Source organism: Lissotriton helveticus, chromosome 2_1, assembly GCF_964261635.1.
Source record: "Lissotriton helveticus chromosome 2_1, aLisHel1.1, whole genome shotgun sequence".
NCBI lineage: Eukaryota > Metazoa > Chordata > Amphibia > Caudata > Salamandridae > Lissotriton > Lissotriton helveticus.
In genome coordinates this window covers 1,789,384,704-1,789,456,792 of record NC_136059.1, presented here as the reverse complement: position 1 = coordinate 1,789,456,792, position 72,089 = coordinate 1,789,384,704, and the positions used below count along the sequence as shown (strand labels likewise).

At 45.9% G+C, this 72,089-nt stretch overlaps 1 protein-coding gene across 3 annotated transcripts; it reads left to right on the top strand.

Moving 5' to 3' along the window:
• The first annotated feature begins 50,228 nt into the window (after positions 1-50,228).
• On the top strand, positions 50,229-71,664 carry LOC144818891 (TRAF-interacting protein with FHA domain-containing protein A-like). Of its 3 annotated transcripts, none has more exons than XM_078676725.1 (3): positions 50,229-50,406; positions 68,828-70,961; positions 71,293-71,664. In XM_078676725.1, exon 2 carries the CDS (start codon positions 68,848-68,850, stop codon positions 69,424-69,426), a length of 579 nt encoding a protein of 192 aa, XP_078532851.1. In that variant the 5' UTR covers positions 50,229-50,406; positions 68,828-68,847; the 3' UTR covers positions 69,427-70,961; positions 71,293-71,664. The 3 variants fall into 3 exon arrangements, with proteins under 3 accessions (XP_078532851.1, XP_078532850.1, XP_078532852.1); XM_078676724.1 differs by having other exon boundaries at positions 50,315-51,077; XM_078676726.1 differs by lacking the exon at positions 50,229-50,406 and adding an exon at positions 56,581-56,696.
• Positions 71,665-72,089: the final 425 nt, after the last annotated feature.

Genomic DNA, 72,089 nt, shown 5'->3' with positions numbered 1-72,089 from the left:
TCACACACCATCTCTATGAGGTTTTGAACATACCTAGAATCACACACTACCTCTGTGGAGACTTGAACATCATTACCTCCCGTCCCTCCCTCGCCTTCCTTCAGTACAAATGAGGCCCCGCCCCCCACCCAGACCCACCCCAGCATAAAAACTCTGCCCGCCCCCACCTCCACCTGTTTTTTTCTGTCTCACTAGTGAGATTTACCCTTTCAGTTCCTCCCTGTGGCGGTGCCGGGGAGTCTTCGGTTTGGTTCTCTGCTGCGGCGGTGCCCTCTGCTGAGTTCTCCTGGCGGTGCCTCCTCTCCTCGTCTCCCTCGTGGTATGTGGGCGGAGCGGTGGCTCAGGAATCCGCAGCGGTGCTTTGACGGTCCTCCTGTGGCTGGGGCTGTGTTTCCGGGTCGGGCTGCGTGGCTGCCTCCTCCCGGTGTGCTGTCTTCCTGGAGGCCAGGTAGTATGGGGTTTTGCCCGTTTTTTGTTTATTTTCCCCTTTCTGCTTGGGCGTTTCTCTTGCCCTGTGGTACGGGCCTTGGTGCTGTACCTCGGCGGATCTTCTGGTGCCTTTGTTGGCGCTGTGTTCCCTGGCTGGGGTTCGTTTCCTGCCTGTGCTCCATGATTCATTTGGTGATGGCCTTGGCGGTCGTCTACCTCTGGGTCGCGTGGGGTTGTTGAGGGCGTGCTGATGTCCTCGTCCTATGTGGCTGGGTCTCCAGTCCCCCTGGGGTGCCATGATGTCCTGGGCTCCATGGGGGTTGTTCTGCCTCTCATGTCCGTGGATGGTGCTGGACTTGGATGAGGCTGCTCTGTCCTGTACTCAGGGGTTCTATTGGTGCCTTCTGCGTCCCCTCTTCGTCCTGCAGTTCCTGTGGATGGCAGGTTCCCTTCTGGACTCTTTGGATGTCGTGGGTCCTTCTCCTGCCTCTGGCGCTGCCTGTGGCTCCAGGATGGTGGGCGTTTGGGTCGTGGGTCGCTGGTCTCCTGTGCTGGTCGGCTGGGTTTTCCTCTTTCCTGCTGGGCAGGGACTGTGGGTTTCTTTCCTTGGTGTACCCGGCCATCCCGGTTGGGCTTGGCCTTGGGTCCCGGGGTGGGAGATGGTGCTGTGGGAGTGGCTTGCGCTGCTCGTACTTGTACTTGTGGCTTTGTCCGCTGTGGTAATGGCCGGCTGACAGTTGCTTGTCGGTTGCCTATGGGGCCTGCTGTGGTGGTCTCTCCTCAGCCCTCCGTGTTCCTTCTGCTCTGTGGGGTTTCGGGTTTCTCTACATGCTCAGATGGTGTCTGGGGATTTCACTTCTGTGCGGCTCGTCCCTCTCTTCCTCCGGTGGCTTTGCTTATTGGTAGAGGTCGCCCCTTTCCTCCTGTTGTGCTGTCGGACTTTCTCCTTGCCGCGCTGCTTGGTTGGTCTGCTGTTCTGCTTGGCTGCTGCCGTTGCGCTATCGGGCATGTTCTCTGCTTCTTCTGTGCCCTCCTTGCTGTGGGGTTTCGTGGAGCTGACGGTGGCGGTTCGTGGTGGCTGGGTGTCGCCCCCTTGGGCCCTCTGCATGCCTTGTCTGCATTGCGGCGTCCTGCCTTTCTCACATGCCTTGCACTGGGGCCTCTCAGTTGTCCACGCTGTGGGTGTCTCCTCTGACTTTCAGGTGGTCGCGGTTTTTTACAGTTTTTTTCGCCCTGGCTTGCTGCCTCCTTGTCTGAGTGCCTTGCCCTGTTGAGTTCCTGTCACTGCTTTCTGGTCTGTTCCCTGTCTGTGGGTGGTCGTCTTTGGCATTTCCTTCCTCAGTGGCAGCGGGACGTTTCTGTTGGCGGGGTCCTGTGTGCGGTGGTTCATGGGTGCTGGGTCAGCTTGGTGCGCGTTCCTACGGTTCGGGGAGGGTTCCTCTGCCGGTGCCCGTCTCCGGTTCCTGCTGGGTGGCTCTGCTGGACTGGATGTCCTGTTTGCTTGCCATGTGTTCCATCTGCTGGGTTCCTGTCGGTGGGGCTCGGGTTTGGGGCCCGCTCCCTTGTGTTGCTGGGGCTGGGGTGTCCGGCGGATTTGTGCCTGTTCTGGTTCTTCTGGGGGTCAGCTTCTGGCTTCAGCCGGTTCCCTTCTGTGTGTTGGCCCTTCGGGCTGCCTTTCCGCAGGCTCTGCCTGGCGGTTTTTGGTGTGCCCTGGGTTTTGGGTGCGCTTCTCTCCACTTCCCTGACGCTGCTTCTTTTCTGCGTTTCCTGCGGTTCTCTGTGTGGTACGCACGTTTTCTGGGCTGCGTCCTTCCCCTTCGGACTCGGGCCTTCGTCCTGGGTCTTCCCGCATGTCCGGCTGCTCTCGTGGCTCTCCTTCATGCGGCAGGGGTTTTACCTCTTCCTTCTCTGGTCGGCCTCTTGCGGCATGCAGCTGGAGTGTCTTTTTGCTCGGTCTGTTCGGGAGGTCTTTGGTGGTTCTTCTGGTGATCGGGTTTTTGGTGGCCCGGGGTGTGTCTTCCCTGGTCCCCTCTCTGGGCCTGGTGTTTGTCAGGGCTCGTCTTCAGACTGTGCTCTGCCCCGTTCCCTTGTCCGGGTTACTGGTCTCTCTTCCTTCGTGGGTTCGGGCCTTGTTGTCCCGGGGCTCCTTGGGCGGTCCTATGGCTGCAGGTGCTGGGGCGCCTGGCTTCTGTGGTGTTTCTGGTTCCCTGGGCTCGTTTTCTTCTTCTCCGCCTGTCCATCTGGATCCTGTTGGGTTGGTCTCCGGGGTCTGTTGTCCCTGCTGCCCTTGTCGGTCCGTCCCCGGGGGTGCTCTCCTGGTGGCTCGGCCACCGTTGCCTTCTGGCTGGGTGTTCGCTGGCTCTTCCGGCTCCTCTTGTGGTGGCATCGGTCACCGGCCTGTTCTGGGCTTGGCTGGGGTCGGTTCGGGTTCCTGTTCTGGTCCCTGCTGCTCTCCCGGGGTCCTCTTGCTGGGGGCTGTTGTGTCGTTGGGGCTTGCCCTGGTGCCCTTTCGGGGGTCTCTGCGGATCTGAGCTCTGTCGGTCGTTCCAGTGGCTTGGTCCTCTGCCTCGATCGGGTAAGTCCTGGTTCTGGTCCTTGTCATTGGTTGCCTGTGTCCTGTTTCTGTGGACTAGGGTCTGGGTGCTGGGTCTGTCAGCTCTCTGCCTCGGTGGGTGGCCTGTGTGCTGGCAGTTCTGTTTTGCTGGTTACTTACTTTGCCCTGAGTTTTCTCTCGACTTCCCCTTCCTGGCTTTTCCACTGCTCTGGCCTTTCCGGTGCGGGCTCTGTGGGTCTGTGCTCGGGGGTTGCTGGCTGCTCCCCGTTGGCCAAGGGCTCCTTGTTTTCTTCTCCTGCTGGGCGGTTTTGCGCTCAGTGGAGGTTCCTTCCGGTGGCTCCTTGCCCTTTGGGGTTTCGGCCTCTTCCCCTGGATTCTGTGCGGGGTTTGAGCCTGCTGCCTGGCGGTTGTGCTCCTGGACTTGGCTGTGTTGGGGGTTCCTGTCTGGTTGGCGGTGGCTTGCGGGCTTCCCGTCGGTCCTCCTCTTGGCTGTCCTGTGCTTGGTGTTTGTGGGCCTTTTAGGCCTGGTGTTCTGCTCTGGGTGTTGTTCCCATGGTGCTGACCTCCTTTTGGTGTGGCGGTTCCCTCCAGCTGGGGCTCTTCTGGGGTTGTCGGTGGCCCTCTGTGAGTGCAGTGGGCGTCTTTTCGGCTTCTTGGTGCTCCTGACTTCCTTGTGTGTTGCCTGGGGTCTGTTGCCTCGTTGTTTTTCCGGGTCTGCTGTGTTTGCTTCCCCGCCCTGTTGGGTCCTTCCCTTCGGGGTCTTTGCTGCTGGGGTTGGTTGTCCTGTCCGGTCTTCCCTCTGGGCCCCTTGCGGGTCTTGGGTTGCGGCTCTTGCCATTTGGGTTTGCCACCCACATGAGCCAGGTCTGGTGGCTGACTTGACTGATGCATGCACTGTAGCGGCCTGTGTTCCTGTTCTTGGTCACAGGTTCGTTTCCTCCTGTGTCCTCTTGGCCTTTCATCCTTGGAGAGTCGTTGAATTCAGCAGCTCTGCTTTGGAATGGCATCGCCCCTGCAGGGCGCTTGGGGTGTTGTGGGCCCCCATCTTGGAAGTTTCCCTTCTGTCTGGGCTGCTCGGATCTGTTAGTTTTGGGTCCGGTTCCGTCCTTTGTCCCCCCGGCTCGGCGTTTTGGCTCTGTTGCAGGTTGGTTTTGCCTGTGCCTGCTCTTCCTTGACTGAGGCTCGTTGATCAGTTTGACTGTCCGGCGCCTTTTTGCTGTGGTGCCTGCTGGTTGCGGGGTCCTTCCGGGTGGAGGTCTCCTTGTTTGTTCGCTTGGTCCGGCTCAGGTGGTGATTGCCTTCCTGGTGGTTGATTTCGGTCCACAGTCTTGGTGGCTTTTGCTCTTGTGGGGGTGGTTCCTCCTGTGGGGGTTCGGGCCTGGGATGTTGATCTGCTGTGTTTGGTGCACTGTTTTGTGTTCTTTGTCACTCAGTTGTCCATCTCTGTTTTCCTCTGCTTGCCATGTCCTCATTTGTACTGAAGGAAGGCGAGGGAGGGACGGGAGGTAATGCGTCCATTTCTAACAATAATGGAATTACTCCTAGTCCTAATCCCTCGCCTTCCTTCGAGGACCCTCCCTCCCTCCCGGTGCGGTTCAACTGAGTGCTAGCTCGGCTTGTTTTTGTACAGGTGGAGGTGGGGGCGGGCAGAGTTTTTATGCTGGGGGTGGGTCTGGGTGGGAGGCGGGGCCTCATTTGTACTGAAGGAAGGCGAGGGAGTAGGACTAGGCGTAATGCCATTATCGTTAGAAATGGACGCATTATCGTCACACATTATCTGTGTAGAGACTTGCATATTATCTTCACACATTATCTATGTAGGGACTTAAACACCATTATCCTCACACATTATCTGTGTGAAGACTTGAACATTATCTTCATAATCTATCTTTGTGGGGACTTGAACATGCTTACCTTCACACACCACATCTATGGGGTGTTGAACATTCCAATAACCACACACCATATCTTTGGGAACTTGAGCATCACTATAATTACACACTATCTCTGTGGGGACTTGAGCATCACTATAATTACACACTATCATTGTGGAGACTTCAGCATCACTATCTCTGTGGGGATTGAGCATCACTATAATTACACACTATCTCTGTGGGGACTTGGGAATCACGGTAATTACACGAGATCTCTGTGGGGACTTGACTATCATTATCTTTATAAGTCATCATAGTATGGACTTGACTATCATAATCGAAACACACACAGTAAGTAGGGACTTGAAAATCCTTATATGCACACACTATAAGGAGGCATAAACATTCCTATAAAAACACACTATCTGTGTGGAGAGGGGACTTGAACATTATCGTCACACTATATGTGTGGGGACTTGGACATGCTTACCTTCAGAACCATCTCTATAAGGTCTGGACACGCCTATATTCATGCACTATCTCTGTTGGAACGTGAACATCATTATCTTCACACATTCTCTGTGTGGGGATTTGAACACACACACTATCTTTGTGGAGGTTTGAACATTATCTGCAAACAGTATCTCTGTGGAGACATGAACATGCTTACCTTCACACACCATCTCTATGAGATTTCGAGCATCCCAGAAAACCACAAGCTAACTCAGTGTGTAATTATAGTGATGTTCAAGTCCCACAATCTCTGTGGGGTCTTAAATATCATTATATTTACACACTATCACTGTATAGACTTGACTATGATAGTCTACACACACTCTTTCAATTTGGACTTGACAATCACTATGTTCACACACTATAAGGAGGCATGAACGTTCCTCTTATCATACACTATCTATGTGGGAACTTGGTCATCCTTATCTTCACACACTATCTGTGTGGAGACTTAAATATTATCTTCATACACAGTCTTTGTGGGGAGTCAAACATGATTACCTTGACACAATATATCGATGAGGTCTTGAGCATCAAAATAACCACACACCATATCTGTGGGGACTTGAACATCCCAATAACCACACGCTATCTCCATGGGGACTTGATAATGCCAATAATCACACACTATCTCTATGGGGACTTGAACATCCCAATAATAAACGCTATCTCCGTGGGTACTTAAATATCCCAGTAATCACATATTATCTGTGTGGGTATTGGGAAATCCCAATAATCACACCTAGCTCTGTGGGGACTTGAACATCACTATAATCACATGCTATTGTTTCGGGGACTACATTAATATTACTTTTAAATAACATTACAGTAAGGTTTTGAATATTCTTATAATCACACACTGTTACTGTGGAGTCTTGTGCATCATTATATTCACATGCTGTAGCCAGCATACCTGAAGAGACTATGATACTATTATGATCACATATGACCTCTGTGAGCAGCATCACACATCATCCCTAGGCAGATGGTAATATTACATGCTATCCCTAGGAAGATGTGGTCACTCATTGACACTCAGTTGCCTACATTGCTTGATTCCATCCTGTAATGTATCCATGTGTTAGTCCCCTAGCTCCTAAGACTTTGGGTGTTAAGCCAAAACTTACACACATTCTTAATTCCCCTTCTGTAATCCTGATACATGATGCATTAGTAATATAAACCATCTATTGAGTACCACTAGAATACGTGCGACCATTAAATTGTGAATTGATTATGATGTTATTTGCGTATATTGCTGTTAAAATAGACATTTAGCCCTGTGACCAGGACTGTATTCCAACACAAATGAAAATTATAGAGTAAGCCCCCACAAGGATGGTAACATGCGCTCAAGTTCCAACAAGGATGGTTCTGTGTGAGCGTTTAAATAACAACACATTTGAAGCAGGATCCTGCATTATTCATTTTTTCCTAAAATATTTTCATTATTGGCATATTTTTTAAACATTAGGAAAGGTTAGTCCTCAGAAGGAAAGTATCCACACATTGGGCCTCATTTATGAGACCCAACCGGCACTTTTGCACTGCCAGAACGTCACTTTTTGTACATTCCTGCGGCGCAATGTGCCACTGGCATATTTTTAATACTACGTAAAGCTACGTTATTTGCATTTACATGGTCTTTTAAATATGTGCCCTTTTCATGCAGGAAACTGCATAAAAGGGGCGTTCCATGGGTGTTGCTGGGGGCGTTCCCAGCAACATCTATGGCTTTTTGACAGTGCCCCAGATTTATGAGAAATGGTAAGTCTGAGGCAGCACCAAAAACATACACTTCCCCAGGGGAGGCGTAAAGGAGGCACAAAGGGGAGAAATATCTTTCTCCTGACAGGCACCTTTGCACCATGGTGCAAAGGAGCCTGCGTTGGCGCACGGTAGCCCATTGCACGCTGGCGCAAGGGGAAAGGACAGGAATGAGCCGTATCCAATAGATATGGCGCATCTCTGTCCTTTTCTTTTGCCATAGGGCAGCGCAGCAGCAAGGCTTATCCTGACTAGACTGGTAGTTCTTACCTGGCCTGGATGCTACCTCAGCCAACCAGGAGCCCCATTTCTAACAGTGTTTTTCCTTTCTTTCCCTCTTTTTTCCTTCTTTCTCTTTCTTTCTCCTTGCTTGTTTTCTTTCCTTCTTTTCCTCTTTCCTTCTTTCTTATTTTTCTTTCTATCTTTTATCTTCCCTTCATTCTTTTTCTTTCTTTCTTTCCTTCTCACTTGCCTTGTCTCTTTACTTCTCTTATTCTTTCTCTCTTTTTCTTTCTTCAGCTTTCTTTCATTCTTTCTTTCTTTATCTTGCCTTCTTTCTTTCATTCGTGTCTTATTTCATTTCTTCTTTCCTTCTTTCTATCTTTTTTTAAAGCTTTTTTTATTGAAACCATGCTCATCACAGAAAAGTTTAAATTAGGATATGACGATAATCCCCGCAAATACATGGCATTTGGAAAATGTCAATATCTCAAAGCAGAACATTAATCATAACTGTAGGAGCACTTTTACGGACTATCACTTATGGCAATGCATTCGCCTGCAACCCTTCCAGCATTCAGCGTCGTCAGTCCCCCTGGATCCTGATCTCCACCCGGCAATACCCCTGTAGTGTTACCAGGCTCCACACAACCTTTCCCACTTCCTGGGACAGCCCCATCTTTGACGGACCACTGGCACCAATCTAGGTCAGATTTCCAGTCAGTTAGCCTCGGTGGATCCGCATTTCCCCATTCTCTATGTTTCACTTGGCCACCACGCCAGCCAGCAACTTCCAGATCATCTATTATTTGGGCCAGCTTTCCTGCCCGCTATTAACAGCATAAGCCACTTTGCATTGATGGTGACCTCAAGTTATGTCACATGGGACATAACCCCAGGAAACCATCTCCATAACTCCTGTATCTCCAGGCAATCCCACAGAATGTGAAAAAATGTACCTTCCCTTCCACATCCCCGGAGACACACCGACGATGGGGTCCTCCTAATTTTAGCTAGTCTGGTCCTTGAATAGCAGGATGGATGCAGAATTTGAAGCTGGACCAGTCGGAATCTAGCTCATATTGCAATCTGTCATGGGTTCTGGATGTCCTTCCCCCAGTCAACATCTTCTAAATTTCGGGGGTCCTCCATCCAGGCCTCCCACAGGGATACTAGGGGATCAGGGGAGTTGTTAACTAGTTTCTGGTACATGATGGAAATCGCCTTATCTGGGATGTGCTCCATGAGGAGACAATCCTCCAGAGGTAATTCTCTGGTAGTCATTCCCCCTCCCATATGTGTCTCCACAGGGCATGCCCCAGCTGTAGATATCTGTATATTTGGGCATCGTTCAATTCAAATTCCTGGCTTAGGGTTTCAAATGTTATGAAGACTTGATCTTGCCAAACATCTCCAAAGTGGTCTATTCCTATCAGTTCACAATTTTAGAAGCCCCCCAGTCCAACCACTTTGTGGAGTAAGTCACTGTTCCATAATGGTGTCATGTTTGTGAGCCTTCCGTTCCAGCCCAGGAATCTCGTGGCCTCCCTCCATACTCTGAGTACCATCTGAGTGTGCTGCTGTAGCCCTCTCTCTTTTCTCTTTCAGTAGAGGATCGCTTTGTGACTACTGCGTCCCATCACTTTTCTATGAACTCTATATGCCAGTTCTCAGTTTTCCATGAAGACCCAGTCATTTATCATAAGCAGCTGGGTCAGTCAGTAATATTTAGTTAGATCTGGAATCAACAGTCCACCCTCCTAAACCCCTTGTTGAAGCTTAACGAGTGCTATTTGCAGTGTACCCCCGGCCACAGAATTGTACAGACTTCATATTCAATTTTCTGGAAGAACTTCTGTGGGACTCTATAAGGGAGTATTTTGGTGCACATAGATCAAATGTGAGAATATCATCATTATGTATAAAGCCACTCTACCCATCAGGGAGAGCGGTAGCATGCCCCAATGCTTGACATCCCCACTCAGTCTCTCTAACTTGGGGAGTAGGTTTTTGCTAAAAAATATCCTGGGGGGTCTCTAGTTAGATGAATCCACAGATATTGAAAACTCTCAGTCACAAGAGGCACCGTACTGGACTGGGGGAGCCTCACGTTATCCCCCGCCAGCAGAAAGACCAGCGACTTTGACCAGTTAATGCAACATCCTCGCACCCTCGCTAATGGTTTCTGGTAAAGACGCAGGAACCAGCCATAATATTTCAGGCCAAGTCGCATCAGCACAGTGAACAGATAGTTCCACTCAATATTATCGACCCCCATTTTGGAGTCTAGTGACATTCCTAACACCGGGTCTGTGCCCAGATGTCTAGTTTCATGCATCCCGCCAAATAGGTGGTGTAAATTCAAACGAGTGATCCTACGGGACTTAAAGCCTGATTGGTCCAGATGTATAGTTGATGAAATCTGGATTCCAATATTTTAGCCAGCACCTTGACGTCTATATTTAGCAAGGGCATAGGTCTGAATGGGCTACATTCTGTCAGTGGTTTACCCTTTTTATAGATGACTACCTACTATTGTCGCAATCCGCCGGTCTTGTGGTAGATATCCCTCCTCCCGGACCCCCTGAAACATGGCCAGCATATATAGGGCTATCTTATCTACCATCCCTTTGTATAATTCACCTGGGAGGTCATTCAGCCCCACTGCCTTCTCTGACTGTAGGGTGCTCCTCACTGCTATGAGTTCCTCCTCGGTTAGGTCAGCCACCAACGCCTCCTTCCCTTGTCTAGTGAGCGTATCTAGTGTCAGGCCCCCCATTAGAGCTGCACACTCAGCAACAGATCTAGATGTGGTGGATCTGTAGAGATCATCGTAATAGTCGGCAAACATATCTGAAATAGCTGAGCTGCTGGTTTGGAGTGTGCCCTCCTGGACAATTACTTCTAAAACCCAGGACCGTTCCCTTTCTCTTTTCTCAAGCCAGGCTATTAACTTATTTATTTACTTTGTCTCCTATATCATACTAGCGTGGGCACACAAAGAGTCTACCATCACAAGATTGTCAGCAAAGTATTTCTCCGCTCCCTCTCTGAGCTTCGCCGTAATGCCTCTATCTTTTAAATGCCACGGGTCTATCTTCGGGGTCAGTATTAACTCTCTTTTGGATCCCTACAGAATCACTCCGACTGAAGGGTGGTCTGAAATGCCCCTCGCATAATGCATCGCTGCTTGAAAATTACCTACAGTCCTGTGGTTGGTGCATATATAATCTATTAAACAACAAGTGGAGGAGTACCCCCTAGAGACTATCAAAAGACTCTAAATTCAAAGATATTGAGGTGCACATAGTGCCATCCGACCTAGGACAGAGATTCAAAAAGACCCCTCACTCACCAACCTAGTTGGTGACATGCTTCATCATCGGGGTCCCACCCGGACAGCCGAGTGCCATCCGGGTGTGCTTCGACACTTGACTACAGTGGAGCGGGTTTTTTTGTTTTTTATATGTGCGGAAATATTAGTGAGTGATTTAAAAATTGTCCAATGCTACTCACTCGTTGAATTTATTCTGGAGTGATTGGACAACAAATAAAACAAAGTGGAACACCTTTGTCTAATTAGGTAGGCTTCTGTGTTAGATAGATGTGTAGTGTGTTAAAATAGTGGTCTACATGTTTCAACCATGATGTTATTATAAGGTTTTCTTCAGGACCAGTGGTTGTAGTCTGGGTGGTGCACACACGCTAAGGTGTGCCCTGCCCTCGACTACTGTGAAAACAAGAACCATAAACTTGTGGTTCGTTAAAAATGCAGTGTTCTTCTCCCGGGTTCTCGGAAAAAAACCTGTAAAGAAAAATTGGGGGAAGGGGTTGGGGCAACGAAAACACCAACAATACAGTATAAAACATAAAGAGTGCTTGCAGTGCTCCTTGTGTAGACCATCCATACATGTGACGTCAGTGTAATGGATGTTTCGGATTATATTTACACAGTGCACAGACGTTCGTGCTGTTTTTGTGACAGTCAACATCCGTGTCCCAAAAATTTTTTTTAGATTGTTCCTACAGGGTGAGAGGGCACGCGTACTGTAGTTGTAACAGACATCGTCTGTGTTGTCAATTCTTTCAACCCACTCGATTTGTAGGAAATAGCATTCGTTCCATATGAATAGATAGTGGGTGTCGAGTTGCTCACGGGTGTGGGCATGTATTGGCCAATAACAGTAAACAAACTGAAATTACTTGCAAGTACCAACGAAAAACACATAGGCACCCAAAACACAGTAGTGCTAGTCATCAAGGACTGATGTGTCAGACATTGAACGCAATCATTCAATCTCACACACAAAATCCCGCTTACTAGAAGCGTTCAGGAAGTTAGCTTCATGGGCGTCCAGGTTCCTAAGGGGATGGCTCACGTAATCTGGGGAAAGGAGGCCGCATAGACAAAGAATGAGTAAATGAGAGTTCACACAGAGGAGAACTCGGGATGGGAAATGCCAAGGTTGGCTTGCCGTTCGTGTCAAGCGGACTTACTTGTGGCTTGATCCTGATCGGTAGATTCACCTACTAGGTAAACTACGTGGAGCCCCGTGGTTGTGGGCAGCGCGCTCGTTGGAGTGATATGAAGGGAAAGCCGTGCTTCCGGGTTCGGCGGGCCGTGGTCACGTGGGCCCCAAGGACCAATTACAATCAAGGGATACAGTGACATGTAGTTCTTAATTACCAAGGTAACCGTAATCGTGTTTGAGAAGGTTTTAAATAAAGTTTCGAAAAAGGAACAATGAAGGAAATGAAGACGAGGCACAGCCTTATATATGTGTGGTTCATACTGCGTAGCACAAATGACGGGTATGTCGAGTACAATGGAAGCGCTACACTGTAAATGGATAGCGCAAAGTTATGGTTGTAATCAGGCATGAAAATGGTCGCATCTCTGCTATTGCCATATCTTACTCATAAAAGTAACAACATGTGCAAGCTTATAGTGTGGGATATGGCAGTATGCCCAAACCTGTTGAGTGACTCAACATTAGGGTATGTCAACTACGGGGAACAACGCAGATATAGTTACAGCGTCCAATAATCGGGTTATGGTCTGCATCAATGGCTGTGAAATGGGAATGCTCAACACAGCATAGTTGAAGGAAGTCACAATGGTTGTCAGGATTGCTTCACAGCGCATAGATATAGAAAGGTAGTGTACCATACTTGCACAGACCACACACAAGAATAAATGTGAAAGAAAAAGGAGTGAAAACAATAGACGATATTTCACAACATTCCTTAAAGATATAGTAGAGGAGGCACTCTCCCCCAGCATGCAACAGCTAATGCTCAGAATTGTATAGTTTATCTTATTTCGTAAGGATGGAGTTCCAAGGTATATTATCGTTCAAGCCGGTCTTATGTGTGGATAGTCTATAGATCCAGCGTTGTTCTTTCTCAAATAAATGTTGATGTAGGTTGTCCCGAGGGCTGATTTGCTCTGTGATGGTCCACACAATGTCTTTGGGAGTGTGGTTTGATGTGAGAAAATGCTCAGTTAGTTTAGTCATAGATTTCTTGCATCTGATGGTGCTTCTGTGTTCACATATCCGTTGTTTGATCCTTCTGCTGGTCATTCCTATGTAGTGTAAATTACAAGGACATGTTATTCTGTACACTACATTAGCGCTATTGCAGTTTGTATGGCATCGAATAGTCCAAATTTTTCCAGGTTCTATGGACAGAGTTTTGGTATTCTCAGTTAAGTGGCACACACTGCAATTCCCACATTTGTAGTGGCCTGTGATTTTAGGAAGGCCCCAGGCATTAAGTACTGTTGTCATTTCCTCGTTTCTCTTTATAGGTCTTGTATTAACCACGCTGTCTTTTATGCTCCTGGCCTTCTTGAATGAGAAAAGAGGCTTTTCCCATTTGAGGTTTCCTGTGTTGAGGACAGGCCAATGTTTGTTAATAGATTTCATTAACATATTAGTTGCCGTGCTATATGTGGTGACACAGGTTAGGGGTGCATCATCATTGGCTTTCTGTGTAGTCTCCAGTAATGCTGCTCGCGGTTGGTTGCGAGCTCGTTTCTGGCATTTGTTGAGAATCTTGGTGGGATATCCTCTTTCATGGAGTTTAGATGTGAGGTCACTGGCCTGCTCTCGGTAGTCGCTGGTCTTGCTGCAATTCCTGCGAATTCTTAAATATTGGCCGTAGGGGAGTTTTTCCCGTGGGGGCCTAGGGTGGAAACCCTCAAACCTCAGTAAGTTGTTCTTGGCAGTGGGTACGTAATGAGTTTTAGTGTCCAGATGGCCATTTTCTTTGCTGATGGTCAGGTCAAGGAAGACCATGGTCGATTGGTCTTTGACGTTTGTGAATTTCAAGTTCTTATCAAAGGAGTTGATCCACTCAAAAAATGATGTTAAAGCATCATCTGGTCCTTGCCAGATAGCAAGGACGTCATCAATATAACGTTTCCAGAAGAGGATATGTGAGCCATAAGGGTTTTGGTCGTGGAGTATGAACTTCTCTTCAAAATCAAAGACGTAGAGGCTCGCCACACTCGGGGCAAAAGTGCTGCCCATCGATGTGCCCCCAGTTTGAAGGTAAAGGGTCCCCTCGAATTCGAAAACGTTTTTCTTAAGGGCCAGTCTAGCGCATTCCAGGATGAAGTTTCTAGGTGTCCTAGATGACCATATATAATCTAAACAGGAGAAACTCCTGTGGGTTGGAGAGAAGTATAAGTATTGCGTCAGCTATGGGTGATGTAGCCGTCAAAAGTCTACCATCCCCAATGCCTCCAGGAATGGTCAAAGGGGGCCTCGTTCATCTAGTGGGGCCACCCTAGCCTCCCTATCTAGACCTAGTTCCACCACCACATTCATGTCACCTCCCAGAACCCAAATCCCGTCAGGCATGTCTAGGAGCATGACGCTTACTTCCGGAAGTGTGACCACGTGGAGACGTGGTGGAATATATAGTGAACAAAATTTGAGGGTATGTCCTCCCCACGTTCCAGATATTGCAACATAGCGACCACCGGAGTCCTGCCAGGTGCGATGCACTATGAGAGGTATCGACTGATTACGCAATATTTCCCTCCCTCTCCTCCGGCTGTCAGTAGTATATCCCGCATGTGCCACTAATTTGTAGCCAAATCTATCAATGGCCCTGTATTGATACCCCCGAAGATGTATTTCCTGGAGTAGAAATAGGTGTGGGGCCTGTCTGCGCAAATGCTGGAGCACTAGTGTTCGTTAACCTTGTTGCCCAGACCGTTTACATTCCAGGTACAGATATTTAGCTCACCCTTACTAACACCATCCATGAGTACAACATCTTCCTTCCTAAGGACCTCCACCCCCCACTGTCCACTCTGATTCTACCACTCCACCTGGTGCCAATTGAGGCCGCCCCAATGGATTCAACCATTTGGTGGATGAGCAAGTAAATCTTTCAAATGACATAACAGTAAACAAAATGCACAAGCATAGAACTCCCCACATCCCTATTTGTAGCAGTGTCTGTTGCCCAACACACAGCTTTAACCACCAAAATTCAAATAGCATACCTCATACCTCCCACCTCCCTGCACCCCTGCATCTAGAGCTAGGAACTATCGACCACTTCAATCCGCAGATTAACAACGAGGAACGTGGATTGGCTGCTCTTGCCACAGTAGTTGATGTACAGATCCATGTTCTGAATACAGGATACCTGCATACTAAATGTGTCACAAATGTTCAGTGCCAAAATTGCACATGAATGGTGTCTTCAGACCAAACGGATTTGGTCCTTCCCTCCCCCCTCCAACCAATCCTTCTAAAGTATTGTGAAGGTGTATTGCAGTGACAGCCATTCTAGCCAAATGACGCAAGCTTGGTGGTCATTTATAAATTGAGCGGGTTGTCCTACCACCAGGAGGACAGAGTAATGAACTCCGTCCTCCTGGTGGAACAACGGTCTGACCTCTGAAATACAAAATCAGTCCATCCTTTAGGTACTTTTAGGGGTTTCAGCCAGGCTTCATCCATTAGTCTGTGGATATCAGTCAATTTTCATTTTTCTTCCATCCACTCCAGAATGCATTATGGGGAAAGTATCAGCCCACTTCAGTTCTTAGCTGACTTCACTTCGAGTTACACCATGCTGCCTTTTCACAAGGAACACATTCACACACAAAGTTGTTCTCAACAGTGTTAGGAAGTACAATAGCAATGTGAGTGTGGTTTGCTTTTTCTTGGGACCAAAGAATTTTTTTTGCCTGTAGCAAATGTGTTTTTTTAGATTGATGAGGGCCTGGCACATTCCCAAACTAAGTTTTACAAACACCATGACAATACACAACAAGAATTGCCAGACGGCTGGCAGCCAAGGCCAGCCATAATGACTTTCCCAATGCTTGTTTTTTATTGTGGTCTGGACCTAGCCCTCAATATAGCTGTGCACTCAACTAAAAATTAAATAAAAAGGTTGCTGAGGCTATCTTCGATGCCCGGGTTGTTTTCACACCCTTTAATGGATATTGGCTTATAGCCTCTAAAGATAAACTGGAATGGTTCCCAATTCATCTCCCCTAACACCAGTGCTTAATTTTAATTGGTGGTTCCCGGTGCTCGGCATTGCGCACTTGTTAGCACCAGTGTTTGTGAAAGTCTGCCACAAGGTGGCGCTGTCTTAGATGACCACAACTGTCAATTAGTAATTCAATATATATAAAAAATTACTGTTACCTGCCGCCTAATCCATTCTTATAACTTAGGGGGCCTGGAAAAGTTTAAATTGTAACACTTGTAGGAGTGTGAAACAGAGGCGGCCACCAGCTTAGGAAATCGGTTGGGCGGGGGAATAAAAAAATGTAAAACTTACCTCAAAGCCCGACATCTGCAGCCTCGCCACCTCTTCAGCTCCAACGCGACTATTCTCACACAGGCTCCCAGAGTACCCTGCCCCAATCCAGAGGCTACTCTCATGCTGGTATTACCCAGCATGAGAGGAGCGTAGGGATTGGGCTGAGCGGGCTGGTTCTACGCTCCAGCAGGGACTGGGAGCCTGTGCTCCTAAGCCTTGCGGATATTTCCAAGCAACAACTTGCAGTGCGTGTCATGAGCCCACCACTCCTCCTGCTGCCTGATGCCCCGCCCTCAAGACTCGGCGGCGGCTCCGGAGTAAAATAAAATGATAATAAAGCAGTTTTATTAATAGCTTTAATATCATTTTATTTTATGTGCGTCTGCTGGGTCCAGCAGTGGGGCGATGCTCCTCCACCATAACGGAGGAGCAGCCCCTGGTGTGAAAGCTAGTAACTGTGTGGTTACTATCACGGGCGGCAGCGTGGCAGGGTCAATGTGTGGCGCAAGCTGCAGTGGTCTCCTGAGGAGAGCCCTGGCACTTATTTATTTAAGAATTAAGCGCTGACTAACACCGGCATTGTGTGATATCATCTTCTTACGATGTGACTGTGTGAAGGGAGCTGATATCGTGTGACACATGGTAGCACCGTATGAGTTGGTAAGTCTAACACTAATAGTATACATCAACTGTACTAATTTTCCAGATAGCAATTCCTTGTAGAAGGAACAACTGGACCGGAGTGAGGCGTCCCTCACTGGCTACCCTCGCTGAGAAGCACCTGTTGCAGGAAGAGTGCCTGCCACAAAGACGCTGCGGGTGAGGCCTGTGAAATAATCACAATGGGCGCCAGCACACAGACCTTCAGTCCCTCGGAGCAGGGCATGAGTCGGGGGTCCATGCAGGTAGACGGCATCCCCCCCCCACTTCTTTCACAGGGTGGATGCCGTCCCCCCTGCCAAGAAGTTGGGCCCAGTAAAAAAAAAGCTGAATTTGTCCCAGTGTAATTTCCAAACACCGGGATACATTCATCAGCGCCTGCGCGTTGTTGTCTGCTTTCGATCCCCAACAACGTGCAGGTGGGGACGGGGCTCTCTTATTTCTGACTCCTGCTGGGATACTCAGCCATAACAAAGGCCGAGTCTCAGGGGTCATCAGGCCTCCTTTTGTTGGAGTTTCCTGGCTGGCCGCAGTCAGGAGCCTCACACCTCATGCAAATGCAGCAGAGGGGAAACGAAGGCTCGCACCTTGTTGGCACTTCACACATACTTAGGAGAGGCAGCGTTTCACTTTGTTCAGGCTCTGTTTAGGACATTCTGAACTGGGGTGGCAGAGTGGGCTAAAGAACGGTGATGGATCAAACCCAGATCTTTTGACTGGGTGTGAGTGTTTGATTGGTTCAGATGCTCCGTCCATCACCACCCCCTTTTGTAGTGCTTTGGCCACCATAAGTGTGGCAGGGTATGCTCAGACGTGAGTCCCTTGCTCACTTTGCCACTGGATTCAAGCAAGCCGGGCGGAAGACGGCTGGAATGCCAGAAACCGGTCCTCGGAAGCTTGTTTCCGGTCCAGGGAAGGCATGGCTTGGCTTGGCAGTTCGGGCTGGACTGTTCCCATGAGGCACAGGGTCAGACTGATTTGCATATAGCCATGTCTGAACTGGGGTGGCAGAGTGGGCTAAAGAACGGTGATGGATCAAACCCAGATCTTTTGACTGGGTGTGAGTGTTTGATTGGTTCAGATGCTCCGTCCATCACCACCCCCTTTTGTACTGTTTAGGACATTTGCATGCACTGTTAGAACATCAGATGTGTTGATCTTTTCTAGTATTTGCACAAAATAAATTGCATTTATATACACTTATTACCATTGTGGAGGCATTGTAATAATTTAAATATCACTATTTCTTTTAAAACACTATGGCTATAGAAAGCTTAACGCTGGCAAAAGGTAACATTGTTTTATGTGTAGTGTACACAAGTGTGAATCTTCTGCCTAAATCAGGAGGGTTTGCAAGTATACTCGAAATGTACTCATGATAGACCTGCTAAACATATATGTGAGGGCTTAAGATCTGATGTCACTTCTTGTGATGCCAGTTCCAGTGATGTCACGCGCTGTGATGTCACGCGCCGTGATGTCATACGCTGCAATGCCACGCGCTATGATGCCACTTGCATAATGATTAACTAGGTTAGTCCCCCCACTGTTAGTCCCCCCACTTCATTTTTTTGGACTTGTGCCCTGCCTCGGTGTATCTGCCAGCTCCCACACCCGAAATCGCAAATTGTCTTTCGGCCACGATTAGCTTCTGCAAATTCTATTGGTGCTGATTTTAGCATGCCCCCTTCTTGTAAATAAGTATAAATGTGCTGGAAGGTCATTCTCCACACCCTCCTACACGTTTTCCATTGCCTACACAAAAAAGCAGCAAATCGAAAATTGAACATGTTAAAAAACAGTGTCTGCTTGTTTCACATGCAGAAGCAAACGAGAACACAGTAGCTGCCAAACGGCTCATTGGCATATGTCACACCAACGATCAGTTCTAGATATGTATCTAACTGTGCTTTGCCTCATGGTATTCTCTGGTCTGCAGGTCCAATTATATATAAATATTTTTAATCCCACCATACCAAATGTTGTTAGCTCACATTCTAGGGTGGCTTGGTGCCACTAAGGAGAAAAAAGCATGTGTGACATATTTTGAGAAAGTCCACATTTTGATTCACATCACCTGTTAAAGCGTGCATTCTTTTTAATGATTATTGAAACTAAAAGTAGCCGCAGTACTGTGAGTAACCCCCATACCTCACAGAAAAAGTCCACAGCTTGTGAGGCAACAATGAAAGCTTCTCTTTTTCACGAAACGGGTACAGTTCAGGAAGGAGCTGTGCAAGTGCCCCTTTCCTAGCAGAACAATTACAGCCCGGGTACCAGAAGTGCAAGCTACCCTTCTTCCCAGAAGAGGAGGAGCATGCGCCAGTAGTGCAAGTGACTATCCCTCACTTGATAGGTACACCCAGGCATCAGGGGCACGTGAATTACAAAAAGAACGTCGCAGCCAGTGACTGATCTGCGAAGCTGATTGTATGGCTAATTGTAATTGTATTTATATAGCGCTTGCTACCCCTGACGAGGCGTCAAAGCGCTTTTCGGTGAGAAGAAAGCTACTCCTAAACCCAAAAGGATTAGTGATGGATTAGTATAGGAAAATATGAGTATAGTATTAGTATAGGGAGGTATAAGTTAATATAAGCGGAGAACATGTGAGTCTGTTCGTTGGATTGAAATAAGAAATGGAGGGATAGAAGAATGAAGAAAACCAGAATTGTTAGTTGGGAGATCATAGTAAATTGAGGTCTGGGATGAGTAAAGGAGAGGGAAAAGCCTGTAGAAAGAGACTGAAGAGAAAGAGAATCAGAGTAGAAAAATGAGATTTGGGATGAGTCAAAGGGGAGATAACATGAGGGAGAATTTAGTAGGGTGGTTTGGGGGATCATAGTAGTGAACTGATGTTTGGGGTGAGCCATGATGTGTAGAGGAGGGAGGAGTCTAGGAAGGGTTACTTTAGAGTTCTTAGTAGTAGAAAGGATTTGGGATGCCCGAGAGTGAAGATAGAGGATACATTGATAAAGGTGTATGGTGGTGGTAGGACAGAATAAAGCTTTCGAGAGAGTATTTATTTTTCTGGTACAACAGGACTAAAATAATAAATATATAGATACATGATTGCATAGCAAGGGAATATATGTGTAAGAAATATAACATATTGAGATATGTGTACTTTTTGTGGAGTAGTGAGAAGAGCTATTGGTGTATTGGTTTTCTGTGAAAGATTAGTATGTGTAATACTGTTGGTGAGTAGTATTTGAACAGAACACTGGTGGTGATGTGTTTTGGAGAAGAGTATGTGGTGTGTAAGAGGGTATGGACAAGAGATATGAGTGTTTGTGTTAGATTTGATCACTGGAATAGGTAATGCGTGTGGTGGAGTGACGTGTAAGGATTGCATGGTTGTGAGTAATTGATAAAAAGAGGAGGCAGGTGTTGGTGGATAGTGTGATGGAAGGCTGATTACAGGTTTTGTCGTGTTAAAAGGGGATCTTTTAGGAGCAGGTAGAGAACAGGACTGTTAAAGTTATGTATAATGTGGCTTTGTGTTGTGTTGGTGATGTGTGGATGTGTTACTAGTCTAGGACAAGGTTGTGTTTTGTGTGAGAATACAGGTGCCATAGTGTTGTAGTTGGGGTAGAACTGTGTGTAGGTGTTGTTTGTGGGGTTTTGTAGTGGTTGTGTAGTGGTTCAATACACATTGAGATCTGTTTGAGGTTTGTTTGTGGTGTATGAGTAGAATGCCTTTGCTGATATTATGTTTGGATGTTGGTGGATGTGGAAGGCTTAAGGCGGTAGCTCGTAAGTGAAAATTGGGCAGCATCTCTGGCCCTAGGCCTGAACCGACCTGAACAGACCAAGACAGGCAACTGCCCTTGTCTTCTCTGCCCAGTCCAAACAGGCAACTGCCCTTGTCCGCTCTGCCTAGCCCAAACAGGGGGGAACATCCTTTACAAAGCAACTTTTACAACGCACTACCATTATGACGCAACTTTTACAACGCATGTCATTACAACGCATTGCGCTGGGGGGGCGCTCTAGGATAGGGAATAGATTTAATTTACTATCCAACACCTTCCTTATTATCCACGGGGACTGGAGTTGGAATAGTAAATTAAACTATTCACTATCCAGCACCCCTTAGCGCTATGCGTTGTAAGAGCATGCGTTGTAAAAACTGCGATGTAAAGGTAGGTGTTGTAAAAGTATGCGTTGTAACGTCATACATCCCCAAACATGCAACTGCCCTTGTCCTCTCCGCCCTTAGCCTCGACGCCTGAGCTGAGATGCCCTGACTCTATTCTTAAAGTTGCCCTATTGGCCAATGGAACCCTAGCCTGAACACTCACCAATCAGAACCTTAACCAATCAGAACCCTAACCCTGTACCGTAGAGCCAATAGGAGACCTGGTCCTATTAACCAATCACAGCACTAGCCCTAACATTCAATCAAAGCCAAAGCCCTAATCCCTAAATTCAATAGGAAAACCTAGCCCTAGTAGCCAATCAGAATCCTAGCCCAAACAGTCATTCAGAACTCAAACCCCAGACACTTAGTTCTATAAAAGTACTAATCTTAGGAACCAAGCACAGCAACTGATGCAATAACCCATAGAAACCATATATAAGAGACAAGTGACCTTAAACCCCAACTGCTGTGGCAGGGAGGTGCTCATCTATTCGGAATCTCCTGGGATGTAGACAGGCACAATCCACATTTCTTAGCTTCCAGATTATACTTTTCAGGTAAGGAACAATTTTGAAGCCACTAAAATACTGCTTTTCGCGCATTTCAACTAAGCACTCTTTAAGCCAAAAACAAGTGCTCCATACACTTTCTGAGCACAGTCTAAAACCACAGAGTAGATTAAGCTGTCTCCTTAGCCACTGAGGTATATGGATGGTGAGGCGTAATACAGTCTTTGTGAAAAACTAGGAGGGAAATGTATACAGTCACGGGTAGAACAAAACAGCAGTTTGAAAATGCTAAGTTTGCAGATAGACAAGAATTAAATTCATATAGACATGAGTAGAACAAAGCATAAGTTTAAAAATACCAAGTTTGCAGAAAAATAAATAGGCAAATATAAACCGACACAGGTAGGAGAAAAACACTTTTTAAAAATCACAGCTAAATATCTAGATTGCGGTAAAGAGCTTGGCTTCCTATGAGGATTCAGGAATGTTAGCCTAAATGGACTTGAAAATGCACTGCATGTGGTATATACATTTGAGAAAGATTCATTAGGCAGCAACATGTTGCATTCTGGGATTTGAAGTTTTATCTTTAACGTTGTATTTGTTGATTCAAAAATCCCTGCAAGCAAATCCCTCATTACGCTCATTTCCACTAGCACCTAAGAGCAGTGATCCACTCTGAGTCAGAGATCTCTCATTGCAGTGGGCCCGCGACATTTATGACCCAAAGTTAAAAGGGGGTCACAGGGTCTGCCTATATCGTTCGTTCAAACTGGACCAGCCAACCATCAAATATGCTTTCCCCAAAACCCACCACATACAAGCAACAATAGTCACAGAACAACTAGAAACATCAAGACGCCCCTCCACCGTCACAGCCCTCATGCTCCCACCAGAGCCGCCATCAAGTACTTGACCTTGAACACAACTTGGGTGAGAAACCAAGCTCTCTAACCCATACGGCTCCCAGGGGCACCTATCAAAGAAAAAAATAAAAAGATAACTTTTTTATAAAAATAAAAAGTTGCCGCAGAGTTGCAGCAGCGGAGCGTGCCGTTCCTAGAGACACGTGCGGACAGGGGAGTCATGAGGTCCTTCTGTATCTGAGACTGTGAGCAGAATAAGACCTGATAGGACCTTAAAGCATCTCGCAACACCTTTGTCTTCAATAACAGCCTAAATATATTCATGCAATTCAATGCATAGGCAGACTACCATAAAGGAAGATGCCTCCAAAAGCTCACTAAGACTGGTTCAGTCATTAAGATTCCAATCTCCTTTCGGGGACACTGGTTGTCCATCCAGCAAACTCCAAAACTCTGCCCCCAGCTCCATTATACCAGAGCTCCCGCGCATGGCTTTGGGTCTTGTATAATCGGGACACAGGGCCTTTGCTATGGCCAGGCCATTTGGACTCTGTGTCCAGCCCTCTATCAATGTTTTTTAAACAAACTCTCACCCCTAAATCATTAAAAAAAATCTTTGGAGGGAAGTAGAAACATTTGAACAGAAGTCTTTCCAGCAGCATGATTCTTCAGAGCCTGAGAGCAATGATTTGTCATAACAGTAATGCACAGTACAGAGACAGGTACGGAATCTACACTGGTGGACGGCCTCACCTTGGGACATTTGCTTCTGCATGGTGCAACAGAGTTTAGGAGACCCCAGTAAAATACAAAGTGGTATTCCAAGTTGACAAGGAAGCTTGTCAGCCAAGAAGTAAATATATAGTGAATGTGCCTAGAATCCTCTGGTGATAACGCACCGAATAAATATCTTATAACATAAAATAACATTGGCAAAAACCAAGAGGCTGACAACAGGCCTGTTTGTCCCACTTTTGACTACAAAGACCATATATTTACTTCTTTTCTATCTGGTGTCACCTAGACCAGGGGTTTATTTGGGAATAGTCCAGCTCTTTAACACAAATGTCAACTGATTCCATGACATGAAGTTGACTGTCAATGATTTGTTTTTTTCTGCCAACATCATAAAGCATGACAGAACCTGTACCGCTGGTCACATGGGGCAGTGTCACAGCTTTATTTTTATAAATGTGGGTACCTCACAGCTGCACTCTCCTTCACCCATATTGGCACAGCCTACAGAGAAAGCACACTTTACCTTAAGCATTTGCAGATGCTGATGACAAAAGTCTTAATTATATTATATACATATTCTATCTGCATTATTCAAGTGCAAGATTCAGTGGCGGCTCCTCTTCTAAGACGGAGGAGCGTTGCCCCACTACTTTTAAGCAGTGTGAGGAAAGGAAAAATAAAATGATAATATTTTGTTTGTTATTATCATTTTATTGTTTCCAGCTGCTTTGCCGGGCGGGCGGTTGTGTGAGTTGCTCAGCTCTCAGAGCAGGGCAATGGAGGAGTGGTTGTCCCACTCCAAGTGCAAATGAATTCTTGGCCGGCCCTCCTAGGCCAGCTAAACATTCATGTGCACTCTGCATGTTCTCCATGCAGGCTGCATTACAGCCTGCATGGTAAGATGCCCAGGCCCCCAATCCCTGGCTGAGCGCCGAACCATGGCGCTCAGACCAATCACAACACTGCATTGCAGCGTGTCAGGGGAGCCTGGGTGCTTACTAATCATTGTGATTGGTCAGGGTAGCCTGGGTGTGATTCCTGGTTGGTGTTCAGCTGGAGTCCCATAGAAGAGACACAGAGCAGAGAACCAGGACACAGCGACAAATGAAGTGTTTTTCTGTTTATTTTTTGCATTCCCCTTCCTCCTCCAGCCCCCGCCCCGCCTTGCCCTGCCACCCCCGATCCGTTCCAGCCACCACTGGCAAGATTATCAGATAACTCCATGTAATTGTGTCACAATGCTCCTGTACTGGGCTTCCACATACTGCCTAATGCATTCCGTGAATTATTGTCCTATTTTCACTTCTAATAAATGAACAGCACATAAATACAACATTAGAACAGCTTGTCAGAAGAACTCCTGGTATGCAGCAATTTGATGATAGTGACAGTGAGCCAACCGGTGGCCCAAACCTCCTACAGTTTGATTGGGCGTTATCAGGAGCTCACATGTAGGCCCCTAAATAATGTTGGGAGAGCTTATTCCGGAGGGATGTGGTTTGTTTGTCTGATGAAGGTGCACAGGTATTCAGTGCAGTTGTGTAAGACCTGCACCATGAGTGAGTGTTTGCATTGTAAGCCATTGATTGTTATCATTCACAGTAACAGTGGGTGAGTGTGGGGTGAAGGACAGTATCCTTGGGCGCCGTCAAAGAAACTGAATATTGCTCCAGGTGGTCAGCGGTGCTATACATAGGATGACTCCCAAGCCCTTGTAAGGGACAGTCACTGCTCCCAGAAGGGACCAGAGAGGAAGCTGTGGGTTTCAGAACACTTATGGGAAGCCCATGCTTCTAAACCCTACAGTCCCTCTCTTTGAGGTTAATGCAGCTGGGCTGTGGAATTTAGCAACAGGTGCATGGACCGACCACAGATCGTGGGTGCATATTTGCCACCAGGCCCGGTCTAGGCTGGAGAATCTCAATTTTTTGCAATAAATTGCATTATTTTAGGTGTCTCTCGCCTGAAACTGCTGCACTACAAGTCAATGAGGAAAATACATTCCTCTATTTTTTCCAAATCTCCCACTTTCCAGTTTGAAGATATTGGCATGTATGGTGGTATAGGCATCTGTGCACACAATTCTATGTACTTTATAGCCAATGTTTGATGTGCATGCAATGGGATTGGAGCTATTAAATGCGTTTTTCCAGAAATTATTGGTTGTGCCTTTCGTTCTGTGAAGACCGCGGACCCTGAGCCCCACCGGGCCACACAGTTCATAGCGACAGAGAGCAATGATTTTCCATAATATGGAGACAGGCACAAGGTGTGCTTTGACAGACAGTCTCACCCGGAGGACTTCACCTGAGGGGTGACTTCTCTCTGTGTCCCCTCTCCGTCCTACACCTCAATCTTCGCATTAACTAAATCCCCGGATCACGGGGAAGTCACATGCAGTACTACATAGTGGTTCCAAACTTGACCTGTGGGTGGCATGTAACTACCCACCTATTCGGCTTCAAGCATAGATTTGTGCACTTCAAGCAAGGGAGTCAACTGACTTTGTGCGAACAAGTAAACTGCTGGCTGGGTAGTAAATTACATATAATCATGGCACAGTACCCTTCCAGGTCTCTGAGGCCCGGTGATACTGCCCCTGCTACGCCATTGATAGATGTGCCCCTGACTGACTTGTAGCAACATGACATTCCATCAACCACCATGCAACAAAATTTCTTTGGGAGACCTCACAAAGTGCAACATGGCACTTAACTAAACAACCAGCCGCCATTTTGTTTTTAAGGGAATTCCACCCAGCCAGGGACAGGGATTCCACCTGGCTGGCTTTTACCGGCCAGGCTAGTATTTTTCTATTGAGGCTAGTACAGAAAGGTGGCAACCTTAGCCAAGGATCATAGTAATGTGTGATCGACTTTATTGACAACATTATTATATTTGTCCTACTTTCGGTCCAGAGGCCTGTTTTATTGCTACATTTGTAGATAGGCATCACCGACACTAGCGCTGGCTTCATGTCATGAAGGTGACTTTCTGTCAGTCCTTTTGTTTATTTCCAACAGCACTAAGCACGTTGGGAATTGTAGTGCCACTGATTAAAAAACCAGCCTTGCTTGACTTTTAACCCGATGCCATGAATAACGTTGACGGCTTTGCCTCAGTAAATGCGAGAAAGACGGTGGCAATATGCCTCATCACATCTAGATTAGACTACTGCAACAGTCTATATGTAGGTACCACCAAGACAGCATTGAAGAAATTGCAGATAATGCAACATGCTGTGGCACATTTGGACTGCCTCGCCGTTCCACTGGCTACCCATCCACAAAAGAGTGCTATTCAAAATCTTGGTAATCACCTTGAGAGCGTTCAGAGCACTAGGGACCAAATATTTAACTGCCAGGTTCACGCCTTCTGTTGCTGCCCACCTACTCAGATCCTCTACAGCAAATCTATTAAAACCTCCCTCCTTCAGGTGTAAGACAAAAGGAGGCATATCTTTAGCTGCTCTTGAGTCCAAAGCCTGGAACCTACTTCCTTGCTATCTGATATCCATGCAATCAGAATCTCTTTTTAGGAGGTTACTAAAACCCTGGCTCTTTGTAGCCCCTGATTCACTGTGCTTTTCACTTATCTGATCACCATGTCATAGCCACCTACTTTTTGGGAATCCCAACAAAAATTCTACCTAGCGCCATGATGCTCCGTCGGAGCGATAGTTGCACTTTATAAATGATCCATACAATGCAATACAAAGTCAATACTGTTGCAACTCTCTTCCAGGCCCTTGTGGCACCACCTATGGCACATGCACATTTGGTGCTAACAATTGGCGCAGCCAAACATGAATAATTTTACTCTATATGCACAACCTGTTGGTACACTAGTTTTGCAGTATTTGCCAGCTTACCACTTAACTCCATGTTGTACCATGTATGCTATGATATTCATGTTGACTCCGGGTTGCGCTTGCATGCGAGCACGTGGGCACTGTGTTCTCTTGCGCTTATTCACTGCCGTACATGAGGGTTAACTCAATAATAAACATGGCTGTTAGGTTGTATTATTCTTCGTGGTTGCATCCTCGATTTATGTCTGCTTCTACTTGAAATGTTGTGTGGACTTATATGCGGCAGCGGCTTCCGTTAAGTCAGTTGTTGTCTGACCACTGAAGCAGAGGAACACACTGTGGGCTCCGTTTTTAGGTTTCGCCTGGCGTTGCAACTGCGTAGCAGTTGCTCCGCCCACGGCGAAATCTCATGTTCCTACATTTGGCTTTGGTTCCGCCTCTGTCTCTCATTGGCTAGCTCCATAAATGGAGGCTAGCCATTGGGAGACAGAGGCTGTCAATCACGCTTTCTAGTGAAAACGCGATTCGGGGGCGTTTCTCGGTGTTTTTTAAGTCCCGCCCCTTTGTCCTGGGCCGCGCTGTGATTGGCTGCCGACCCGGAACACCCCCGTGATGTCATTCCCGGGCCGCGCTGTGATTGGCTGCCGGCCCGGGACCTGACTTGTTAATACATCTTATTCAAAATGGTGACTCTTGTGTTGTGGTTTGTTCTCTTTTTGCCTTCGTGTTAACTGCTTTATGTATCATTGACACGCATGGTCTACTATTTTAAATTCTTACACAGCTGACTGCGGCCACATTCGTGGTGCTAGCCATCTGCTGTAGGTAGGGTCCGCCTTGTGTGTCCGTATGTCTACTTATGTTTGTGCTTATGTACTGTTGAACTTGAACTGTAGAGGAGGGCTATAACTGAACAGGAACAAAGTAATACCTAATAGGGATTGGGCATGTAAAATGGGCCCGGCTCCTTTGCACCCAGGTATGTCTCTCCACAGTCGATATCCGCGGCTTGCGCTTTGGTGGTAATTGCTAGTGTGGTATGAGGCACATGCATGGGCCTCTTTAGCTTCCTGCAGGGACCTGTGCTAATGCTTTGCATTTTGATATTCAAAAATCTTTCAGCGACACTGCTGATCATTTTTTGTTGTTGTTGGAAGTTACTGTGGAAAAAATGGACCCCCATCGTAACATAAACTGTGAGCTGCTGACAATGGTTACTGAGCAACCAGTTGGAAGCAAAGGTCTCATCATGAAGCCAAAGCTTGGCAAATGTCTGCTGCACGCTGTCTTTCATATTGCGGCCACACACTGTGCATCACACAATTAGGCTCTTCCTTTTGTCCAACGCTCTCTTTAATAATTTTGCGCATGCTGCTGTCAGCGGCATCTACGGTGCATTTTCTGGTAGTAGATATTTGCTTACCGAGTTCTATTAAGCACTGAGGTTTTTTTCACCGCCGATCTCAAGTGAGTCGTTCCCACGCTTCATTCTCTACCCATGTGGCGTTAACCAACAGGATGAGTTTCTAGACGTTTCTAATTTGTGTGCTGCTTTGTTTACCACAGGCTTCTCTTTGCTCAACTGAACGATATGCCAGTCATATTTATCTATGCAGATTAGATTTTTTTCTCCATTATTTGACTTTAAAATGCCAGTGTATTCTATACCGTGGAGATACACTTGATATTGTGTATTTAATGTCAACATTGTTACCAAGTATGAAGATAAGAAACAGTGCTGTTTGTTGAATTAATAATGCAACGTCTACGAGTCGAGTGGTGCAACTAAACACTATAGTTAAAAGACATTAAATGGATGCCGAGGGGCGGCGATTATCTGTTTAAGTGCTACAGATTCTCCACATGTGTAGACCTAGTCTGTCAAGGCTCCCTTAGGTAGACATGGTGGGATTGTGGTGGAGCAAGAGGAGTGCAAGCTGTTAGGAGACAAGGGCTTAAAAGATGGAGTAGCAAGTCAAGTGTTTTGTATTCAGGTGCATTCCTTGCTTAGCTTTGTCTTGCAAGTACTGTGAAACCATGCTGCGCCTGTAATGTGTAAGGGTTTTGTATGTGAGAGCATGCTTTACTTAGCTTTTTCTAGTGAGTAACCTGAAACTGTGTGACACTGCTAATTCATGAACAAGCGCATACTTTGCTCTGCTTTTCATTGCAAACAACTCAACACAAGTCACACACTAATGTTTGCTTATCTGCAGAAAGAACAGACAACATGATCCGCAATACTTTTATATTTCAGTCCAACCAAATGAGTGCATTTTTATAAATGCACTCTTCAATGATTGTTTGTCATTTTATGACACAAGCGAACACAATGATACAACATTAAGACACACATCGGTAAAAACGTTCCAAAGCGGAAATGTGATATAAATTGTGTTTGCACTTTGAGAAAGCTCAGTAACGTTGTTTCTACACAGTGAGAGTTTGGCAATTGCTGCCACGGTTCGAAACAGTACACCCTGGAACATGCGCATTGACTGTCAATAAAATAACTTTCAATAAACAAGCATTTGCAATGCAACAGGTCTCGCATTTACATGAGTTTGAGCTAATGGCATTGTAAATGACAATGTCTTTTATTTATGTTTTGTTTTTTGAAACGTAAATAAAACTCTTTGTCATTTACAATGCCAATAGCTTAAACTCGCGTAAATGCGAAACCTATTGCATTGCAAATGCTTGTTTTACTTGGAATAAAATAAGCAGTTTTTTTCTAAAGAAGCTTCGTTGTCTTGGATTGGATTATTGGGTACTGACTGCACTTTCATGTGACTACCTCATGCAATGTTGCAGTTGAATTTTGGTTCACATAATGTAGTACTAGATTTGAATGTCTTGTCACAGGAAATCCGTGGATTGTGGCACTGCGTCCTCGTGGCAGGAAATCACATCCACAGCCACTGATACTAATACTCTGTATCTTCCTTTACCTGCTAATGCCTCAGCAGATCACCAACAAGTCGACTTAGTGAGTTAAATGCTCAACTGAAATCAACTGGGATGGGCAGCACACTATTCAGAATCCGGGCAAGCCTGACCCATCCAGGCATCCTTGCAGTGTAAACCCAAGAAAAAACAGTAACAGCAACAACTAATATTGGTAGAAGTGAAAGAGGGCGGGATCTCTGGCGACTTGCCGGGAAGCTTTTTTCATGTATTTATTTTTATTAGGGAAGTGGGGAGCCCATCGCCGGGGGCCTGGGTATTTTTTTTAATATGGGGAGGGGACGTGCAGACACCCTCTAGGGCAGATTTCGGCCCTGGGGTTCCTATCGCCCGGGGACCACACGGATGAATGAAGGAATGTCTGAGTGGTGGTGTCACTCATTCATTTAATATTCTCTGTCAGTATGCTTGCTTTAGCTTTTCACTCCTGCCTTTCAGAAAAATAGAACGACTCAAAAGAAAATAATGCAACAAAGCAGGAATCCATCTGCACCTTATTTACTTTTAAAATAGGCTGCTGGCTTACATAGTGATGCATGTGCAGATGAACATTCTGGTAACTGCCATGCCAATGTCTGCTTTCTGAGCTATCAGTGCAAACCACAGTCAAGCCATGTGACTGACTCACTACTGGAATGTCAGTGCTCGATTCAGATCTTTAAACAAGCATTTACAATGCAATAGTCTCGCCTTTGCAAAAGTTAGAGCTATTGGCATTGTAATTTGCAACATTTTTATTTATGTGTTGATTTTGAAAATAGATAAATAAATGGCATTGTCATTTACAATGCCAATAGCTTAATCTCTCGCAAATGCGAGACCTATTGCATTTGCACCCACACAGAGCAACACACAGAGCCACATGCACCCACACACAGACAGAACCACACACACACAGACAGAACCATACACACAGACAGAACCACACACACACAGAACCCCCCACACACAGACAGACCCCCACACACAGACAGAACCCCACACACACACACAGACAGAACCCCCCACATACACAGACAGAACCCCACACACACAGACAGAACCCCACACACCTTCAACCCTGTCTCCTCTCTGTGCCAGAGCATGCTGATGAGGTGCTGACAGGCAGGTGCATGGCCTACGGGTGAGAGAGGGGGTGCAGAGGACTGCAGGGGGCGCTGAGGGCCTTAGTGTCCTGGAGATGATGGATTCCAGGCCCTTTTGTGCAATTACTGAAGGAGAGCCCAATGAGAGTCCGAGTGCCATGGATGCTTATAACTTGCGTTGTGTGTGTGTTTTTTAAGATTATTTCGAGAGATTTGGTTTTTGCTTATAGGATTGTATAGTGAAAGTCTCAGCCACAACAGGCAGTGGAGATTGAAAACTTTCTACATGACAAAGATTCAGGTGGAAAAAAGGCAGATAGTGAGAATGCTTAACCCGATACAGGCGCAGGATACATAAGAAACCAAATAAAACCTTGATGTTCGCGGCATAGGCTAAAAGCTGGTTTTGCTAATCTCTGAGATCCGAGGGCTGACATATATAAACATCCTAACACTGGGGATCAGAGAAAGTGCACATCAAGGGGGCTTCCCAAAACAAGTTACTTGTGCTCCGAGAGGGTGAGGGGGCTAAAGCGAAGAGAGGCTCCCTGAGCGACGTGTGCTCCGAGGAGGTGGCGGGGGGGGGGGACACGTTGAAGCAAGGAGACCTCAGTGTGCAGGGTAGTGCCTGCAGAATTTCTTATCGTTCGGGGTGGGGGGGCGGCATCTGTTTCTAATTAGCATGGCTGTGCTAAGGCATTAAGGGCAGTGCTGCTCTCTGAAAGAGGTGCTCTGAGTCTCCAGTGCGTGATTGAGCCTTACTGCCAGTGGGAGTGGGAGGGGTCCTCTCTAGTGAGAAACGCATGAATACTTATGCGGAAGCACTTGGACGGGACCTCGGATCTAGCTGCCGGTAGACCAAACAAGCTCTGCATTTCCTCAGCCTTACATTGGTTTAGCAAAACAATGTATTGTGTAGCTAAGCAGACATTGGCCTTCCATAGCACTGTGCAGTTACCGGACACCCCAATCCCAGGTAGAATGAATTAATAAGTCACAGCAACATAAAGAGAGCATCTTCAAGAACCACCTCCTGATATTTAGGCAGTTTTTCTACAGCCCCATGTTACCTTACGATCTCCACGGAGTTCTTATGTCTATTTCAAGCAATCCATAATAAATAAAGCAATGCACTGCCTGGTTCGCAGAAGTGTTGCCGCACATCACCCGACTGCTCTACTACGAGTTTACAGTAAATAAACATGTAGGCTCGTTTGAGGGACAGTCTCCAAAAGTGGTAACAATGCAATAATCTCGTCATTGTTAAAGTTAGAGCTATTGGCATTGCTCATGACATTATTTTTATTTATGTTTTTGTTTTTAAAACATAAATAAATGGCATTGTCATTTACAATGGCAATAGCTTAATCGCTCGCAAATGCGAGACCTATTGCATTTGCACCCACACAGAGCCACACACACAAAGCCACCCACACACACATACAGAGCCACCCACACAGAGTCATTCACATAGAGCCACCCACACACACACAGAGCCACCCACACACACATACAGAGCCACACATACAGAGCCACACATACAGAGCCACACATACAGAGCCACCCACACAGAGCCACACACACAAAGCCACCCACACACACATACAGAGTCACCCACACAGAGCCACCCACACAGAGTCATTCACATAGAGCCATCCACACACACACAGAGCCACCCACACACACACACACACAGCCACCCACACACAGAGCCACCCACACATAGAGCCACCTACAAAACAAGCATTTGCAATGCAATAGGGCTCGCATTAGTAAAGTTAGAGGTATTAGTATTGTAAATGACACATTTTTTATTTATGTTTTTCTTTTGAAAATAGCGAAATTAATAACTTTGTCATTTACAATGCCAATAGTGTTAACTTTTGCAAACGTGACACCTATAGCATTTGTAATGCAATATGTGTTGTATTTACATGACTTAGATGTATTAATATTAAAAATAACAATGGGTTGTATATTTTTCAATATTTAATACTTAAATAACAGTTATTGTAATTTATAATGGCAATAGCTTAAACTTTTGCAAATAACTTTTTGGAAGATTATGTTTAGTGTATTTTATTGTGATGAAAATCCAAGAACAGAAGTGCAATATTAACATTTTTTAGTGACATTTGTAATAAAGTTTGAAACATTGAGAGAACATATTTGAATCAGTTGTTGTTGAATGGTTGCACAGATTGATGCTGTGGTGGGTCCTGTTGCCATGAGGTGACTAAGCGCACTGCACTTGTCCCTTTACCGCTGCGGAGTGGAGGCCTACCGATCAACGCCCTGGTCTGCGCTCCCTTATGGCCGGAATGAGCGCTACCCCTCCGGGCCTTGAGCGCTGTCCCGATGCCTCGCCCCCCCCCCTTGCACGATGGAGGCTGCCCGTGGGTGCTTGCAACCACCAACCCACACACACCAGACAGCGCTTCTGATTTGCTGTGTAACGCAAGCGCCAACCAAGGGGTTCCGAAGCTGGGGCGTGGAAACACATCCTCACAACTCATCCCCCTGTACCATACGGGGATAGCCATCGCTGCAAGTAGGCGCTCCACTGGAGATCAAACCGCGGCCTAAGTGGTGCCTAGTATGTCTCAGTGATATGCTGCCCTAACTATCCCGCTGATTGTGCCGCCGTCACAGGGAAGGGGACCTTTCGCTGTGACTGGCCTAAGGAACCTGCCTATGAACAGCTGGCGGCAGGACAAATGATCTGGCGCTGACGCAGGTACAGTAATGCGCAGCGACAAGGGGCGGAAGGCAGTGTAATTCAGCTGCCACGAATCGTGTCAATGTTCTATGTTCCCGTTGACACTGAAATTGAGCAGCTCTACCTTTGTCGTGACTGCCACCCAAACACTATGGATAAGCTACCGACTGTGGAACTGAATGGAGAGCGTGTGCTGGGTGTCCCAGGATGCGGCGGTGCCCCCTAGTGGGCATAACACCGCTAGACTCATTCCCACAAGTCAGGACGGACTATGTAAATGGTTTATAGCTGCATAAGGAAGCAGCTGCTAAGGCTTGTGTATTGTCAAAGGAACCTATGGGACCCAGGCCCCAAAGAAGGATCGCAGCGTCAGTGTGTTGGAGGAGACAAGCCTCTAATCTCACGGCTACGTAGTTTACCTGGGAGACCGGCGGTGGGATTCACGGCCGGATGGTGTGGAACCGGACTGCCCCGTTACCTATCCGGTTGGGAGCACTGGTGAAGTCTGCCTGTGAGCCGCACCCTCCAAAACAGCGGGGTTGGGGGGTGTCTGCCTGTTTACTTTGATGCTTGCTCCAGGGCCCTGAGCATGGCGTCAATTCTATTCTTCAATCTGCACACCCTGATGAACCTACATGAAGTGCGTATTTTTATGTCCAAGCTCTCTCTGATGAATCGACCAGCCAAATTACCAGATATACGTACAACCTATGCACGGGCTATTTCATGGTTTCCGAGAATGGGCACTAAGGGCCTGTGTAACCAGGTGGGAGGCCCCTGTCATTTGGTGTATGTAACACATCTGAGCACCATCTACATCCTGACTTACGATCCTGCAGGCACTAGGGTGCTGCTTCTCAAGCCCCTTATTACTTTTTGCTGGTGATCTTCTCTGCGTGGAGTATAGGAGCCTCCGGGCCTTTCCTACGTGAACAGGAATGCTGGTCCCGACCAGGGCTTTCACTGTCCCCCACATTCCCCATGAGAAAAGCCCAGCGCACATGAGCACCCCCCGGAAGCCAACCAACAACCGCTCGCCCTATGGACAACAACGCCCCCTCCAGGGATCTGCTCAGGACCCAGGGGACCACGGACAGGCACTAGGCCCACCAACCCAGCAGGCATGAACAAAGGTCCCCCAACCCGGCGCAACCACCCCTGGCTGAAAGCTATGTCCCCATATGACCGTGTCCCTGCCGCAGCGGGCCATTGGTTGGGCGGCAGGCCAGCGACCCCCGCGCCACCACTGCTGCCCCCTCTGAACACCTGGCATGACATACTGACGTCACCGGCAGGGCCACCCTGTCACCTCGTGTTGCCTCCCTGGGCCCGCACGACATGTACGTGCCCAAGCACATGGCTCACTCCAGGCCAGAGCGTAGGGCGAGTGACTCAAAGCCCCATACCCGTGGACTGGGACGCGACGAACGTTAACAACCCTGCGCCTCCCCATGGGGTTAGGTGCCTTATGCTGCTTTCTGGCACTGGCACCCGTTGCTTAAACCTGGACGCCCCCGCAGTCCCTGTTCGGAGGAGTACTCCTCCGAACTTATGCCAAGTGCTCGTGTGACGACCTCCTCGTTCTATTAGGGTCACGGAGTGGCCGCACCACCCCCATCTGGAATTGACGCTGAGAGGCTGCTACTTAACCCCCAGATCATCCCAAGGCAATTATGCAACGATTACGGGCCAAGGCCGCTGGCGGCCGGCAGTGGTCACAAAGCCCACACCAACCCCACCATAGCTGCCCGCGCCATGGCCCCTGTCCCTGGGGCGGTGCACCATTGCAGATGGGGCTACGGCGCGCTCCCCATGACTGATGTCGCGTGGCAGTGCCAGCAGCTGCAATCACTGCGGCCTAGCAGCGGACGGTTAACCCCGACCCCTCCCCCTCCCCTCAGGCAGCTCTCGAGCGTGGCTCGGCCGCCCTGTACCGTGTACACCCATCTAGAGCCACTGGGCGGGAGGGGGATGCATGGATGCACTCACCGTGCAACTCGGATTGGCACAACATTGTGTTCCGATAGTTGCCCAAGACCCCATCACAATAGGCCCACCGCACTCGGCCCCTCCAATGGCAGTTCTGCCATGACCCCAGCACTGCCTGTGTCTAACCCCGCAGCGGGGACGGGGGGGCTGGATCGGAATCACCGCAGGTGAACGACGGTGCAAGGCAGGCCCTCGGTGAGAAGTAGTGTGGGTGAAGCCACGCGGAGCCATTTGGCCCGAGACTCCGACCCCCCTCCCGGACAGCCAGCATTACGACCTGCACGCAATCGGGCGGCACACTGCTAAACACAGATTTTTAGCGTAAGTTTGTTAAAGCCACTCCCTTAATTACACTGACCACGACCATTTGAGAGACCCCCCCCCCAGTTTTTTCATCCCACTTAAAGCCCTGGCCTTAGGAAGGATTTATCAACAACTCACTGATTGATCTGCCTCTTCGTAGATTTCCACGTCTGTCAGCAGTACGAATGTGTCAACCTAAACAAAAGCTGGGCAACGAGCCTAAAGTAATTAGGGAGCTTTTGGGATCCAGGAATGCATATTATTTCGAAAAATGCACTATGGTCTGACGAATTCCCTAAATTCGCCCCCCATACCTAGTACTGAAGCCCCGCTCAATTTGTAGCCCGCAGCCACACAGCAGTCTCCGGGGTGGTCATTTGAAAAAGATCAGGGGGCATTTGTATCCGTCTGCACCTGTCTTGCTGCAGAGCTCCGGCAGCCGAGTCTCGTGAAGCGTTGCCGCTCAGCCAGGCTTTCTTCCAGGGCCTGAAACCAAACCTGCTTTTCTGAATACAAGGCCCGCATCGTTATCGGGATTTGTGAGAGAAATGAGGTGCCTCCTGAGACCTCTTCGAGTTTTGGGTTAGGGCTTATGATAATTAAATAGAGCGTGTCGGGGAGCCCCCAGCTTCACTGAAGGCAGCACATTGAGCAACCTCTCGGTGACAGCGGGAGGGGGGGCGGGAACAGACACACGGACAGCGGGGGGGGGGCAGGAACAGACACACGGACATGCCGAGGGGGGGCGGGAACAGTCACACGGAGAGCGAGGGGGGGGACAGCGGGAGGGGGGCAGGATACAACAACAACGGACGGGGACGAAGTTGGCAATGACGAAAAACATCCGTGAAAAAATAAATAAATAAATAAACGCCCACCGCCGCATGACGTACGAAAAGGGGTGGGATGAGTAAAAATCGCCGGAATGCCCACGAATCTGCTCCGGCAATGACGGACAGATCTATCTTGCAATGGCTAGCCTCCATTTATGGAGATAGCCAATGGAAGAGCAGGCGGGACAAAGCCCCCGTACTGTTGTAACATAAGATTTCGCCTGTGCGAACGCTGCTGCGCAGCAGACGCCAGGCGAAACCTAAAAATGTGCCTTGGGTGACCTCTTGATGTCGCAGTAGTGGGACATCAGTGTACATAGCAGGTCTGGATATATCTGTATTATGAGAGCCCTAGTTATGTGTTAGTGCATCACTGAAATGAAAATGGAGGGTACGTTGATAGCCCCATGGCTGTCCCAATAGTGGCCATGCAGTGCATGGTGCAGTTCAATACAGAGGTGAAGTTTTGATAGCCATTTGAATACCTCACTACCAATTTATCAGAAAAATCAGAGTGGTACAGTGAAAGCGCAGAAGATGCCAGTACTGAGATACCTGTCCAAAAACAGGTGATTGATGAGAGAGCAGTGGATGCTTCATTAATGGAAAATCAGTGCACAGTGAAGATCAGACTAGAGGTGGTGGAGGAGGGTGACAAGTCACAGATTTCCTTTTAGAAATTAAATGCAGATGTTTGTAGCACATAGTTGCTGATTTAACTTCCTGAAGTACTGACCTTCGGTAGATGGTAGGGGGAGAGGTGGATAGCAGAGGCTGCTTGTGCAAGGTGAAGGAGCCCTTTAGGTGAAGCCCATCCTTTTGTCTTTCTTCATCACAGCCATATGCAGAAACCTCTCACCTCATTGTGTGTGCTCAGGACTGGAAACTACTCTGCTGTGAGGGGCATCCATACACAAAGCCTGTGTCTGGAGTGCAGCCATGAATGGACATGGGGGGGCGGTAGGGTAGGGGTGGGGGTTCATTTTGTCAGTTATAAATTAGCGTTTCTGGTTGCAGGACAAAGAGGGGAACACAGCACACAGTTAAGTAAGGAGTTAATAAAGGGATTCAAAAAGCAATAACCTGTGGAATAAAATGCTGAAAAGCTACATCCTTGCCTGGTGCAAAAGTATACAAATATGTATTAACATGAGTTAGAGCACAAGAAGTAAATGAACACAAAAACAACCTGCACAAGGAATGGTGCTACTTAGATCCTGGTAAGCAGAATTAAATTCCTTGTCTCCTAATCAATCCTCTGTTCTAGCTTTGTACTCTGATGATCTGATATGGGTTGCACGTGGGATAAAATATGGCATACCCTGTTAAAATCACGTTCTTGTTATGGAATGCAGTTTTCGAATCTGGCAAAACATAAAAATATACCACAAATAAAGTGTAAGGAGTTAAAACCTAATTATTTACGTAAAAACAAAACTCTGTTTACATAAAGGAAACAACCATTAATGTATTGGCAGTTAGTTCAGCATGAAATCGCAGAGGTTTGTAGATTTTTCGTCCACGAATGTACTTTTGCGAACAAATAATTTACAATGGATGGCTGGGGCAAGAAAAAAAGAAAACCGCGCCTACCACTAACACCAACAGTTATTGAGTTTCAAGTTAAGTCAAAAATGGAGACCGGTGCACGAGAAGAGGTGCGCCAAAGACCCTCTATCACAGATGCAATCCCCGATCAAAAGCCAAATAGTATTACTCAGCACTCTGTACATACATATAGTATCAATATGCAATACATTACATTTCCACATATATATCGACGTTGTGTTGTTCAGTCCTCCGTATTTATTCACAATTGGTATAATTAAAGATGGGCCATGATACAAATTGTATCCAATACTTTATTAGTTCCCTCTTCATATAAAAACAATTTGATTGTAGCCACAATGAACATCGGTCAAGAAACCAGACATGTTTCATTCTCTTTGAACTTCTTCAGGGCTCTTTGGTTCGTAGTATGATCATTCATATTCACACAGGTATTTTTCATGTTGTTTTTTGCATGCATGTCAATCAGTTTTATAATTTGATCCCATAGTACAGGTGCAAGAAACACTTCAGGCAGCCTGCTCTCAGCTCATAACATCACACATGAGACCGCAAATTATATATTCAGTGATATCACTGTTGATATCCAATACGATCGATTGATTCTCACAAGGCCCTGGCACTACAATTGAGAGAGTCTGGACACTTTTTAAGATTAGATCTACGATTTAATGTTTCATAAACTTGCTTTCTTTAAGTAGAATTAAACAAACTGTGTAAACACTAATTATGTATGTATAAATGTTATTTATAATTCAAGTAGCCCACTTCTGCACAGGCTGATGCCCTCGATAAAATGTTAGAAGCCCACACGAGTACTCCTGCGCAGTCACGTTTATGAGTAGGGGAAAACATTTGTAAACTATTATAAAATGACATACCATTCCTTTTTTAATTTCTCATCATTAAGGAACACTTTATCAAGGCTTTAAACCATGAAGCTGATCACATGCTAATATTTTATGATGGAAAGATGCAAGTGTTTGCATGTTTCCTTAATCAGAACCTCTACTACACATGCATAGTCATCTGAAATGATCATGTAGCCCTCCTCTGAAGAAACCCCATGTGATACACACACGATGTAACCAACTGCAAAGCTTTCTAAATAAAAAATAACTTCTTGTTAGGTCTGGTATAAATATTATTAGTTGCCTTGCAGTGCTCCTGCAAACTATACCTTCAGCACTACCTCAAACCTCTCAGAAATGTTAAAGCCCTCATTCCAGATCCATACTTTAAATCCGTAGCATCGCTATGATTGACTCTGGGAATGCATTGCTCACGAGAAACTCTAAAACTCATTTAAATCCAATAAAAGCTACTCTCTATGACGCAGCAAGACTGGGCTCAAGAGTAAGAGGTTTTGATCATACCACCCTTGTGTTGATTTCTCTCAACAGACGTGATAGAAACCAGAAGCCTTTTTAAAGTAGCTTGCATCACCACAAATCACTGCATCCTGATACCCTGAAATACCTGGCTCATAAACTAGTCGTATTAGGGGGTCTTAGAAGTGCAGAATTCCTTCTCCTGAAACCACCCAGATTCAAGAAAGAACTGTCTCCAGGCCCTTCTCCGGGTGTGATCACGGGAAACATCCTTTAACACGCGGATTTTACTCCGCGTGGCTTTTAGAACGCGTCCGTTACAACGCAAGTCGTAACCACGACTTGCGCTGGAGGGCGCTACAGGATTAAGAATAGTATATTTACTATTCCAACACCTTCCCTAGTGTCCACGGGGACTGGTGTTAGGAAAGTAAATTATACTATTCTAAATCCGCGCCCCCAACGCAAATCGTTGTAACGACTTGTGTTGTAAGGGACGCGTTGTAAAGGAACGCGTTGTGACGGTACGCGTCGCACCGTCATACATCCATGATCACAGAGTCTGGAAAAACACACTGGTCCTTTGTTCAAAACCTTTAGGAAGAAATTTAAACTACTATTATCAAACTAATCTTTTCTTCTTTTTGCTGCTCTGTGAAGAAGTAGAAGGTTTTCTGATCTCTTATGGATACCTTTTGCTTGTCCACTTGCTGCCATATATTTCCTGAGTTGACTCTAAAGCTCTGTGAAACACTTGGGACAGGATTGCATAATATAAAACTGCAAATAAATAAATACATATATTAACTTAAAATCCTTGTGTTATTGGTCAGCAACTAAAAAGCATTATAAAACAATAAATATAATTTTATTAAAATGTATTTGACGGATCATTATGGTAGCAATCAAAAATCTAAAAGTCTCTTAACTTTCCTAGATATAATTAGCTAAGCAACATCACATCCCAAATGCACTGCTCATAACTAGTAAAATACCTATGTGAAATATGGATGACTTAATAAATCAATGAGCGCTGAAGAAGTTCAAAGAGAATGTAACACATTGGCTTTATAGATACTAAATAACATCTGTGTCTTGAAATGGACTATTGAAGAGGGAGCATGAGTCTCACAAGTTGTTCAATGGCGCTGTTCAGCAGTGTGGAAAAGAAGATCACCAAGAGTTCTAGCTGCTATAACCAGGACTACCCACCAAGGTCCGCTAGTCTCCCTGCTGAGTGAGAGGCCATCACCAAGGAAGTCTAGATGCTTTCCCTGAGCCTGGAGCATCAGCTGACTACCTACCTGCCAAGACCAGTGGATGCAGTGAGGAGGAGAAGAGTGCCTTGAAGAACCGAGCACCCTCTCGGGATTCTGTAGAGCGGATGCTGATGAGCGAAGTGTGAGATGAACGGTCTGGCCAGGACTGTTGCAAGAGTGCAGACCACGAGCTCCCTCTCATCAAAGTCAACCATCCCTGTATGCAGGGTTGGAGTCAATGTAAAGATTGGGCTGTCAAGCTCGCGAGCGTAATGGTCGCCTTTTAGCTCGGCTCCCGCAGCCCTCCGGCCTGATCATGTATCCTGTATAATATCCTGTCCGGAGACGACACGTTATCGGAGAATCGTAAACGGAACACCTCGCTTGTACTCACCATTTGGTCCGGAGGTTTCGACGTGCAGCGGCTCCGAAGTTATGCCCTCCGTAAGACCGGGGCCTCCGTGGAACCTAGACCGGGACCTAGCCTGTGGGATCCGACGACTGTCGGCCCCGGTCGAGAGAGTGAACCAATGATGAGAGCCGTTGTGCGAAAATCCCGGCAATCCTGATCCGGGCCTGCCCTGGTGACCGCGCGGCTGATGTGGGTGAGATGCACCGGGGACTGATTCTGTGAAGCGGCCCTCCCCCCGCCGCTGCTTTGTCCGGCGGACCTGGACCTCTGCGCCCGGACTCTGCTTGTTGGGGGCGCCGGTGCTGGTGTAGGCGGAGACCCGCATTGGGCGGACATCCTTTCGGCACCAGGGCTGCCATTGCTGGGAACCCCCCGGAGCTCTGTGAAGTCCTACATTTTCAAACTGTTTTTTGGGGGTCGCGGAGGGCGGCGACTGGGCTGACTTCGCGAAATGGCGGCCAACCCTCTGAAACGTGAATCACCTTGTGGCGGCGGGCTTGGGTTGCTTAATTGCGCGGGGGTCCGGTCTGGTGAGCGTGAGCTTACGGTCAGAGATATCCTGGAAGCTCTGAGATCCCTGCGCGCATCCCTGACCCCCGATGTCCCTGTGAGTCCGCCACGATCTGCCGCCATTTTGAGCAGCCGTTTCTTCTTGCCGCCCTCTTGTTTCAGTGACTCCATTGCCTCGCCCCCCTTGATTGCTGCAAGTGTTGCTGCCGCTGATCGAAGATCATTTTGTGTGCCGGTGACTTTGGAGCTCCCTGTTTTTCGAGGTTCTGACCCCGGGGACTTGGACGCTGTGCCGCGGCCCTGTTCGGCTCCGATGCCTAGGAATATTGGTGGACTGCCGCCTGCACCTGCTCCGATGGCTTCGCCATTGTCTATTACAGAGACCCCCTCGCCTTCCCAAGCGGCGAAACTGAACTCCTGTTCTTCATCACCCGTGCTGCGCTTGCGGATGCATTTAAACTCTCTGCTCAGACTTTTGCTCACTTGCGGACCGATTTACCCCCCATGTCTACATAGTACTCAACATTTTTTTCGATTGTGTGCTGGTCTTGTGTTGAGTATTTCATTTTACACTGTCATGTGGTGGGTAGGATTTGTGGTTCGGAAGGGATGGGGGTGATATGCACGACTCCTGGTTGATTATTGGTATACGACTTAGTGGCGCAGTTGTTTGTACCCATAGAGCGGTGGGGGGTCTCCTCCTCTGTAAGTTTTATGGCGCTTGATGGGGTGTCGTCCTGGTCTGTTTTTGCTGCGATTGTCTGGTTGGGCGGAGGGCGGCGGCCGATCATATTGATTTCTGTTCTTATGCTCCTCCCTCCTGTTTTCTTTATTTCTGTTTTTGTTTTGTTTTTTGTCTCGTTCTTCTCTCTTTCTTTCTTGCTATATTTCGGGTTCTGGTTTAGAGCGACAGGCACGCTGTCTGAAGGGTAGGCCATAGCCTTCTACAGGGGTGCAGGGTGGGCTGGGTGGGTTGGGCTTTATTTGTTGTTTGTCTTATGGTTCTATGGCCCTTTTGTATCTCTTTATAGTAACGCCGCGTCTGTCCCTACCTCCCGTGGTGTGTCCGGGGTGGGGTGTGTGGCGTCGTTAACCCTCCTTTTATGGTTCGGTTGCTTTTCTTCTCGATTGCTGTACCCTCACTGGTGCTGATACTCTTGTTTTCTCCTGCACTCCCGCCACGGGACGCCTGTGTCGGCGTGTCTTTTTCTTTCGTTTTTGTATTTCATTTCTTTTTCTCATTGTTTCGCCTTGTCCTCCTCCCCTCCCCCTCTTTCCCCCCTCTTCCCCCTCTTTCCTTGCCCCCGCCCCCCTCCCTCCTTTTTCCTAGAGGTCACTATGACGGGTTAGTTTTGATGTAATGTTTCTCCGATCCCTCTGTTTTGGCTTAGCTGTGGTTTGGGTGGTGGGCATGTAACGATGATAATGCTCAAGTGTTGATTATGTCTATATTATCCCGATCTTCATGTGTGAATTGTGTTGCCTCTCCTGTATTGCGGCCCCAAACCCCCTTATTGTCGCTGAGGCTGGTTCTGGGACTTCGGACGTCTCTATATTGAAAGTGAGCCTGTCGTACGCCTTATCCCCATATTATAAAATTAACCTTTTTTGCTCCTGTGTCTTGGCCCTCTGGTTCCTAGGTATATTCTCCCCTTTTTACGATTGTATTGCCTATGCTTCTTGCTGATTGACTCTGTAATGTTTGCCTTGGAACCTTTGATTGCTTTACGTATTGAGGCCGGCCGACTTGGTTGTAGGCCTAGACTTGTATATCCTTTTGACGCTAATAAAGATTTAAAAAAAAAAATAAAAAAAAAAAAAAGATTGGGCTGTCGCCCTTGCTGTGTGAATTTAGCGACTCCAGTATGCCAGTTGGGACCACTGTGAAGTATAGGGCTATTACCCAGGAAGAGCATGCCAAGAGGATCCCCACCAGAGGATCAACCACAAAGAACCTGCCCTAGACACCAGTGCCCCTGGTAACACTTACTGACAGCTGAGGAAGCCGCACAGATGATCAACACAGATACGGGCCGTCCAGAGACTATAGTGCTCCCAACGCATCAATGGGAAAAGGCTTTGAAAGGTTGTGGTCCTCAGGCATCGAGAAGCCAGAGCCTGCTAAGACACGCCATGGTCCTAGTGCACTAACTGGTTGCTATTGGTTTGGGTAAGACTGAACTAGACTGTCAGGCCTCCCTGGGACATTCACAAATTTAGCACATAGCGCTGCTGAAGTTTACGCGTAAGACCAGAACAAGACTTTGTCACATGATGACTAGCTTGGACCACATCTGAAAGCCAGCTCCATTAGAAAATGGTGAACAACCACTCCTTCCACAGTCCACCTTCCAACAGCTCTACTTTGGTTGGAATTTCTACAGAGTATCAGAATGGCTAGACATGGGGAAGGGAAATTCGGGTGGGTACTGCTGGGAAGGAGACCTGCAAGAAAACAGTTACACAAAAGATTTCAACAATACGATAACTGCACTCTTTCTAAAAACACTAGTGTCAGCGGAACACACCTATGGCACTGCTAATAACATGATCCATTGAACCATTGTCATGAACAGTTATGAATGCCAGCATTACACACCACTCATTTATCAACAAGACAACTGACAAATGCCAAAGAATATCGAACATGTTACAGTTTTGATAGCGAACCACACTACTTGTGGTACATCACACATGATTTTCTCTATAAAGGTCTGCACCTTTCTCAAAATCGAGTAATATTTTCCAGTATTTATTGACTCAGTTCTTAAATTGGGGATTACTCCATCCCCTTAAAACAGTCACTGAGGATATGTTCAAGCAAATGTGAGCTCTTTTTTCAAAATAACCAAGTATCCCAATACAACCTCCCTCAAATTCGGGTCCTAAATGTCCCACTAGCAGAGGAAGAGATTAAGTTCTATAAGCTGTAGTGCAGTGTTCAGAAGAGGCGGTGTAGTTACTCAGCCGTATGATGTCCAGATTCTGCTGTTGTCAGCAAACGTACACCAGCAAGACGCCGCTCTCTATGGATTCATTCACCTTGGCACCATCCACAAAAGCTCTGTCAATAATACTGAAGATGCGCCCTGTATTTCTAGAGGATGTTCCCAATATGGCCACCAAGAGTTCACAAAGCATCATGCAAGCTCGAGGACGGCGATCATCTTTGACTAGACTTTCAATTAGCAGCGATCTTTGACTACTCATTTGGATGGCAGCCATCTTTGCCTGGTCATTCGGATGAAAATAGATGTTAAGTCTTCCAGTTGCATGGCTGAGACTGGGTAACATCTAGTAGTGGTGACTGCCCACCTCAGTGACTAGCAGTTTTGTTAGGGGTCTTGCACAGGTTTTATTTTGATAGCTGTTGCTGATACCTGTATCGAGCATGTTTGTAAGTTCATCTAATGTGTTCATGTAAAGAGAAAAAATAAATACATAGATTGTGACACTTTTTCCTTGTGTCCTTTGGCAGTAGAGGGTTTCTAAGCAGTATCTCTGGTGGATAATATTTACTATTGATGCTTTATGGCTTAAGGCTATTCCATTCTGTTAGACCCTTCGTTTTTGAGTTCGCTGGGGCGCATCGAAGCTAGTCAGAATCCACCGTTAAAAACAGGATGAGTACAATACACTCAACAGATAACCTGTGCTCACCCTCCGGTAGCTTGGCACCTATCAGACAGGTTTATCCTCAGAGCTTGAGTGTAAAGTGTTGGCACAACCCCACCCTCGTAAAACACACTGCGTACTGCACAAAAAAACTCTACACTGTATGTATAAAACACTTGCCTTTGTAATGCACACAAACACTGAAATCAAAATGAAACACACATTGTATATACACTTTACAGTTATATGCAATTGTCGAAATTTCCCATTAGCAGAAAGGTCAAAAAGTCATTCAACTGCACCAGCCAACGATACATGCTGCTCCTGCTGGCACACAGTTGACTAGACAGCTGGAACCACCTAACACAGAAAGAAACAGTTACTTAGTTTCCTCCATCTGGATCAGGCCTACAGGTGCCTGGCGGAACCTGTACAAGTGTGGGATCGCTATCCTCCCCCAGTAGACAAAATGTTGTGACCCAGGAAGTTGGCACCCTTCCAAGTCTGGAGCAGTATTTCCCCCTCAAGTGGAGGTGTGACCTGCCGTAGCCCCCGACAGTCAGCTGTAGGTGCCCACAAGTCACATGAAACCCCTCGGGTCTCGTCAAGGTGTTCTCTACCACAAAGCACCTTGTGACGCGGTCCAGGGAGAGGGAGCCCCTGCCATCGCTGCCAATGGCAGAACCAACACAACTGCTAACTATTACACTCATAAAAGTATGGCAAATCAGAATATTCCAAGGTCCCAAAGCTATAAAAAAAAAGTAACTTGGGTCAAACAGCTGCTACTGTGCTCATCTACAAATTACACAAACAGTGCTTCCATGGTGCAGATTGATATAAGTGGCGGTGTTGACAATTAAATGCCAGTGCTGAGCACCGGGAACTACCGGCACAAATTAAGCACTGGTTATACCCACATTGGCCTTTGAAGATACAATAATTTCAAAAGGCCACTTTTGAAATGCACAGGCCCTCTCTAAATTATGTCCTGTCTGTCATGGTGCAGAGTAGAAATATCGCCGCAAAAATATCGTGGAGAAGAAATATCGAGAACAAAAATATAGTTGACAAGAATATCGACTGACAGGTAAGTAATATCGATTACATAAATATCTTTGTAATAAATAAAGTTTACAAAAATATAGTTTACAAAAATATCGATTTATTAATAATTTTATGTATTTTAGTGTTTTAATGTGAATTGTTTGTTATTTTATTATATATTTTAGAGTTTTACTAGTTAATAATTTATTTTAAGTTTAATTCTGCGTTTTTAGTTCCGTAGCGGGTTTTTGTGTATATAGGGGAACAGGGTGGGAAGTAATTTAATTTTATAAAATGTATTGAATAATTAATGTGTTAATTGATTAATTAATAATAGTTTAATAATTAGTTGTTACTTAATTTCAATTAGTCAATTAATAAATAATGAGGTTACTTGCTTAATTAATTTTAGCTGTGTGTTGTGGTGTTTATATGTGTAAATTGTGTAAAGGGTGGTAATTAATAACAAAATGTATTGATTAATTATTAAATATTTTAAGTTAATTACTATCAATTAATTAGTAATTATTCATTGTAATTGTGTAATTAATTTTAGGTGTGTGTCTGGTGTTAGTATGTGTAAATGGTGTGAAAGGTGGTAAGTAATAAATTTTTTTATTGATTAATTAATAAATATGAATAAATTAATTTTCCATAATTATTAGTAATTATTCAATTTAATTGTGTAATTAATTGTAGGTGTGTGTTGTGGATTTTATAGTGTTAAATAACGGGTATTTTTTATATTATCTTTGTTAATAATAATATGTTTAAATGTATATATTAATTATGTTAATATTGGAAATTAAATGTAATAAAAATGTTGATGGTTTTATTTTTTATTGTTTTGTGATCCAGCGCTTTCCCTACTGTTGCACTCACTGGAGTGGGAATAGTAAATTTTACCCCTCCGCTATCCAGCGCTTTCTCTACTGTTGCACTCATTGGAGTGGGAATAGTAATTTTTACCCCTCCGCTATCCAGCGCTTTCCCTACTGTTGCTCTCACTGAAGTGGGAATAGTAATTTTTACCTCTCCGCTCTCTAGCGTTTTCCTTACTGTTGCACTCACTGGAGTGGGAATAGTAATTTTTACCCCTACGCTATCCAGCGCTTTCCCGACTGTTGCACTCACTGGAGTGGGAATGGTAATTTTTACCCCTACGCTATCCTGCACTTTCCCTACTGTTGCACTCACTGGAGTGGAAATAGTAATTGTTACCCCTACGCTATCCAGCGCTTTCCCTACTGTTGCACTCACTGGAGTAGGAATAATAAATTTTACCCCTACGCTATCCAGCGCTTTTTCTACTGTTGCACTCACTGGAGTGGGAATAGTAATTTTTACCCCTTCGCTATCCAACGTTTTAACTACTGTTTTTATTTTGTTATTAAATGTATGTATTATTTGTTTTAATAGTTTAATGTGTTAATTAAATATAGAATATTTTATTTTAAATTATTTATATATGTGTTTATTTTATTCTTATATAATTTGAAAAGTTTATAAATTAATTAAAGATAATAGCTAATAAAATGTATTTAAGTAAATATATTTATATGTAAATATTTTTTGTGTTTATATTTAATAAATTACGTTTATTTCTTATAATTAGTTTAAATCTATATTAAACGTAATTTATTTTGATAATAGTAATATTTTTTTATTAATTTATTTTAATTTATGTTATTTTTTAAAGTCAATATTTTTTACATCTATATTTTTTAATCAATATTTTTGAGTCAATATTATTGTACTTACCTGTTTAAGTATAGGAATTCAATATTTTTGTAATCAATATTTTTACATCTATATTTTTTTCAACTATATTTTTGCAATCGTTATTTTAACATGGAACCGTCTGCCAGCCTACCCCAGGAGGTTCGTTCACCATCTTTAGTAGGGCCAAGACTCTGCCCCTTGGAATGCAGGTGCCATTTCTACCCCCACATAACCATCCCAGAAAGGTCCCTCAGAGTCTGAGGTCTGCAGTTTCCCAGGACCCCTAGTTTATGACCTTCTATCAGAAAGGCACAGATGTGGCTGCCCCCCTAACACCCTGTAGTGAATTAGGAGACAGGCTGACAGGCACACAGAGCCACGAGCATTGAAATGCCCACTTTTCCAAAGTGACATTTCCATCACTGTAATGTTGAACCGACTCCTACTACCGGAGAGGATTTACTATTACGAACTAATCAATACCAAACACTGTACTGCCCATAGGAAATAATGCTCGATAGCCTTTCCCCACATCCTCTTATGCTAATCCAATGTGAGAAGCAGGCCGAACATACCACCCAGGGCCAATCATGACCCTTACAGATAACGCATACAAGAAGATGCCCAACCTCTTCCAGACATCGCACCCTGTCACCAGGGAGAACTCCGATATAGCAAGAGACATGCAGAACCTTGTCACATAGCTTTTTAAATGCCAAGCTGAGTAACAGTAACCTGTATTCACAGGCCCACCAGGGCAAACCTCTGGCACATTCAATGAGCTACCTCCGTGGATGGCACAACCAGTGCGGCAGGCCCACGGAGGCGCATTTGAGATACATACCCTGGGTATAGGTCTTAGCCCTTGACATGCGACTTCCAGCTAACTCGAATCGGCCAAACATGTATACATCAATTGCCGGTATATATATGACGAGCACAGCGCTTTGGTACTGCACAGCAGTGTCAAATGCGCTCAAAATCCTAAAGCTATCATCCATAAAAGCAGAAAAACGGGCAGGAGAAAAGCAAAAAGTCAAGGGAAAGAACCCTAGAAAGGGCCATTTCCAACACATTCAATTTGGATAACTGAGTAATTTATTTTGGAAACTTGTGTCTCTAAAGGAGGCAAAAACAACGAGTCAAGATTTACTCCTGGAACTGGTAAAGGGATTAGAAATCAAATAGAGAATGACAGAGTAATCATGTTTGATAAGCTCAACATCCAGCCTAGTTATATCATATAAAATGGCCTGATTTTGAGGAGCAGGTTATTGAATGAAACCCCAAAAATGAAATTCATTCTTCGAATCATAGCTTCCCCATTCACGTAATCACTACTAAACATCTTCTGATGTCTCCACGTGTTGTATCAGGTGTATCCCCAAGAGCAGTGTCCCAGCCTTTACAAAGTGTCAACATCCGCACAATTTCTCTGTGTGCAAAATGTATCCACGTGCGCAATGTGCCTAAAGTTTCTCCCCGAATGCATAGCGCCCTGGAAAGTGATGACGGAAACGCTGGCCACCCTATTGCAGCTTCTAAGGTGCTGTGAATGACTGAGATGTAGGCAATGCACTCACTCTTCCCACAAACCGTTAACGGTTCTCATATTCATCTACCCACGCAACCATACCCATGAACGCTCCAATTATTGCACAAACACTCTGACTTATGAAATGGCCAGACCTATTGGCTTTACCAATGCATTATTTACATCTCACTCATTCTCATCTAAATATCCCAATCCTATCGGGCCCACATTGTTAACCTGTCGCCATCTCGTCCGTGCGTTTCTCACGCTGAGAAAGAGCGGTTTACGAAATAAAAACGGAAGCGTCCTCCAGAGGAACAAATTTAACTCTTCGCCTCAGGCGTTACTATGCAGTCCTGCGACTGATGCAACAGTGTGTCTTTGAAACCGAAACTGCTGCTTGCAAGGCCGAAACACGGGTGGGGGAGGGGAGGGAGCCCTTCTGAAGGATCCTCGGGCAGGCTGTAGAGTGCAGCAGGCAGGAGGAGGAGCCGGGGAAGGGCACAGAATGTGTCTGGGAGGAGCTCTTCTGAGAGACACTGCTGCCCCCACACAGACACCGGGCAGATACATCGTGCGGCGGGAGCAGAGCGGTGGCAGGAGAGCCAGAGGGGCGCGAGGCGAGGTGAGAGCGCGGTGCTACCCACCGGCGGGACTCTGAGGCATGTTTTGACGGGGGTGGTGGCTTCGTTAAAACTCACCCCTGTGAAGCCGCGTTGCCTTCTGGGAGCAGTGCTTCTAGTTACACTCAGCCTCACGTGAAGCCACCCCATACGGGAGGTGTCTGTCTGGGCATTTCCCAGGGTGACAACACCGGTTTTGGAGGGTGTATGGCGTTTTCCATACATAGCTTTTCTGTAATGAGATGGGGGAGGGAGAGAGCTTGTGCGGGGAATTCCCAATCTGACGACACCCTGAGGAGCCCCAGAGCTGAAGGCTGTCAGAGCAGGGGCTACTAGGGGAGGGCGTATGGCGTTACCCATACATAGCTATACTGTAATGAGATAGGGGGAGGGAGAGAGCTTGAGCGGGGAATTCCAAACCTGAAGACACCCTGAGGGGCCCCAGAGCTGATGGCTTGCCGGGGCGGGCTGCTCACTCGGGCTCTGTTGATCTAACTGTTCAGACGCGCCACAGAGGCCGCCAGACTGGACGCGGGTCAGATAGCGCAGCTGGGATATCCGCAGACGTTATCAGCCGGGGCCACACTACTCAAACAGCAGATTCGAGATTAGCCCTTTCTTCTTACTGAAAGCGATTCTGTTATGCGCACAGGTCCCGTGCCAAACATGCCGGGTGAGTCACTTTCTCTCGAAATCAGGTGTGTTAGATGGTTGTAAGTTCCCTAGACATGTTTGAAAAGATGACTGAAATGAACCTGTCAATAATGGGCCAGTTTATCATCGAGTGAGAGGCACTCGTGAATGCCATTTTAAATAGTTGTGGACGTTTTGCATTTTACTTGCCATCTTTTTATAGCACGGATCTAACTAACCCTTTATGCCAGCGGACATTATACCAGAAGGTGATACTTTTGGGAGGTGGATAGTAGTGCACATGGTGTTGCAAGACCAAGGGTACCCGGTATCAAAGGCTGATGAGGAAGGTGGCATTGTATAAAAAGGCTATTTGACATGTATTGGTCTTAAGATAAGACCGCAATAATGTTTACAGGCATACCTACCCTGGTCATAAAAGCAAAGCAGAATCGTACTTGCAACATTGTGATAAGATAAGACGCATACAGTGTAGGGAATAAAACATTGTTTACATTCTTCTCTGTACCAACAGCTTCTCGTCTATAATATACACATCTCGTTCAAGACTATACACAGTTCTAAAAGAAAGGGGGGATTGAAACTATAAAATACAGGAGGTGAGCGCATCTCAGAAAAAATCACCTTGTAGGACATTGTTTCATAATCGTAGGTTGGCTTTTGGGGGATCACAGTGTGCTACCAGCTAGAGAAATCTGTGATCTCTCTTTGGAGTGAAAAGGGGAATCGTATTTTTCTCTGCTCCAGTTTTAGAACTTTATATTTTCTGGCAGTGTGTTGGATATATCGGGAGTTGCTGCATAATGCTCAAAGAGGTTGCCATGACATTAAGGAGGTGGCTAGGCCGATCATATAAGATAGCTCATAAAGAGTCAGATGATTCATATCAATACATATATTGCAACCACATCTGTCCCACATAATCCCTCCTCTCCACGCTCCTGCCTTAAAACGCATTGTTGTATTATATTGTCTCCAAGATCTATTGGGTGCATTCTTTGAAAATCTCTACTCTCCTGGGCCCACTTTTGACCAACCACTCACTTAGTCAATGGCACCCTTAACTTTACCTAAAAAAACTCTATCTTTTGAGGGATAAGGGGTTGAATGGTGGGGATGGCCACTATGTCTGGTTCTCAGAGAAGACCAAAGACCACCCAATTGACCACTATGTATTAAACAAGCTAGTATTACAACGTAAATTAGTGCGAAGTGAGATGATGCACAGAAATACACCTGTGTTTCACCCTCTTCTCACGCGTCTCTGATGGTTCTTTCTTAAATTAGGTGCAGACTGTGTTACAGCCCCACCTTTTTTGTATTCATAATTCCGGTTTCCTTACCTTTCCATACCTTGGTATCCCGCGTGTGTCTGTTGTACGGCGTTCCCTTGGTTTCTCGCTGCCTCCTCACCCTTTCTTCCTTTCTCTGAATATTCCTCCCATTCTGATATCCTGTTCCCCTCACAGAGTAGGGAACCATGGTCTCACACTCTCTTAATCTGTAATCACTGGGGTACCACAATCAATCATGACGGTATTGCCTTGCTTTTACTAGTTCCATATGCCCTTTTTAGCGTAGAGCCTGCAAGAGCATGTACTAATGCATGCGTCTCGCTTGCAAGACACTGTTGTTAACAAAAAGAGTTTGGAGCCTGCCCGTTGCTTACCATTTGTTGGCTTGCGTGGTACTCTTTTCACCGCCTTGTCATTCGTCAAGCCAGGCCTAACATAATTTCCTTTCCTCTCTGTGAAGCAGGGACCATGCACTGATTGAGTCAACTTACTCTGTGCCCGCTGCTCCGGATGTATTTGAGATACTATTTTGTTCTATTTAACTTTTAGTGCCCTGCAAACAGAAGGTGTGTGACTGGCAAACACGTACCCAGGAGGACAAACAAAATAACAAAGATTTTTTTAATGTATTTAACTTTCTTTTGTTCCGCCTAGTCTTATTTTCTCACTTTGCACTGACATTTTCTTTTGTTTTTGCTTGTGGGTGCTGTTCTCAAAAGATGAGGATTATTTTACTGCAAAGCGATGTTGTTGCTTTCCTACGTGTAATTTCTGAAATGATTCTTTAACACATAATTGTGCAGTGCACCCCAATCAACCCCACTCCAATCCATCCCAACTCACCCCACCCCAATCCAATCCTCCCAACCCACCCCACCCCAATCTGCCCTACTTAAATCTGATCCACTCCAATTTATCCCAGTCCAAACATTCTGCCCCACTCCAATCCAAAACATTCTGCCTCAATCCAATCCAAAATAATCTTCTACAAAACAAACTGTCCCAGTCCAAAACAACCTGCCCACTCCAATCTAAAACACTCTGCTTCACTCCACTCTGCCCCACTCCATCCCGCCCCAATCCATCCATCTCTAATCCCAAACAATCTGCCCCTCTATTATGTGCCTAATCTTATTATCCCCGCTCCAATCTGCCCTAATCCAAAACCATCTGCCCCACTCCAATCTGTGCACTCAAGTCCGCCCCACTCCAACAATCTGTCCCACTCCAATCTAAAACAATCTGCTCCAATCTAAAACAATCTGCTCCATTCCAAAACAATCTGCCCGACTCAATCCAAAACAATATTCCCCTCTCCAGTCTGGCCCACTTCCATCCAAAACAGTCTGCCCCACTCCTTTCCAAAATAATCTGCCCCACTCCTTTCCAAAATAATCTACTCCTCTCCGTCCAAAACAATCTGCCCCACTCCTATCCAAAACAATCTGGCCCACCCCAATTGTCCCCACTGCAATCCAAAACAATCTGCCCCACTCCAATCCAAAACAATCTGTTCCACTCCAATCCAAAACGATCTGCTCCACTCCAATCCACCCACTCCAGTCCACCACAATACACCCACTCCCCAATCCACCCCACCCCAATCAGCCCAATCCCCCCCACTGCAACCCTCCACATCCCAGTCCACCCCACTCCAATCCAAAACAATCTGCCCCACTCCAATGCAAGACAATCCACCCCACTCATCCCAATTCACCCCACTCTAATCCACTCCGCACAAATCAAGTCCAATCCAATCTACCCCACTCAACCAATCAATCATTCAGTATTTATAAAATGCAGCAAATCACCTGGTAGGGTCTCAAAGCACTGGAGTTGCTAGTTGCTTCATGGAGAAAACTGTGACAAATGAGGCAAAAGCAGGAGAAAGCACTCGGGAGAATGGAGGAGAGGAAGGAGAGAGCAGTAAGAAACGAGGCAAAAGCAGGAGAAAGCACTCAGAAAAAATGTGGCGAAAGGATAGAGAAAGCAGTAAAAATGAGGCAAAAACAGGAGAAACAGGGGGAAAGACTGAGACAGCAGTGAAAAACGGGGGAAAAGCAGGAGCAAGCACTCAAAAAACAGGGGGAAAGCAGGAGAAAGCAGTGAAAAACAAGGCAAAAACAGGAAAAAACACTCTAAAAAACGAGGGAGAGGAAGCAGAAAGCAGTAAAAAAATTAGACAATAGCAGGAGAAAGCACTCAGAAAAACAGGGGGAAAGGAAGGAGAAAGCAGTGAAAAACAAGGCAAAAGCAGGAGAAAGCACTCAGAAATACGGGGCAGAGTATGGAGAAATCAGTAAAAAAACAAGGCAAAAGCAGGAGAAAGCACTCAGAAAAAAAGGCAGGAAAGGACGTAGGAAACCTTGAAAAATGAGGCAAATGCAGGAGAAAGTAACCAAAAAATGGGGGAGAGGAAGAAGGCAGTAAATTAGACAAGAGTAGGAGAAAGGACTCAGAAAAACTGGTGGAAAGGAAGGAGAAGCAGGAGAAAACAAAAAGGGGGAAGGAAGGAGAAAGCATTGAAAAAATAAGCAAAAAACAGATAAAGCACTCAGAAAAAAAGGGGGAAGGAAGGAAAAAGCAGTGAAACAAGGGAAAAGCAGGAGAAAGCGATCAGAAAAACGGGGAGGATGCAGAGCGGTGCAACAGCACAGGAGACCTGAGCCTGAGGCCTCGAAACCACCCCACTCTCTTCCCATGCCACCAAACTGCAATCCAGTCCACCCCAATTCAAAACAATCCACCCCAATCCAAACCCCACCAATCCAATCCACCCCACTACCTCAGTCCACCCCAACCAACTCCACCATATTCTACCCCACTCCACTCCACGCCACTCTAGTCTATGGAACTCTCTGCCACTGAACCACTGAACTCTACTCCCCTCTACTCATCTCTACGGCACTCAACTCCACTCCACTCTACTTCCCACCACTCTACTCTAGAGCACTCCACTCCACTAACTTTTAGCTATGCTGAACAGGACCCACACTGGTGTACTATATGGCAAAACCACATTGCCAAAGCCAGTAGCTCTTGTATAGGCAAGATCTTTTGGCTTTGCCAATGGGGTTGTAAAATATCACTTGGTTTTCTTCAATTGTTGTTGTAACAAAGTTATAGCCACCTTATCTCAGTAATAATGTGGGAAAGCATGCAGACAATGCTTAGCTCACAAACAAATCTGATACAAAGTATTAGACAGAGCATCACACAAACTTCCAGCCCAGCACATGTATGTCATGCAGCAGCTCACTATGGCATTGGAAACAGAATCATACACCTAGGTATGCTACACGCAAATATCCAACACAACAGGTCAGAAATAATACCACAGCAACACCCAACACAGTATGCCATATAGTTGCTCAAGACCCCCCACCCGCCATTGCAATCCAATCCACCCCACTCCCTCCCCAGTCCACCCTACTCCAATCCACCCCACTCCAATCCAAAACAATATGCTCTATTCGACTAAGTTACTGTAAAACAAAGCAGAACACATGACATCTCTCACTGCCTTTATGCCGAAGGCCATTTTACACAGTTATCATGTGTTCATTACGGCACTGATACTTCATATAGTGGCTTATCTCCTCATTATTTAGTGTACTAGTTGCTTTGAGATGCCACACTTAAATAATACCCACTGAAGACAACGTCATACGGAGTCCTTCATTCATGACACTGCATGCACACACGAACAGCAGTAACTTGGTCGTCCACAACACAAACACATTATTCTGCTCATCTCTGACATCCAACACGGCACAGACAGTCCATATGCCCTGCAGCACCACACACACTTAGGAACGACTTGTATTAAGGGGCGTCACCCTGCTTCCCTGGGAGCGTAACAAAAGAGGGAGAAGAAACAGAGCAGCTAGTAATAAATTGGGCTTTCTGCTGGGTGACAAAGTTGTGAAAATCTGTGTTTTTTTGAGGGGGTGCGGGTGGATGGCCCTGCGCATGTGTTAGCTGTACAAAGTTTTCCTGAACCTTACAGGCGTAAGTCAGGGGAGTTACAATACACTAGCGGGCGCAGCCTGCGCTACTGCCAGTAATAGACTTTTGTTTTGGATGTTATTCAATTGGCCCAGGGCGGGATCGGGAGACTGGGTGTGGGTAGGGCAGGTAGTTTGAGACAATGTAAGAATGGGCGTGTCAGTGGCCTCTGCCTCTTCCACTGCCACCCAACAACTCCTGTTGATTTTCTTCTTGTAGGTGGTGCTGGGGTCTAGGGGAGGAGTCCATCAGCTTCCTTCGAGGTTCAGGTACAGGGTGGGTTAATAGTTTGTGCCAGTGCCGTCCAGTCACCAGGCACATTGGAGAATAAGTAGGTGAGTGAGTCTTGTGAGAAGTTTTCATCATTCGGAATTTGGGTGCATTTATTTTGTGTGCATTTTGGTGTTTCTTATCTTTATAATAACCCACGAAGCATGTCTTGTCTGCGAATGCCGACATCCTTATGTGCAGATCTCCAGCTCACAAGGCAAGCCTGGCAGGCAGCTGCTCATTTAGGCTTCTCAGAGCACCCAATGCACATTTAAATTATTCGCTCCAAGACAGTGGAGTCAAGGGAGCAGCTGGGTCCTGTGGAGTGTATGAGTTTTTCTCTGTGTATAGTGTGCACGCAGAGCCGCATCTCTCGGAGCCTTGGGCCCAGCCAGGGCCGGCAGTGGGAGTAAATGCAGGGCGGTGACGTGGGGAGGGGCAGGGTGGGTGGTAGTAATGTATGGATTACTGAGTTTTACAGGTAAGTAAACATTTAAATAAATAAAACTAATTTCATTGCGAGCACTGCATCGCATTTTGGAATGCAGTGTACTCAACGAAATTCGTTTTATTTATTTAAATGTTTACTTACCTGTAAAACTCCATAATCCATATATTACTACCCCCACCCTGCCCCTCCCCCTCGTCACTGCCCTGCATTTACTCCCACTGCTGGCCCCAGCTGCTTGGGCCACATGTATCAACATTAAGAATAGCGATTAACTAATTGAGATTTTCTGCGAATCACAAAGCTTTTCCTAATGTGTGAAAGAGTTTCATTTAGTGATACCTATGGGGGTCGTAAATCGACCTACCTCATTCATCTTACAGGTTATGAGTAACAAAAAAGGGTTTGAGAGGTAGGAAATGCCTTTTCTGCTTTCGCAAATGGGCCGATTCTGTGAATCAGCCTGTTGCGAATGCAAAATAGGTTCATACGTGTGGCCCCTTGTCTCTGTAAAGTGAATATAATGCTTTTTGCCTTGCCCCTGATATATGTGCACATATCTCACGGTGCTTGCTAATGGCGGCCAGCCGTCCCGGTTTGGGGTTTGAACCCCTTGGCTGCTGGGGCTATTCCCCTGCTGTGCTGGGGGGCGGAGGGGGGGCGCACAGCGCCCCCATGCTGATGAGAGCTCAGCTCGTCATGAGCCACGGTGCTCCGGTGGTCATGACGAGCTGAGCTCGTCACGACCACGCCCGTTTAATGGAACGCTCAGCACAGCAGGGGAATTATCCCAGTGTGCGAGCGTTCAACGGGCCATGACGAGCTGTGCTCGTCACGACCACGCCCGTTTAATGGAACGCTCAGCACAGCAGGGGAATTATCCCAGTGTGCGAGCGTTCAACGGGCCATGACGAGCTGAGCTCGTCACGACCACGCCCGTTTAATGGAACGCTCAGCACAGCAGGGGAATTATCCCAGTGTGCGAGCGTTCCATGGGCCATGACGAGCTCAGCTCGTCACGACCACGCCCGTTTAATGGAACGCTCGGCACAGCAGGGGAATTATCCCAGTGTGCGAGCGTTCAACGGGCCATGACGAGCTCAGCTCGTCATGAGCACCAGAGCACCGTGGCTCATGATGAGCTGAGCTCGTATTGGGCATGGTAGGGGTTAATAACAGGGCGTTAAATGCATCAAATGGGTTTCATTTTAAGGAGTGGGAAATGGTAGACATAGTGCCCATGTGATCCAGTAATGCACATAAAAAATAACTCGTATTGATACCGAAACATAGCAAGACTTATATTTAATTTACAAATGTAATGCGTGTTAAAAATCGAGTATGATGCTCTCTCAGCATCACAATAACATACAGAACACAAGCATGAATCTTAGAAGTTAACATTTTAAGAACATATTTATTTAGACTACTCACTCAGTACATACAGACTGGAAAGTGCAATAAGCAGATTGTTCTGTGTGGGTGAATATGAGTGTAATGCAGTCAGCTGAGTACACAGTTTACGTTCACATTCTGAAGCATGTGCTTCTAGCGAGAGAGTCCCTGCCTGTGCACCCTTTACGGTCGCTCTGTGTTACCTTGCACTGCTGGTAAGCCTCAGTCAATTCTACAAACACTTCTGCTTACATCTATCCATCACAACTGGAAAGAAGCAATGTACCAGTACATTGACAAGCTGTCTGGCTGATGGAGACAGTTCTGTGAAATCTAACGTTTTTGATGTAATTTAAAATACAGCACAATGTTCTGTAATTCGCTTTGCGTCTCCTGACCAGGCCCGGACTGGCCCTTGCGGGCACCGGGCAATCCCCCGGTGCGCTCCTCACGTATCACAGCACTGTAGATAAACTGGCAGACATCAAATATCTGGAAGGCCCTGAATATACCCTCCATTCGTGCCCTGCTTGGTTCAGAGGGCAACAGAGTCTTGGCACTTATGTTTTCCCGTGCAATGCCAGAGGCTGAGAGCGGCCAGTGACGTGCAAGATTCACAACCACAATTTAGAATAACTCCAGTCGAGACGTCAGTTTTCATGGCGACCTCGGTCAATGGGCTCTCGTGATGCAGTTGCACTCACCCCAACTCCCAAGTTTCTAGTGCTTGTTTTTAGCGCTCCAGTCCCTTTGAGTTGAGTTTGTGCTATATCAAACTGAAACCGCGCATGTCCTGGCTTATTCGCACAGACACGGCCAGAATCCACTTTTGTAGTCGCACAATGTGCCTGTCTGCCACCAGTACTCACACAAGGAGCGCAAAGAAAAATACTGTTACTACCCGACCAATCAAGTCGATTATGGGCTACATGCACCTTTAGTTTCAGTAGGCATGATGAAGTGCCATTGAGCTAGGCAACACTTTATTGGATTGTGCAGACCAAAGTCTGGGCTGTGCATATATCTAAGAGCTAGGCCTCAGGAACATCGAAATGCACTCTACAAAATAACAAAAAAAGGCAGACTGGGGTTCGGAAAATAAAAGCAAGTGTGGTGGGTTGAGGTTATGATCCTTGGCACGACTTGGGGCTTGTTCTAGGCATTTATTCTGGCAACCCTCATCCACCCTCACGCAAGCAGTTTAAGCCCAGCAGATCCCGTGCCCCATAAAAAAATACCTAATGGCCTACTAGCAAAGGGTCCTTGAAAGACGAATGTTTGGGAGCCCTGGGTATTCGGAGACCCAATTGGCGATCTCAGGTAATTGGATGGGACTATTCTAAATCACCCAAGAAAGGAGAAAGTTTAAACAGAACAGGGGATGTGGAATTTAGGAACACCAGTATGATGCAGACACACCTTCCTATTTAATGGGATGCAGTTTGACCCTAATTTCTTTACCTTTTACATGTACCTTTTCAGTGTATCCCTGAAGGTTTTGGCTAATCATAGTGTTTGCTGCACATGTTTAAACAACTGTCACCAGACATTTCTTAAAGACAGAAGCTTTGAGTATTTGGTTTCTACAGCAAGCAAAGCAGGCTTTGGGGCAGCAGGGTGACCTATAGTAATCCCTTCCGCCTGCATGAGTCAACGTATTTTCGCCTGAGGGTGCTTCCTGAGCTTTTGCTGATCTTGTGAAATTGTTGCCTGCAAACTCGCCACTGCCTCGAGCTTCCGTCTGCTATTTTGCAGAGCAGCTAGAAAAAAGAGAGAATGTTAAGCCCAGGGCACAAGTCAGGGGTGCACGTGGGTAGATGACGTCTGCCCACTATTTTCACAGGCTGGACGCCGTTTTGGGCCCCTCTGTAATATGCTAAACTGGTCCAGGTGTGACTTTTCCAGGAGAAATGTATAGGCGTCTGTAGCGTGCGCTTTAAAAGAATAGTTGACGCGTCTTGGGCCCTTTATTATTTTAAATTCGAGCTGGGGCCAAAACAAAGACTGAATGAAGTCAAAGGCCCAAGTTAAGGGGCCATCAGGCCTCATTTTGGGAGCTATCTAGAGCCTAACACCCAGATACAAAGGCAGTGAAGGGGAAACAAAGGCACACTGCTTATTACTTCTCTAGTACTTAAGGGAGGCATGGTATTGACTTTGTTCAGTCCCATATAAGAGATATGCATGCTCTGTTAGTAGGTCAGCTGTGTTGATCATTCCTAGTATTTGCACAAATAGCAATTTAAATATCACTATTTTCATTTAGAGCGCCATTTAGCCCAATACAGTGTCAAGCACTTTATATCACACATACACATTGTATGTTGACAATAAATGATGTGTGTACATTAATGTACAGGATGTTTTGCATAAGGCAGTGAGGGTTATACGTTTATGAGACTCATATGCCTTATAGGATTACAAATTATGAACTGTAAGTAACAAAAGGATCTGTGTCCAAGGCAGTAACCCACTTACTTAGATACATAAAATAACAAGCATTTGCAATGCAATAGGTCTCGCATTAGGAAAGTTTGAGCTATTGGTATTGTAAATGACAATTTTTTTCTTTGTGTTGGTTTTGAAAATAGCGAAATGAATAGCTTTTTTATTTACAATGCCAATAGTTTTAACTTTTGCAAATGTGACACCTATAGCATTTGTAATGCAATATGTGTTGTATTTAAGTGATAGAGGCCTGAGTCATCCAGGCCTTTTCTGAGCCCAAATTTTCAGGAGCAAAATCAAATTGGAATTATATTTTCTAAGGAAAAAAGTCTTGTTAGTTTGCTTGTCGAAGACGGCTCTTCTCTGTTACTAAGAAAACGCTTCTTATTATGCATTTGACTTTCCCATGCTTCAAGTGGGGGTGCTAATGTTGAAACTGAAAGTTGATCCAGGTGGCACTGCATTTGGACTAAATTATTAGACATATTTTCCTTGTTAGTAACAGGATTCGCACTCCAGCCTTGCGGTCTGAAACAGTTTTGTTTTGATTGTTATTAAATGAGACAACATAAACGTGCTTGTCCCCTGGGTCCTTGTTAATAATAATCCCAAAGTTAGCTGGTGTGATCACTGGTGCCGCTGTGGCTGGGCAGGTAGCTGCCACTGTCTTTTTGTTCCACTTCGGTGTCACTCATAGTCGTTGAAATGTCACTTTATAATTACACTGCAATTATGAAAGTGTCACACACAGCAATCTGAAATATTGGCAGCTATAAGGGAGTTATTGCTGGCAGGGTAGTACTGACATTACGGGGTCACCACTTCCCATGAACTAAAATGTTTAGGAAGTTCTGCCCGTGCTTCCTAGTCGAGCAAGAAGAGATAATGTTGCCAAAGGAGGGTGGGTTAATCACAGAGCGCTGGCCAGATGTAATAAATAATGCTTTATCACCACTTGTCGAAAACATCAGGTTGAACTTAAAAAAGATATTTTACTAGGGGAACACAATTTATATGTCAATTTAATTTAGTGTATGCTTACCATATTTAAAAGCGAAACATCTGTTCTTTAATCTCAGTAATAAACAGAAGTCTGATAAGGGCCTGTGTGGGCTCATTCTAGCTGTCTCTTGTCCTCATTCGAGACCCTCTGAGCAATAGGCCTCCAGGACCCATTTCTCCTTTTGGTTAATCAGACAAGAAGGGTTAAGTATAGGTCACCATGTGCTATTTACATTACAACACTTGCTCTCTAAGACTAACACTCCATTAAAGAAAGCATGTTGCATAAGCAGGATGTGGTGCCTCGGTAGATTAATGCATTTTCATCATGAATCTATGTTCGGCCTCAAGGTCATGTTTGAATTCCTGAGGGGTTGTCCTGCCCTTTTACCTTAAATGTGTATTGCCTACAATATGTTGCTATGTTTCTATCCATTGCTGGATACGATTATATGAATTTGTCAGTCCCCCTCCCCCCCACTTAAATCCCTGCTCCATTCCTTTTATTTCACTTTGTTTCAAGGCCTCATGGTAGCTACACTCATAAACGTTTCAGTTTTGTAATCTTTCTTTTTGCCTGTCGCTTCTTATACTGTGGAGGCATTAGACACGTCTCCGATAATTTGTAGCCTAAACTGAATTTGAGCATTCAGTAACCCCGCCTGAAATTTAGCTCAGCTGCCTCGATCTGCTGCAGACAAGGAGGCGTTTATTTTCAGAAGATAGCCAAAGAGCGGGGGATACACGAACTCTACGGAATATCCAAATATTATACAACGCTTGCCCTATTGTAGCAATTTGAGGTTGAAGGGTATGCCAATTCGTGTAATGTCTAGTTGTCAAAAAATGCAAGAGCTTATTCAGTGCACTTTCCGACAGGTGCGAGGCGCAGCCTAGAATATTACACAGGTGTGCTCAGTGGCCCCGGAGTCCTAATAATTACCTGTACTGCTTAACAGTCAGGACGTGCGGTGTGCCGGACGGGAAGCCTGGTAGTCGGTCTCCCAGATATGTTTCCAGAGCGCATCTTTTTGCTGCTCTGGGCCAAGCCTTTATTTGGTCTCTCTCTCGTACGTTGCAATGACATTTCTCTGGTGCCAAGCTGCCCTTAAGGGCGACAGTGTGCCCCACAAAAGCGCTAGCACATCGCATAAGGTATGTACATTTCCCCATTATTTCATACTATGCAAATAATTCAATGTTTATAAATGAATAGATTATGTTCTTAATAGATTCAGCGTCTAAACCAATCACTGATTTACATCCGCAGGCCAGTAAATGTACGGCAGTGTTTGTTTTACATATGAATAATACATTGTACACCTATTGCAGTGATATATTGCAAAGGCTTCCTTTGAGCCTATGGACTGTTCACTCATAAGTGAGGGGTAAGATAGCGCTGTGACATCACAGAGCTGTGACTGTGATGTCATCGAGAATGGCCTATGATTATTAATTCAGCCATTGTGTTTTAGGGCTTGTGCCATGCTGACCCAGCTGCAAGTGCAGAAATGGCCTGTGTAACCAGACAGCCTCGGGCGAGCTCAAGGCAAACACGAATCACTCGTGAGATTCTTGCAAGTCGGCAGGTCTTTTAGGCACGTCTGAATGTCTCTGTACTTTCAGACTTCAGGGAGACATTGCCGCAACGAGAAATACTTGTATGCAGTGGGGGTCAGGACTCAGGGGGCTCAGTCGTAAAAGGGTTCCCTGAATGTTTGGGGTACTCATCAGCAGCCAGGGACACTTCTAGGCAGCCAGCGAGCTTCCTGTAAGATCCGAAGCCTGCATTTGCATGCTCTGGGGTGTGCAATGCAAACGTCGAGACACCCACTTGCCACAGCCACTGCTGGGCGGAAACAAATGTAAGAACTGTAACTTCCCTCCAGGATGTCTACGCGGAATGGTGTGGAGACTTCATGGGTCTTGGGCCAGAACAGGAGCTGCACCTGTCCCTCAACAGATGTTCATGAATAGGCCTTGCCTGGCCTCTGTTTCCTGCCTGGCCTCTTTCAGGCCGCAAAGGCAGCTGAGTTGACCCTACCTAACGCCCCCCCCCTCCCCCCACCCCATCCGAAGGAATGTTGTAAATAAGCCGGGGCGGGGGGCACTGGAAGCAGCAGCCTGCCAACGTGATGTCACTCTCTGAGCAGGCTTTGTCAGAGGGCTGCGGGGGCTCAGCTCTCCAACGCTACACTTATGCGGCCTTGGCGATAATGAATTGTCCGTGCAACAGGGAGTAAGAAAACAGAACATGGACCTCGCTGTGCCAGCTACCGGGCACAGGAGGGTGCGGGGCGGGCACCAGTCTGACCTCGCCCGCATCTGCGCTGGCACCGACAGTCCTCCCTGGGAACGGCCGGGCAGGAATTCAGCAGGGAGTGAACTCTCTCACAAAATAATCAGATAATCAGTCTCAAGTCCTTCAGAGAAGCCGGTCCTCTCGCCAGCTTCCACCGCTGACTCTCACTGGTGTGTACCTTTAACAGGAGAGCGGTGTGAGCTGGTCATTACAACCGGGGTGTCTGGGTCTCGCCGGGCACCTGTCGCCCTCTCTGCCCGAGCTGGTTTCCCTGGCGTATCTCCCAGTGGTGCAGCGGCACCGGGGCCCAGGGGGCGGCCCAGTCAGCCCTGCACCAGCTGCAGCCGTGTTGAGGGGGGTCTTTCAGAAATGTCCAAACACAGAACTTGTCTGGGCCCGGCTTGGGGTTTACTCCTTGGGGAGGCGGGAAGCGGAGTGCAGAGGCAGTGCAAGACAAGTGAGAGATGGAGGAGGGAATGGATGAACGAAAATGAGAGGGTGAAAAAGGATGGGAAGAGGATGAGGGGAAACATGACAGAGTGTGAGGAGGTAAGGACTGGACAGAAAGAGGAAGACGGTAAGGACGAGTAGAAGGAGCAAAGGAAGAGGAAAAGGAGGGGTAAGGAAGCGTGAGAGGCAAAAGAGGGCGGAGAGAGAGACAGGGAGGGGAGAGGAGGACATAAAAGGGAGGAAAGAGATGTGAGAGGGGCGGAAGTAGGGAGTAGAGAAAGACAAGTCCCCGCGGGCCGCCGCGCTGCCTGCGACGACCCGGAACCGGTTGGGCAGCCGGCCAATCCCATCGCGGCCCCAACCGGAAGTCCCGCCCCATCGCGGCAAGAGAGAGAGAAACTACTGCCCGAGGAGCCACGAAGGCTCCTGATTGAGTCCCGGTCCCGAGATGGGGGACCGGGTGAAGAGCGGCCGGGCGCATGGGGAAGGCGGGGCTCTCATGTGGTGAGAGAGCCCCGCAAAGCGCTACTGCCGCCCGAGAGGCAGAACCGCCGCCGAGCACCGCCAGAACCGGTGAGTGTGTTGAGGGAGAGGAGGGGCGTCGGGGCACATTGCCTGTGCCCGCCCCTCCCCTCCAGAGCGAGTATCGTTATGCAGAGAGGCCCGTGCGCTGTACTTTGGTGCATGGGAATATGAGGCACGGCGACGTGCGCGCTCACGAGGTACAATCTCGGCAAGAAAAAGCGCGTGGCACTTTGCTGTCCACATTCCCCCAAAAGTAACAACATAAGTTGTCTCACCGTAGACAGCAAAGCTTCGCTTTGCTTTCGTCTAGGCGAGACCTAAAAATCTGTCATCTGCATGTTAGATGATTTTCTTTCACAGGAGAGAAATTAACCCTTTATGCTACTTTTTTTTTTTCTGCAGCCTTTAAACTGCAGACTTTTTACTGCCACTTTCCTCCTTGTTGCCAATTTCTTTGTGGCAAAGTAAAAAAAAAAAAGTATAAGTTGAGGTCCAGATTTTGCTTTGGGATACGCATCACTTTTTTGGCACAACCCAGATACAAAAACTCCCTTGTCGAATCTCGTAATGCACTCAAATGTACTCATGATAGACGTGCTAAACATACATGTGAGGTGTTAAAATCTGATGTCACCTGTGATGTCATAGGTAGTCATGCCACTTCCTGTGATGCAGCACCGTGATGTCACAAGCCATGATGTCACTTGCATACTGCCTAACCTGGTTAGTCCCCCTACTTTTTTTTAGGACTGATGCCCGGCAACGTCTAACAAACGTCTGCTTCCCACAATCCTAAAATGACTCGTAACTTCCATATTGAATAACTACTTAGTTTGTGACCCCTACCCCCGGGATACTCTAAAATGAGAAAGTAAATGGGTGAAAGAGGAAAAAGTCTGCCCTGGCTTATTGGAAGATAGCCGCCTTTTAGCATCTAAGTGAATTTTTAGTCATCTAGAGGAATGCCTTGACTGCATGGAGGCATCCATCTTCTGTATCCAGTTAGCATGTACACCATGGTAAATGGAAGCATCCAACGTGTGTACATCTTATGAAGCGGCTGATATTAGTGCTTCACAAATTTAATATGGTTGCCATTTTACAGCAGCCCCTGTTCACAGAACCGGAATGGACACCTGCTGTTAAATCGGCAAATGCATTTTGTGCACTTAGAGCTAGAGCCAGAACTTGCCTGGCCACCCAGCTACACAGAGGAGCTACACCCAGCTAGAGGTATGCTGCAACACTCTTCTGTCCGGTCCTCCATGGACCACTGTCACATCTGTAGTTTGGGTCATGCTGGTCCAGGTTTGTTTTCTTTAATAATGGGCGTATATATGCCTTTTTAAGTCCAGTCGTGTAGTTAAAATTATTGATGATTCTTCTTACTGGTGCAGAGGTAGTTGAAAGAATGTTCTTGAAGATTTGTGGTTGACAAGCGTCAGAAAGGCAGCCGGTTGGCCTGCTTGCTTTGACCTGCAATGGATGGCTACTGAGACCAATTTTTCCAAATCATTCACCGTGGTCCTCAGCTCAGTAAAATCTAAATCCAAAAGTTACTCGATTAAATGCCATCAAATACGCATGGCCGAAAAAGTTTGTTATCTGGGTTTGCCACTAGATAACACATTGAATTCGCATTTCTGCGTAATGCCAATGTACAGTCTTTTAATTGAGTATCATATAATATTGAGGAATTCTCCCGCCGTCTCGACCGCTCCCATATTAGGCCAGTTATTGATCTTTACAAAGCGAAATGTATATCGGAGCAAGCTTCGGTTGTGAGATCTAGGGATACAAGGAATGTAATATAATTCAGGTGGCAGAAAATAAATTCTTGAGAGAGATTTTGAGGCTGCCCCAAAGTGTGCATGAGGAACTGGGGGTTGGTTATATCTCTGATTTTACGCAACTCTGCCTGTTATTACTGTGGCTCTCAATTTGGCTTAAGAGAGAACCAGCTTTTTAAAGAAGGATCTTAAGAGACTGCCTGGTCCTGGACCACAGAATTCACATTCCTTGGTTGAATTATATTAAATGTACTTTGAGTGATTTTGGCAGACCTGATTTATTTTAAGACCCAAACATTATTACTAAAGCAGATATTATTTGGGTCAAACAAGCTTTTTTTCTGTAAAACGTAGGAAAAAGGGGAGTGAATGCATTGTCTAAAAGTTCCCTTGTGCACTATTCTATGATTAAATCCCCAAATTGTATTGATCTATAGCTGATGATTGAAATGCCTGCTGACCGCAGATGACGTTTGATTTATTTCCATCTGAATCTGTTTCCCCAGCTCTTAGTGGGTTGGCACAAGTTCTCTGAGCCTCAGCTTTGCACTTGTGACCCAGCTGCTGTATTTGAAATCTTGCACATCGTTTTTATATGTCCTACATTTTCTAGATTGTTTTAAGTTTATTTTTCCTTTATTTCTGTCAATTCATTTTACACAAGTTAGACCTGCCTTATTGTATCTTCAATTTCTAGACCCAACTACTGTTTGTTTTTATGTATATGGTTTTTAGTAGGGGCGTTTCATTCACATGCATGAGAGGTTTTGATGGACCATTTGTTTACCTGCTTGGACTGTTTGTTCCCTTTCCTTTTTTGTACCACTGTTTTTATGTACTTTTATGACCTGTTTAATTCAAATTGAATAAAGTGATTACTGAATACAGAGGTATCTTGAAGCGTACAGAATCCCTACTCTTTGTTTTCTACAGACCTGTCTATAAAGTCGGGCGTACTGCTCTGGGAACTAGCAAGTGTGGTGTCTCTTGTGTAGGTTGACGGTCTCATTTCTCCTTTTGCATCTCTACCTGCCAAATGTACGAATAGAGGGTGTTTATTTGAGCAGATTTCAAGTTCTCATGTAATGGTGAGCTAAACACTTGTCAGGCTTTAAACTTAGCCTCCCCCTGTTCACCCTCCAGGTCCCAATGACACGAGGAAGAGATTGAGACTTAAGTGAGCCATATGGCGATGCGTGACATCTAAGGTGGTGAGGGATGGTCATAGAATATGGTGTGCAGAGTTGCGAAGTTTTTTTCTGAAATCTAGGAAAGTATTTTTAAACCTCTTCATTTACGTGAACTTTAGGAGGTTTAAAAACATATGGAAGAAGCAACTTGCTAAAAAAAAGGGTTGTAGGTGTAAACTTTTAAATCTACTTTTACCAAGGGAATTGGCCTGGAAAAGTGTTTTTGGAGAAAAATTCTTTATTTCAAAATTCTTATGCAGTCAAGGTTGTAACTCTGCAAACTGTGCAACGTTTGCCAACTTCAAAATTACACATTCTAGAAAGGTGAAGAGCAAAGGGGAGACAATGAAGCAAAAAAGTGCCCCAGCAAATTGTATGGATGTTATACTTTTTTTTGTTGAATACGTATCAAGAGTATATATGCAGGATATGCACTTTTGAAAAGAAGTGCTGTAAAGTCTGAGTTTGGTCACACTTGTAATATGTAATTATAATTTATTTCCACACTTAGAAATGCGTGCTGAAAGACATCCATTTCTGAATGATGAGGAACAATTGTCCTTATCTGGCTATTAGCTGACAACCTGAAGTTTGTGTCCTATCTAAGGCTCACAAATAATTTACTCTGTGATTCTTTTACTTTTAGGGCCAGCTTTTCATGACATCATGGCATCCTTTGAAGAAACAGAGACTGAGGAGAAGCTGACCTGCATCAGGATGAAAGTGTATCACATCCACCATGCAGAAAAGCAAGTCTTTCGATCCATTTCGTTTTTTAGAACGAAAAAGCACAAAACAGATGAGACGATTACCTTTGGGCGAGACATCAAGACCTGCAGTTATGTCCTATGGGATGCACGCGCTTCCCGGGTTCAGTTTGCCCTGCAGGTGTTCAGATACTTCAACAGCTCTGAGATCAGCTTTGAGATCAAGAACATGAGCAGAAAGACCAAACTCTTGGTGGACAATGTGGAGCTGAACTACCTGAATAAAATGGAACTACCCAGCAAATGCATGATCCGCTTTGGAGACTTTCACTTCTTGGTGGAGCAGGAACCAGGGGATTCTGTGGAATATTTTGAGACCTATTTTGAATTAACACCAACATCACCTTTACAGGAGGTTCTCATTAGCCCGTCGCTGCAGCCCATCCCTGAATCGGGCATTATGACCTGTAGCCCAATGTCGAGTTTCCATTTTTCCCGTGCGGAAACTGCAGAGGAAGTCGATGAAAATGATTCCTGAGGGACCACGAAGAAGGCCATTTTGGTCATCAAATGATGAAGTCCCCAACCTATTAAAAACTGAACAGTACACTAAATTTATTAGCATTACTGTTACATAACCATGTGCTTATAGCACAAGCTAGCTAACTACTTTTTACTCAATTGACCTGTATTTATGATTGGCTTAGGATGATGTCACTGGAAGGCTATATCCTATTTATTGACCAGATGCCTGCCAATTTGATAGATCATTTTATAGTTGTTGTTTGCTGAAAAGTATGATATAATCATTTCATATTTAATCTATACAGAAATTAGAGTTTGAGATCTGTTCTACCACAGGCCCTTACTTTTTTGGCCACCCCCGCAGTGTGCACTGCCTGCCTAGGATTATGTAGTGACCTGCCAACACCATTAAACTGTATAAACATTTGTAGGTCTTTATTTTATAAATAGTGAACAAGGAACATATTACCAGAGGCATAACAAAATATCTTGCTCGAAATTGATCAGAGTTTTCATTCTTGAGAGATTGTGAACTCGTAAAAAAAGTAAATTTCCAGGGCAAAACCCATGTCAAAAAAGCCAATATCTTGCCACAGCAGATGCCTCTTCTGAGATCTTATGTTATTCTGTCTGTTCTTTTGCACCATCCTCCCCGTATGCTATAACACGTAGTTATGAAGCATTGTGATATGAGGGACCTCGTACACAAAAAGGCACTTTTCACCTCTCTCAATTTTTAATTATAAAGTTTTGGGGAATGCAAAGAACAATATTTATCACATTATATCTGAATTCAAAAGTATTGCACACACAAACTCATTGGTTATTTTGGGTTCTCAGCACTAAGTATTTCCTATTGTATAACATTTTTATTTCACATTGTCCATGCATTTAGCAAGGAGCCACGCATTGACCAGCCACACACTTATGCTCGTTAAGCCATGTATGCCACTGTAGCAATATACCAAGTTTTGGAGTGTCTGTTATTTCCACAGTGAGCAGTGGGCGTTAACTTTGTCAGAAAATCTGTTGACTCCTCTAAGCACACTAGCTTTAAAAACAATATAAACTTGTCTGTGGAGTTGCTTGTTAGGTTGGGCACAGTCCCCCACTGAGTGACTTCACCCCATCCCTTAGTGGTGGAAAGACCATTGTGACTCGAGTTGGTACTCCATCTGATAAAACATCTTCATGGTGTACACTTGTGTTGGTGATCTCGGCTGACTGATCTGCTATTGTAGACTTATACAATCAATGTTCATTCGCACCCACGAGTTTAACCTTACTAGATCTGGTTATTCCTGTATTGGTTTTTCAGAGAGATCCTTCCGGAAAGTGTAGCACCTATTATGAGGATACATGGTTTGTCACTGGCACCCATTGCTCGTGTGGAGGGAAGAAATCATCTGGTCAAGCCCTAGTTTTGCACTTTTCCCATTGCTTTTTCAGAACTGCAGAGTGACCTTATGGTGCCACTCTTCTAGACACTGAGGCGTGAACTGGAAGCTCTTAAGAGGTTCAATGGGGTCACATTGGACACTAAACTTGGTCATACCTAAGCCTGGAAACCACCCTAAAGGGATATATGACGTTACAACGCATGCTTTTACAACGCATGCTTTTACAACGCAGTTTTTACAACGCATACTTTTACAACGCATAATGCTTTTAGGCGCTGGATAGTGAATAGTTTAATTTACTATTCCAACTCCAGTCCCCGTGGATAGTAGGGAAGGTTATTGGATAGTAAATTAACCTATTCCGTATCCTAGAGCGCCCCCCAGAGCAATGCGCTGTAATAGTTTGCGTTGTAAAAGTTGCGTTGTAATGGTATGTCGTTGTAAAAGTTTTGTTGTAATGGCTGTATACCACCCTAAAGCTTTCATAGTAATACGATTGTGTGGTTTGTGGACCACGTGTGAAAGGGAGCCCTACTGTCTGTACACCATTTCAGCTATTGGTTTATGTATTAATATGTCCATCTACTTGACACTGCTTTAAACGTGGTTTGCTGAACTTGGCATATGAAGTCCATTACCATGATGTGAATAAGTGCCTTTTTACCGAGAGGAGAATTGTATATCTATTTCTTATATAATAATTATTCCCATGCATAATGGGAGTTTCTATTTTTAGAAGCGTTTATTGAAAATGTAATAATGTACATATGAATGAGCATTGCATCTGATAAAAATACATGTGATATTTTAAATATGTAGCATTCAATAAAATCTGTCGTCTTTTTATAACATATATGTTTTACCATCTTCTTTATAACATGTCTGGTCAAAGGAAAGATGCAATATCAACTTTTTAGGATGACTGAACATGTGAGTAGATAAAAAACATGCACCGAAGCCCCGCTGTGACCATGCTAAAGTACTTCCGGGAGGTATTTTATGCATAATCCAACATGATGCTGTATCTTACTTTTATTGTGCAATTTAGTTGCTCTTTCTTGCTCTGACTAAAAACTTGCCTCAATATAAGTGTTCAAAACCTAATTTGAAGGAGGAGGGCACCAATGGAACGTAGCCAAAAACAACAAATGTCCTGTCCATCCACCTCTGTGTTAGCCTGCAGGGAAGTCATTGTCTTCCATAACAGAATAGTTCTGGCAAGTATGTAGTAGCGGAGGAAAAGTGGCAACATATAGCCTTGGATCACCTACCCAAT

Coding starts and splice junctions, on each gene's coding strand:
- LOC144818891 (XM_078676724.1), top strand. CDS start 51,047: ATGCGCACAGGTCCCGTGCCAAACATGCCGG. Junction 51,078..68,827: donor TCCCGTGCCAAACATGCCGG/GTGAGTCACTTT, acceptor TTTTACTTTTAG/GGCCAGCTTTTCATGACATC.